A 72,089-nucleotide genomic window follows, 5' to 3' on the forward strand; every position below is an offset into this window, starting at 1 on the left:
ACTTTTTTAACTAGTTAGTGTTTCTTAATTTTCCAAGGAGTCACTGACCACACCAGTAGGCTTTGTGGACCCCCAGGAGTCTCCAGACAATAGGTTAGGAACCACTGCATCAAGAAATACAGAGAGTGTAGTCCTTGGGTCACCCCCCCACTTCAGCCCCTAGCTTGCATGTGTTTTTCATGGGTTGCCATTGCTTGGATGGACTGTTTATTTTGAAGGTGGCAACACTGTCCCATATGTGCTCCCATTAGGTTTTAGTTATGGGCCATCAAGTCATCCTTTTTAGGTTGAGCATAGCAGCGCGCAAGCACTGCTTTTCTGATGTGTTGGTATGTATCCGGGCTTTTAACAACGCCCACCTCACCCCCATCACTACCACTCGTTTGTGGACTTGCCCTTCAAAAATCCTTTGATGACAATGGTAAATGGCTTATGTTTGTCCCTCCTTGAGGAGGTTTTGTTACTGCCTTGGCCATCACCCGTTACATGGCTAATTGCACTTTTGCTGATAGGTTTGACTGCGAGCTAACTTATTTTTCCTTTTGTGTGTCTCTTCACGCTGATGCTCATGGCGGCCAAGGCACTGTGAAACGACTGGCTTATGTGAAACTGTTTTACTTTTAATTTTCAATTTATGTGGCAAGAAAAGTACAGTTAGGAGTTTACAACGCGAATAGCTCTAACTCGAGCAAATGCGAGACCCATTGCATTGCAAATGCTTGTTTACATATGTATTCCATGATACAAACCAATTCAAAGAACCATAGAATTATGATACAAAAAGTAAAAAGAACTTTTTTTCCGGTTAAAGGGGAAATGCAACATTACCTCCACACAATATCATCCTTGGAACTTCAAGGTAGATGTCAGAGATGCCAATAACAATTCTGACAACAGTTTCATAAATTGGGACATCGCAGATGACAGCTTGTGGTTGTGAAATCTGCATATCTCTCAGATTTTGAAAACTTGAGCCATGGCTTTTGGCCACATGTAGCACATATCCGTGGCAACTTACACGCACCACTTAACTAAGGTACATATGGTTTGCAGCTTCCAACTGTAGTCCATGTTTAGTACGTGTATGCAATACATGCACCAGTGCATTTGGTGTCATCCACAGAGTGTGAGTTGGCTTTTCACTGGTAGGGTCTGATTGATGAAGGTAACAGAACAGACCTATTTTTTTATTCAATGCCCAGACTTCTGAGTTTAAGCAGTAGTTTGTGAATACAAAAAAAGTAAAATTACACAAAAGTGTAAATTTACCTTTGTGAATCGGGCCTATCCTGTCTCAAGAGATCATGCTAATTTGCTTGTTAATTGTCACTAAGGGTGACTCTTTGTAAATTATAATATAATTGAAACTTTGTGTTGGAACAGCTTTTCTTCTAGCGATGTTCTAATGATACTGTAAAGAAAAAACCCTGCAGATTGCACCTTGATTAGTATATAAGTGGTACACTGCATGTGTGCCATTGGAAAAGCTCCAGAGAGGACCAGCATAAGTTTTGATGGGGATTTATTGATTCAGTGCACAGAGTACAATATCCTTTGAATGTGCGTTGTATGTTTCCCTCTTATATTCTAAACAATGTCCTGTGCCTTTGCCTGAAGACTGTTTTTCTCAATTTCTGGTTACTTGTTGTGCAATGCCTTTTATAATGTGGTCTGTATCATTCCGATATACAAAACATGACCTATGACATCCTGTCTATGCTTCACACATGCAAGTAATTAATGTGATTGGCCTGTGGCTACTCACGTTGTTCACAACTCAGATACTCATAATACAGGCCACAGACTTTGGATGCCTTCCATTCTATGTCAGGACCGGAGGCTCAGATTATGCTTCTCTTTCCATGCTTTATTTTAACACAGCAGCAAATGAAAACCATGGAAAACCAAAAACTACATATCCCATGTACAGATATGTCACGTGATAAAAATAGAGGAGGAAGCCTATAAAGTGTTGCTTCACACCCAACCACTCCTCTTTCTTTGCTGCTTCGCAGCCAGTTAAGTGATTCTTATCTTATTTCACATGTCGTTGTGTTATTCTGTTGGTGTTTGGGAGTGGTTTTCCCTCCCTAAAAGCGGCCGCTCGGCGCTTCTTACTAGGTGGAGTTGGGAGCAGGGGAGCGAGGACTCACGCATCTCTGCGCAGTCCTCTTTTTATTGCCGGTTATTTTATGTGTTTTATTATCACGCTGATCAGCGTAAGACCCGCGCGGCCAGAGCCCACGCAGCAGCCCTTGTTGCGTGTCTCTGTGCCGGCGTATGAGAAGTGTTTTGTTGTGCCCTGAAGGCGTAACTTTCCTCCGCTTCTAGCGGAGTTGCAGAGGAGTTTACTTTTCCCAGGGGGACGCTCATATTTGCGCTCGCGTCCCGAGTGTTCCTTAAGCCGGGCCGAGTTTATTATTCACTGCCCCGGGGCCTTCTTAATGAGCGCTCGTTCGGGAGCGTCTCTTCAAAGAACTTCAAGTTTTCACCTCCCCAGAGGCCTAATTAACGAGCGCTCGTGCCAGAGCACCTTTTGAAAGAACTTCAAGTTTTGTTTTTTCCTCAGCAATTTTATATATTTACAGGCTCATTGTTGAAGCGTTTTTTGTTACAAAACACAAATAGTTTTCTTACCGGGTAAGCTCCCCACCTACACCCCAGTGCCTGTACTCTAGGGTTGCAATAAATTCCTATCCAGGCTGGGCCTGCACTAAGGGTGTTTTAGCATCACAGGGCAGCTCCCTCCACGTACTAATCAAAAAATTTTGCTTTTGCCCCTGTTTTTTCTATTATTATTAATACTGCTCCTTTGGGGCTCATCTGCTGTTTTACAGTACGGCTGGCTATGAAGACCAAGCCGAAGATTTGTATTATCTGGATGAACCAGCTGGTTCCTTTGAACAAGACTTGGTATATGCTCTTGACGCAGGAGTGCGTCATACTGTTAATCAAGCTTTAGCCCAAGCTATTCAGCCCATTAAGCACCAGCTCTTGGGTTTTGTGGAGCAACAAGGCTGGGTAGCCCCGTCGGGCATCCGACCCATTGGGGAACCTCCCCTTCCGGCGAACACACAAGCCTCTAAGCAGAGTACTAATCCGCATTCTGCGGACTTTGAATCTTTTATCAGGAATATGGCAAGGGAGCATGATTATAATTCGGGCTCTCATAAGAAAGCTGTAAGTGACCCAGCTTCTTCTTCTTCTGAACAATCCTCCGAGCAGGGAGATGATCCCCCTCACAAACGCAAGAAGAAAGTTCATCATCAGGAGGCACCTACTCCCAAGGACCTGACATTCGAGCCGGAAGACATTGTGCATCCCAGGTCTTCGCTTTGGTTACCACCTCCTGAAGTGGCGGATTATGTGGAATCCCACATTAGGCATAGTTTCGATAAGGAGGTTCGCTCTAGGCTGAGGTCTGAATGTCCCAGAACGGATTTTCCCTCAAAGGTAACTGAGACCCCTGAATTAGACCCTACTCTAGTCACTTTTCTCAAAAAGTCTGCAAAAGACCCTAAGAAGGGTATAGATCGTGCCTGGTGCGATGTCAGGAGAAGCTCTTGGTCGTCTCAGGTCCATTAACAAAGATCTTGGAGTTGGCTTTTCAGGCCAAGGAGTCAGGTGAGCCCATCAACCCTGACATTCTAGTGGGTTGGGCTCAAAGAGCACTTTGTTTCTTGGGCAATGCCAATTGCGCCATATCTTCTGAGTGTCGCTAATCAGTGTTGATGAAGTTAGACCCCAAATTGGCAGATCTTGCTTTCTCTGAATCGGGCCCCGTGGCTCGGGGTTTGCTGTTTGGTTCCCCCTTCCTAAAGGAGCTCTCTAAGTTTGTTTTTACTTACGCCAGTCTGGACAAGGCACAAGGATCAATCAGAAGAGTGCTACGTCCACTTTTTAGAGGGGCCGGACGCTACAGAGGGCGTGCCTTCGGCCGCTTCAACCAGCAAGGCCCTCAACGTGGTTACTACCATCAAGGAAGAGGCAGGTTTCAGGAGTATGACTTCTCCTCTTCTACCTTCTATCCATCGAGACCAAGAGCTGGTCGGGGCAGATTCCGCAGGGGAAGATCCAAAGGCCATCAATCTTTCTTCTAGGAGTCGGGAGCCACAGGTGAGCTTGGTTGTAAGTTCAGATGTAATGTTGGGGGGCAGAACTCAGAAGTTTCTGCAAGCATGGTGTCTTATCTCTTTAGATGCTTGGGTCTTAGAGACCGTGCAGGGGTTCAAACTAGAATTTTACGAGTCCCCGTCTCAGCTGTGCCCACCAAGGCCAACATATTTTTCCCATCTAGATCGCAGTCTCATTTCTGCAGTAATATCGGCTTTGGTAAAGAAGAGCGCCGTCGTCAAGGCACTGCTTCACCCTTCAGGGTTTGTCAGTCCAGTGTTTCTAGTGGACAAGAAAGGAGGTGGATCTCGCCTGGTTCTAAACTTAAAAGACTTCAACGGTTTTTTACTGTATCGTCATTTCAAAATGGAGTGCATTCATTTGTTGAGAGACATTCTCCAAGAGGGAGACTGGATGGTCCGTTTAGATTTAAAGGACGCTTACCTGACCATTCATATATTTCCTCCTCATCAGAGATTTCTTCAATTCCAGTGGGAGACCGAGTATTACGAATACAACGTTCTCCCCTTTGGCCTGTCTTTTGCCCCCTGGTGTTTCACGAAGGTGATGCGTCCAGTGGTGGAATTCCTTCGTTCTCAAGGGGTTCGACAAATAATTTATCTAGACGAGATCCTGATCATGGCCCAGAATCAAGACCTGCTGCTTTCTCATCTGGAATGCACAGTGTCTCTGCTTCAGAGTCTGGGTTTTATAATCAATTCCCAGAAGTCCATACTTACTCCATCTCAACAGATGGATTTTCTGGGTTTCCAGATAGACTCGGTACAGTCTCAGTTGCTACTTCCCCCAAGAAAGAATCATTCGATCAAGAGAGAGTTGAGGTCTCTATTATCCAGACAGACTGTATCATTGAGGGCGATTGCCCGCATGGTGGACCTGCTTTCTTCTTTGATTCAAGCGATTTTTCCGGGCCCTCTACATTACCGAGCCCTTCAACGTATAAAGATCTCCCATCTGCAAAGAGGTCTCAGTTATGCGGATCAGGTGCTCCTCTCCGAGGAATCTTGTGCAGAGATGAATTGGTGGTTGGAACATATGGAAGCCTGGAAAGGCAGAGCTATTTTCTGTTCTCTCCCAGATGTAGTGATAGAGTCCGATGCCAGTCGTTGGGGCTGGGGAGCCCGTTGCGGATCTGTGTCCACGGGGGGCTAGTGGTCCAACACGGAGCTGAACCTTCACATCAATTGTTTGGAGCTCCTAGCAGGTTCTTTTGCGATCAGGATTCTCTCCCCGTTCAGGGCGAACTGTTGTGTTCTCCTTCGCATGGACAATATCTCGGCTGTGAGATATGTCAACAAGTTGGGGGAACTCGTTCCCGCATTTTGGCGGAGATAGCCAAGGAATTTTGGCACTTTTGCCTTCAGCACAGGATTTCAGGTGTCGCGGAGTACCTCCCAGGGGCCAGCAACTTGGTGGCGGACTGGAACTTGCGACACCTGAGAGATTACAGCGATTGGAGCTTCACCCCAGAGTTTTCCAAGCACTTTCTGCTCAGTGGGGTCCTTTCTCGATAGACCTGTTTGCATCTCGCCTCAATCGGCAGACCAAATGTTTTTTCAGTTGGAGGCCAGATCCGGGAGCAATGAACATGGATACCTTCCTTCAGGACTGGTCTCAAGAACAGAGGTACGCTTTTCCCCCGTTCTTGATGATACCCAGGGTATTGGCACAGATCAGACATCAGCAAGCAGAGCTGGTTCTGGTGACACCTCTTTGGAGGTCTCAGGCATGGTTTCCGTTGGCAATGGAGTTGAGTTGCGATCATCTGATTTTACTCCCCTTCCGGGAGAATCTTCTCCAGGACCCTCTGGGTCTCTTACATCCATTGATCCTGTCGGGTCAGCTATCTCTGGTGGCTTGGCGTCTTTCACGGAAAGATGGAGTATCCCAGGACTTTCGCAAGAGTCTTCCAATTTCATTGCAGGTTCCTGGTCCTCCAGTACTCACAAGAGATACGCTTCAGCTTGGAAGCGCTGGAGTTCTTGGTGTAGTGCTAGGGGTGCGGATCCTTCTTCAGCAGATTGCTGTCTGGTCCTAAATTTTCTATCTTCTTTAGCAGCATCAGGTCTAGCTTATCGATCTATTCATAATTATCGGTCTGCTATTTCAGCAGGGCATTTACCCGTGGAGGGCAAACCTATTGGAGAGTCTCCCATTGTTTGTAAATTAATGAGAGGTATCCGATTGGCTAATCCGCCTCAGCCCCGCTATTCTTCCCTTTGGGTTGTGAACATTGTCCTTCGTTTTTTGGAATCTTGGCCTTCCAATAGATTTTTATCTAGGAAACAACTTTCAGCTAAACTCACAATGTTGTTATGTTTGATTTCATGTAAGAGAGTTTCAGATGTTAGAGCTCTGGATTTGGCTGGGAGAGAATTTTCTCCTGAAGGGGTTACGTTCTCTATTTCACGTAGGACTAAATGCAATCTGAAGTCCGTTTCTTATCCCTGTTTTGCGGACAACCCCAAACTCTGTGTTGTGCAATGCCTTAGAGCTTACGAGATGAGTACAGAAGAGTTTCGTTCTGATATGGGGGGTCAATTGCTTATTTCCTTGGTTAAGCCCTATCATCCTGTTTCATCGGCCACCCTCGCTAGATGGATGCGATGGTTACTGAATTAAGCAGGCATTGATGTTTCTAAATTTGGGGCTCACTTTTCAAGAGGCGCTATGGCTTCAAAGTCTTTTGCTTTGGGTTCTCGTTTAGAGGACATTCTAAAGGCAGCAGACTGGTCTTCTCCTTCAACTTTAAAAACTTTTTATTGTAAACCTATTGTGGATATTGCATCGGTGGTTGTGAATCAACTTTGAACAAGCATAATCTGAGTCTCCGGTCCTGACATAGAATAAAAAAAAGTCTAGCATTCGCGTTAAGAATTTGTCAATTCTATTAAGGACATGGAGGCGAGGATTATCTCACCGCATTGTTGTATGTGTTATCTTGTGGTACTTAATGTTATTATGAAGCTCATGTATAAATTTACTGTAATTCAGTGCTAACCCACCCTATTTGGTAATGGATATAAGTATCATCTTATGATGTTCAGTTTTTATGGTCTGAATTTTCTTTCTTCCTAGGAAATGACGAGAAGTAAATTCTGGTCCCTTCTGTCACCGTTCAAGTTTCCGGACGAGTTGGACCCATCTTTTTCATTCCAGTTCTTCTATTTCCAGGATTGCGTTTGTAGGTTTCATGTTTGAGACTAAGACTTTTTTCTGTTGCGAATATTGGACAAAGAAAGAGGCGTGGTTGGGTGTGAAGCAACACTTTATAGGCTTCCTCCTCTATGGTTATCACGTGACATATCTGTACTTGGGATATGTAGTTTTTTGTTTTCCATGGTTTTCATTGGCTGCTGTGTTAAAATAAAGCATGGATAGAGAAGCATAATCCTCGCCTCCTTGTCCTTAATAGAATTGAAAAATTCTTAACGCGAATGCTTTATTTTTTTTTATTCTTTGCACAAAGAGTGTGTATCTTGCAGAGGTACACTCTGCCACTATTCAGGAAACTGCTAAGGTTGCCAGCAACCTTCGGCTGCTCACTCTGTTCACTAAATGTGTGTGGCACAATGTACCACTCAGATTATCCCTAAAATAGCTTTTCACTATGGACTGTGGTTGTTTCTGGTATGCATAATGCAGGGCCATTGCAAGCACAGCCATTACCTTTTGACTGATGTCCATCTCTACTGTAGTGTAGGTTACCCACTGTGTGGTGCCTGAGTTCAGCATTTTTCAGGTTACAGGCCTTGGGAGGACATCACGTTTAATGCACGGGTCACACACAGGGTACAGTCTGTATTCTACAATTTGTCTAACACACTGAGCAAATACCACCCTTTGGCTGTGACCTGCCTTTGTACCACTCTCTAACCCTTCATCTTCATATGCAAGGCATGTAATTACACAAGTCATCTCATGCACATTGTTTTTCACTCAGACTGTGAAGTAAGTCACCTGTGCCACACACTGTCCCTACCCGCAAGATAGCCCAACAAACAGCCCAACAAACAGGCCATACACCCCTAACAATAGCAGAGGTTACCCTAGGAACACACAAAGAGCATCTCTTTTGGGTTTTTTTCATCAGGGCATAGTTTTAATTTACTTTGACATAAATCCACACTAGACATCAACACTGAAAGCGCCTGTTATGATCTTAAAAATGGATACGTCTTAGAAAGGGATACAATATTGTACATTAATTCAACCACAAAAAGTGTAACCCGTTTACTATGCACACCTCTGCTGCGAGGCAGAAGCAAGAAACAAGTTGCTTGGAAACTGTAAGAAATGACATTTTACAAAGCACCACAATGAGAAATTACCTACAGAGGCAAAATCATGAAATCATACATTACATAACCAGGGAATGACTTCTTTGCACGGTTCCTTGCGAATAATGGCCACACCCTGCAAGTAGCAAACTAGAGGGTAGAGGGCATGGATGTTACTGGCAAAAGTGCCCTTCTATGGGAAGCCGTTTGTCTTATCCAGGTGACTGGTTGACACCTGTTCGGTATAAGTCAATAAGGACGCTCAATGAAGGACCACACGCCAATTATGAATAAAATTTAGCTTTACTAGAATTTCAGGTAAATGTATGCATTTAGCACGTCAACAATAGTAGAATAAGAATAGCAATGAAAAGCATCTATTTATATATGAGTACACTACAAAGAGCATCTATGCATATATATATATATACATATATATATATATATATATATATGCATATATATATATATATATATATATATATATATATATATATATATATATATATATATATATATATATATAAGCAAAGAGTTAATTGACAGATGTTAAGCTTTGATTAACTGTATACCAAAATGCATCACACTATGATGTTCAGGAAGCAAAATATAAATGAGTTGAATAATTCAGATAAGCTTTGATTTACTGCACACCAAAATGCATGTTTCAATTACTGCAGCAGGCTCACACTACGATGTTCAGAAAGCAAAATATAAACGAGCTGAATACTTCAGATTAGCTTTGATTAACTGCATACCAAAATGCATATTTCAATTACTGCAGCAAGCTCACACTACGATGTTCAGAAAGCAAAATATAAACGAGCTGAATACTTCAGATTATAAACACAGTGCAAGCATAATAATCAATCATAATAATAGAGCAGAGAAAAAAAGGCCTTTCATCCTGTGTGGAACTTAACTTAGTATACGAAATGCTGGGAAGCCCTCTACCGCCCGCTTGGACCTCTCCCCCTCTCAAGCATCACGGTCTCTGAATAGCAAACAGGGAGGCAGCACTGGGTCTGAAGATGGCAGCTTTCACAACCCCATCCGCGAGCTTCAAATCCCTCACCCTCACTTCAGTGCTTAAATAACTCGAAGCTTGGATTCTATCTCTTTCTGGCATTTTCTAGCTATGTTATCAGCACTTGTCTCTTGGCTGCTCTGCCCTTCCCCAGCCTTTGTTTTCATTCCATCTTCTCCCTGTACTCTCGTTCTCAAGGTTGAGACGGAGTCTCCTACACAAACAAGCTTGAAAATAATATCATGAACTTTTCCACATTGTTCGGGGGTTTCAGCAGGCATCACGCTCATCTACACTGCTCAAGCTAATTAACCCTTCGCGTCACAATGTCTTCTGCACCTTTCCCTATACTGATCACTTCACCCCTTAGATGAGCGCGATGCATGCGAAACAGATATCATTTACTTTGACATTCCACTAGCTAGGTTGCTACGAATACTTGTCAGCGTTATTCTAAGCGCCTGCATCTTAGTATAAAGCTGTTTTGTGCATACATAAAGTCTACATAGTATAGTCATTAGCGTAACATAAACAATCAATAACCAAATTAGCTGATGTAACACTATATTTAGCGTCTTCATAGCTCCTAGTGCCCAGCCTAAGAAGATGTCATACCAATGATGCTCAGTTATTTGCTGGATGCGTGAAGCAGTGTGCATAAGCTGTTTGACGTTCATGGTCATCTGTATGGCTGTCTCCTTGGTGTATTTAGCTGCCATATCAAATTTAGCAAAGGTAACTTGTGCGTAGTGCCTAATTGCCTCTAATCTGGGTATCTTAACAACAAGCAAGATGTTCCACTCTAACTGCGCTCGCATTTGCGTCTGTAATGTGGTTATGGTGAACTTAGTCGGTCGGTACAAGATGTGAGTGCTTATGTCAATAATGCTGGTAATATTGCACATACACATTACTGGCTCTCCGGTGGTTTGTATAAATCCGTTAATATGTAAGGGATGATTAGTGACATATCATATGCTTTCTGTCCCTATCTGATATAAGTCTGTGCCATTAATAGGATAAGGTAACCATTCACATTCTCCTGGTATTGTGTTAAGACATGGATCTAGCACCCGCCCAGTGTGGGTACATACCCACCCCTTAGACCAATCTGCACAACTAGTGGGATCTACAGTGTGATTTTTTTGATCAATCCACTTTTTGTACTTCTTGTGAGTGTGTGGGCCCCTATTGAGAAATTACTTTTATGGCCTCTCCTGTACTATATCCTGTAGAATATAGCTTATTTCTAATGGCTTCAACATCAAAAGAATTCAGGGCCCCTACCCCGATTCCGGTGGTCCCAGCTATCAAGAACCCTAGATCTCTTCTAATGCGTAACTTTGGCAAGGGCCATAACTGTGGTGTCCATGGTGCACATAATGGATCATACTTTGAGACATTCCCCTTGGCAATCTTTATCTGTAACACAATACGATTAGTTATGCTTACATGCAGAGCTTGCTTACATCCTATTCTATATCGAACTATGGAATCGTTGCCTAAGTTGCTGACCATGCGTCTTTCGGTTACATAAAACATGAAGGCTGGTGGTTTGGAGTATCAAACTCCTTTGGTTCCATTGTTCATTGTAACAACCACCATATGTCCTGGTAAAATAATTTGTTTGTCAGAGCAATCATAAGGTTTACACGGGTATGCCTGTGCTTGTGTAAAAGGTACAATGGTATCACAATATTTACATATCATGTTTAGCATATAACTCAAAGCCTGTACTGTCGCTGGCGTCCCCTGCAACTCGTACAGTCCGTTGGCATGTCGGATTTGCTGTCCAGTTACCTTCCAGGTCACAGCTTTGGCAGCCATCCACTTGCCTCCAGGTACCTTCACGTTGCAAAGTGAAACATTTCCCTGGTCATCAGTTACGTTAGCGGCTTGAGGTGCACAAGTGACGTAAAGGTCCGTAACAACATTCTCTGCTACATTCGGTTGGACCCAATGACTGCAAACAGGAACCACGTCATCGACGCAGATGTCATCGTTTATGACCGTGGGGTAAGTCTCACTGCAGGTACAAATACAGGTACATTAGAGTTCTTTAAAAGTACAACATACGTACTCCCCACCCCTTGACTCAATATCTCTCCTGCCTTAGACTTTTTCCCTGGATGGTTCACCCATACTTTTCTTCCTGTGCTTCCCAATCCTCCCTCACCTCTCTGGGAGTTATCGGGGGCAGATCTTTCTTCAATGTGGGGGGTGTGCGCTTGTTCACAAATCAATTGTGCAATTCTGTCATGTGCTGATAACTTTTTTAGCTGTTCTTTCACCAATCCGTTATATCTCTTAATCATGCCTGCAGCTTGTGGATAATAACTAAGGTGCACAATCCACCAAATTCCCTGTTCCTGCGCCCAGCCCTGCACTGTTTTCCCTAAAAAGTGTGTGCCCCTATCTGTTTGGATCTCATAAGGTGCCCCATAATGTTTTATCAGGTAGCTTAGCCCTCGCAAAGTGGACTTTTGATCTGCAGAATTACAGGGCATACCCAACATAAGGCCAGAGTATGTGTCCATCATGGTCAATACGTAGCTTTTTCCTCCTTCTTTTGGTAGCGGCCCAATATAGTCCAATTGCCACACCGTAGCAGCTGCAGTTCCTCTTCTGATATGGCCGCTAGGCTTCTTTTGCAGGGGCATTTGTCTTTTCTGGTTGCATGTGGGGCACTCCTTTACTGCTTGTTGTACTTGTTCTTTAGTAACTGGAATTTGTCGTTGCTGTGCCCGTGCATAAGTGCCATTCCCTCCTAGATGTCCGGATGTTGCATGGGCCCTGTTTGCTAAAGCAGCTTCAGCTTCCTCCTGGATGACAACCGTTCGTGTATTGGCCATTTGATCTGCGGTGTTGTTGAATAGAGATGCAAGTGAGGTATCCGATGGGCAATGGGCATCCACATGTCCCACATAGATTTGAAATTTTTGCCCTTTCTCCCACATCTCTTCCCATAGCTGCTCGCCTCCCGAAATGGGGGTGCCTTTAATTTTCCATCCATCCTTGCACCAAGTTGGGGCCCAGCTTACTAGTCCTTGGTAAGTGGCCCAACTGTCAGTGTACACAAATGTTTTCTCTCCGATGGGGGCTTGTTGGATCACTGCTGCTACCCCCTGCAGTTCTGCAAGCTGGCTTGATCCATTATCCCCTCCTCGCAGCAACATCGTTTCTGTAGCAGGCTGGAATGCAACTGTTTGCCATTGTCTTTTTCCTTGATAGTACCAGGCGGTACTATCTGTGAACCATGCCTTTTGCTGTTCTTCTTCAGTGAGTCGTTCAAAAGGCAGGGCTGTCTTGAATGGTAAGGATTCTATTTCAGAGGGCTCTGCCGCAGGGGCCATTGCCTGCAAGTCCACTGCCCCTAGCGTAGACATTCTCTGCTACATTTGGTTGGACCCAATGTCCGCAAACAGGAACCACGTCATTGACTCAGATGTCATCGTTTATGACCATGGGGTAAGTCTCACTGCAGGTACAAATACAGGTACATTAGAGTTCTTTAAAAGTACAATATACGTACTCCCCACCCCTTGACTCAATATCTCTCCTGCCTTTGACTTTTTCCCTGGATGGTTCACCCATACTTTTCTTCCTGTGCTTCCAAATCCTCCCTCACCTCTCTGAGTGTTATCGGGGGGGCAGATCTTTCTTCAATGTGGGGGGGTGTGCGCTTGTTCACAAATCAATTGTGCAATTCTGTCATGTGCTGATAACTTTTTTAGCTGTTCTTTCACCAATCTGTTATATCTCTTAATCATGCCTGCAGCTTGTGGATAATAACTAAGGTGCACAATCCACCAAATTCCCTGTTCCTGCGCCCAGCCCTGCACTGTTTTCCCTAAAAAGTGTGTGCCCCTATCTGTTTGGATCTCATCAGGTGCCCCATAATGTTTTATCAGGTAGTTTAGCCCTCGCAAAGTGGACTTTTGATCTGCAGACTTACAGGGCATACCCAACATAAGGCCAGAGTATGTGTCCATCATGGTCAATACGTAGCTTTTTCCTCCTTCTTTTGGTAGCGGCCCAATATAGTCCAATTGCCACACCGTAGCAGCTGCAGTTCCTCTTCTGATATGGCCGCTAGGCTTCTTTTGCAGGGGCATTTGTCTTTTCTGGTTGCATGTGGGGCACTCCTTTACTGCTTGTTGTACTTGTTCTTTAGTAACTGGAATTTGCCGTTGCTGTGCCCATGCATAAGTGCCATTGCCTCCTAGATGTCCGGATGTTGCATGGGCCCTGTTTGCTAAAGCAGCTTCAGCTTCCTCCTTGATGACAACCGTTCGTGTTTTGGCCATTTGATCTGCGGTGTTGTTGAATAGAGTTGCAAGTGAGGTATCCAATGGGCAATGGGCATCCACATGTCCCACATAGATTTGAAATGTTTGCCCTTTCTCCCACATCTCTTCCCATAGCTGCTCGCCTCCCGAAATGGGGGTGCCTTTAATTTTCCATCCATCCTTGCACCAAGTTGGGGCCCAGCTTACTAGTCCTTGGTAAGTGGCCCAACTGTCAGTGTACACAAATGTTTTCTCTCTGATGGGGGCTTGTTGGATCACTGCTGCTACCCCCTGCAGTTCTGCAAGCTGGCTTGATCCATTATCCCCTCCTCGCAGCAACATTGTTTCTGTAGCAGGCTGGAATGCAACTGTTTGCCATTGTCTTTTTCCTTGATAGTACCAGGCGGTACCATCTGTGAACCATGCCTTTTGCTGCTCTTCTTCAGTGAGTCGTTCAAAAGGCGGGGCTGTCTTGAATGGTGAGGATTCTATTTCAGAGGGCTCTGGCGCAGGGGCCATTGCCTGCAAGTCCACTGCCCCTAGCGTATCTTCTTGTAACTTCGACACTCCTGCTGGTCCCGGTTTTGCCCTCTGCTGCAGATACCATTTCCACTTCACGATGGCACACTCCTGCGCTCTGCCTACTTTAGTGCCAACTCCTCCTTCTCTTGTCCAACCTAGTAAGGGGACCCATGTTCTTAAGGTGAGCGGCCGATCATCAGTTATGCGTTCTATTCCCACTAATGCCCAATATACCCCTGCTAGTTCTTTTCCTAACGGGGTGTAATTGCTCATGGATGGTGTTAATCTCTTTGACCAAAATCCTTGTGGCACCCTCTTTTTTCCCTGCCTCTGCCATAGGCTCCACATCACTACATCATCTACATCATCCTGTACTATCATTTCCAGCTCAAACGGGTCTCCTTCTGTGATGGGACCTAACAAAAAAAGATTCTGTAATGCATCTTTTGCTCCAGTGTCCCACAATCTCACCAACCATTTAAACAAAGGCTCTGCAGGCATCTGCCTAAACATACTGGTTATCTCCAACAGCTCACTCTGCGTATAATCTCTCACCTAACGAGAATTCTGTATTTGCCCACCATTCACTCCCTTTGATTTGTTTTGCATGAGTGGGCGAACCTCCATTACACTTCCTCTTCCACCTTCAACTTCACCTACACTTCCTTATCCACTTTCAACTCCACCTAGTTCTGTTACACATACTTCCACCTCATCCTCCCAATTCCAGTTATCATTATCTGAGACTGTTCCATTCCAAGTATATGGATCCAATTTTCTTTGCGTACCAATGCCCTCACTTGCACAGTTGAGGGTATTTTAGGCTTCTGCCTACTCTTCTGTTTGCGTACCAGTGCCCTCACTTGCACAGGTGAGGGCATTTTAGGCTTCTTCCTACTCTTCTGTTTTGCTACTCGTACTGCTAATGCGGTGCACCTTGCCTCCATTTGATCACCCTGAGTCACTGCACTTTCTATGGTCTCTTTCATAAGTAACTGCCTTTCCTGCAAGGCGGCAACCTCATCCCGCAGTTTTGTCTTCCTGTATACCATACAGAGCGCAGACATGAAAAGCCATCCCACTTGCCCTGCCGCTTTTAGCTCCAGCTTTGCCCCTCTTAGTTTCACACTCTCGACCACATCTTCCACTAAGAGAGGAGTCACTTTCTCATCTAGTGCTTCCCATAAAACCAGCGCTGCCCACCGGTTCAGGAGTCCTGCCACACCAGAGAACGGGTTAGTTGCTAACCACCCAGGAATGGATCTGGCTTCTACCCCATGCTGCCTTCCGCTCTCTGCCCCATTTTTCTTACGTCCCCAAAGAGGCATTATTGACTTATACCCCACTTCTGGTACCAAAATGTCTTATCCAGGTGACTGGTTGACACCTGTTCGGTATAAGTCAATAAGGACGCTCAATGAAGGACCACATGCCAATTATGAATACAATTTAGCTTTACTAGAATTTCAGGTAAATGTATGCATTTAGCACGTCAACAATAGTAGAATAAGAATAGCAATGAAAATCATCTATTTATATATGAGTACACTACAAAGAGCATATATGCATACATATATATATATATAAGCAAAGAGTTCATTGACAGATATTAAGCTTTGATTAACTGTATACCAAAATGCATCACACTACGATGTTCAGGAAGCAAAATATAAATGACTTGAATACTTCAGATAAGCTTTGATTTACTGCACACCCAAAGGCATGTTTCAATTACTGAAGCAGGCTCACACTACGATGTTCAGAAAGCAAAATATAAACGAGCTGAATACTTCAGATTAGCTTTGATTAACTGCATACCAAAATGCATGTTTCAATTACTGCAACAAGCTCACACTACGATGTTCAGAAAGCAAAATATAAACAAGCTGAATACTTCAGATTATAAACACAGTGCAAGCATAATAATCAATCATAATAATAGAGCAGAGACACAAAGGCCTTTCATCCCTGTGTGGAACTTAACTTAGTTCACGAAATGCTGGGAAGCCCTCTACCGCCCGCTTGGACCTCTCCTCCTCTCAAGCATCACGGTCTCTGAACAGCAAACAGGGAGGCAGCACTGGGTCTGAAGATGGCAGCTTTCACAACCCCATCTGCGAGCTTCAAATCCCTCACCCGCACTTCAGTGCTTAAATAACTCGAAGCTTGGATTCTATCTCTTTCTGGCATTTTCTAGCTATGTTATCAGCACTTGTCTCTTGGCTGCTCTGCCCTTCCCCAGCCTTTGTTTTCATTCCATCTTCTCCCTGTACTCTCGTTCTCAAGGTTGAGATGGAGTCTCCTACACAAACAAGCTTGAAAATAATATCATGAACTTTTCCACGTTGTTCGGTGGGTTTCAGCAGGTATCACGCTCATCTACACTGCTCAAGCTAATTAACCCTTCGTGTCACAATGTCTTCCGCTCCTTTCCCTATACTGATCACCGTTGATGTCAAAATTACAGCTCCCCATATAGGACACCGCCTGAAATGCATAGCATGCTGCAAAATGAATAGGAGACACACCAGAATGAATGTACTGCGTGGCAAAATAAACTTGATACCTGAGGGAATCTGACTTGAACCAAAGCATATATGAAATCTGGCAGAGTGAATAAGCTACTTAGGGAGTTATTCTAACTTTGGAGGAGGTGTTAATCCGTCCCAAAAGTGACGGAAAAGTGACGGATTTACCACCAGCCGTATTACGAGTCCATTATATCCTATGGAACTCGTAATACGGCTGGTGGTATATCTGTCACTTTACCGTCACTTTTGGGACGGATTAACACTCCTGCAAAGTTAGAATAACCCCCTTAGTGATTATTATGAATAACTCACACTCTGAATTGAATAAATATGGCCCTCACCTTGAACAATAAAGCAATCACTGAAAAATCTGCAACATTCATCCAAAAAATGGGACATTTCTTGAAATCAATGGCATATGCCAAGAGGAATATGACATAACATCGGACTGAATATGACAGATTGAAATTAATATAAGGTACTGAAACAAAAATGTATTATTCCTAAAATGATATAAAGTGCATTGAAGACAATACAACATACACTGAAATGAGCATTACACACGTTGCAATGAATATGGTTTGCATTGAAGTGAATATTACCCAGATTACAATGAATATGAGATATGCAAAAATGAATCAGATGATTTAAAATTAATATGGCTTGTGTTGAAATGACTATAAGCCTCATTAAATTGAATTTGACATGCTTTCAAATGAGTATGACGAAAGCTGAAATTCTCATGACATCTGTCATAATGAATATGGCATGCATTGAAATTAATATGATACTTATTCAAATGAATATGAAAGATGTTAAAATGGATAAGTTGCATTTTAAAATTAATATAACAAGTGTTAGCATGAATATGACTTCCACTGAAATAAATATAGCTGATAAAAAAGAATGTAGTACATGTTAACATTAGTACGGCACGTGTTGAAATTAATATGAGTGCCAATGAAATTATGTTGACATGTTTTAAAATGAATACAAGCAATGTTAAAATGAACATTACATTTATTAAAATGAATACAGTTTGCATTGAAAGTAATATGATACACATTGATGTGATTACGATACGTGTTGCAATAGATGTGACCCATGTTAAAATTATTATGGTGGTCATTACAACCCTGGCGGTCGGTGTTAAAGCGGCGGTAAGACCGCCAACAGGCCGGCGGTAAAAAAATTGCAATTACGACCGTGGCGGAAACCGCCAACAAAGACAGCCACTTTAACACTCCGACCGCCACGGCGGTACAAACAAACAGCGCGGCGGTCACAGCCAACAGACATGTGGGAGACAATGTACCGCCCACACTATTATGACAGGCCAATCCGCCACCTTTTCAGGGGCGGATTCATTGTGGATAAAAACACGGCGGAAACAGGAATCCCGAAGGAAAAACGCTCACCTCTACACACCCCATAAGGAACGAGGACGCCATGGATCCGGAACTCCAAATTTTACCTGCAATAGTCTTCCTGCTCCTCTACCAGGAGCACGAACGCCGGCGGTGAAGACCATGGTGAGTACTGCACCTACGACACAGGGGAGTGGGGGGAAAAACCAGGGACACACACATGCAACACGCAACACCCCCACCCCCACCCTCACCCACCACAACACACACACTAATGCATATCAATACATTACAGTTACATCCCCCAAACCCGCTGGAAGAATGCAAAGACAATAGAAAATGAGTGTAACCATTGTAATATATTAAAAGCAAGTAGGCAGAAACATATATATATACACCATGTACAAAATTTATACCAAGCATAGTAGTCCAGATAGTGCTCTAATAAAGTCCGTGGAACACTGGGGCCACACGGTATGGGCGTGGCCCACACAAGATCCCTGACCATGACGGAGAGAACACTGCAGGGGCATCAGACAGCAACTAAACAGGCACCTCAGGGGGAGGGAAAGGGGGGGGCACCTTAGCCGCTTGAGTGCACGACGGCAAATCCACGAGGGGGCAACATGCCCACTGTTCAATCCTGGGGAGTGCAAAGCCACAGTCTCACAAGTCTCTCCAGTGGGTGGGTTGCCCACTGTTCAATCCTGGGGAGTGCAAAGCAACAGTCTCACAAGTCTCTACAGTGGGTGGTTTACCCACTGTTCAATCCTGGGGAGTGCAAAGCCACAGTCTCACAAGTCTCTACAGTGGGTGGTTTGCCCACTGTTCAATCCTGGGGAGTGCAAAGCCACAGTTTCTCAAGTGGATGACAGTCTCCACTGGTTCTGGAGGGGGCCTTGTGCCCAGAGTGCTTCATCCTGCCAACGACTGAGGTAGTGGATGTGATACTCCACTGGTTCTGGAGGGGGCTTTGTGCCCAGAGTGCTTCATCCTGCCAAGGACTGAGGTAGTGGATGTGATACTCCACTGGTTCTGGAGGGGGCCTTGTGCCCAGAGTGCTTCATCCTGCCAAGGACTGAGGTAGTGGATGTGATACTCCACTGGTTCTGGAGGGGGCCTTGTGCCCAGAGTGCTTTATCCTGCTAAGGACAGAGGTAGTGGATGACAGTCTCCACTGGTTCTGGAGGGGGCATGGTGCCCAGAGTGCTTCATCCTGCTAAAGACAGAGGTAGTGGATGACAGTCTCCACTGGTTCTAGAGGGGGCATGGTGCCCAGAGTGCATCATTCACCCTGTGACGGACTCAGTTGCGTCAGTGCCCTTGCCGCTCATGGTCCAGCGGTGCTTGAGACGGCGGTGCCCTGTTCAGGGGTGCTTGAGACGGCGGTGCCCTGTTCAGCGGTGCTTGAAATGGCAGTGCCCTGTTCAGCGGTGCTTGAGACGGCGGTGCCCTGTTCAGCGGTGCTTGAGATGGTGGTGCAGCAGTGCTTGAGGCGGCGGTCTCCATTGCAGGGACTCAGCTGCTGGCAGTCCTTCATGGCCCAGCGGGGCTTGTGCTGGCGGTCCTGTCCTGGGCAGCTGGGCTTGTGCTGGCGGTCCTGTCCTGGGCAGGTGGGCTTGTGCTGGCGGTCCTGTCCTGGGCAGCTGGGCTTGTGCTGGAGGTCCTGTCCTGGGCAGGTGGGCTTGTGCTGGCGGTCCTGTCCTGGGCAGCTGGGCTGGTGATGGAGGTGGCCTCCTAGGCAGCGGGGATGATGGCGGTCTTCTTCGCCGTGCTGCTCTTCCCAGACTTTCCTGGTTTCTTGTGGCCCTTCCCCACCTTGGAGGGTGTCACAGCTGAGTCCACACTCCCACAGAGACCCCTGGGAGCAGCTTTGGTGGCTGGAGTCTTCCCCCTCTCCCGCCGGGCACTGGCCAACTTCTGATGCTTCACAGGTGGGGGACTGTCTGTGCTGTAGCTCCGTGCCACACTGGCAGCCCTGGTGGCCGGTGCACTCCAGATTCCGGTGACTACAGGCACCACTGGTCCCGGAGATGTTGTGGCTGAGGTGCTAGTTCAGGCCCTAGGAGACGGATGGGGTGGGGGAGGTGTGGGAAAGAGGTCAAGGTTCGACAGGAAAAGTTTTTGGGAGACACTGGGACGGGTAGCTGGAGGGGTTTTGGGAGTGGAGGAAGAGCTGGTGGTTGTAGGAGGTGTTCGTTTGCTGACTTTGGGTGAAAGTGCATGTGCTGGAGGCTGTCGTGAGGTGGATGGCTGTTGGGTGGGTGTGTGCCTGCGTTTGTGTATCTTGGGAGGGGGCATCACAGACACACTGGGAGAGGACACAGGGCACGTGTGAATGGTAGTGGGGGTGGTGACTGCACGTGAGCGGGGTGTGTTGGTGGGTGTGCTGGAGAGGGACGTAGTGGCTGTAGAGGTAGTGCATGCAGGTGTGAGTGTAGACAAGACTGGGAGGGAGGAGGGAGACGAGGAGGAGGGGGACACAGTGGAGGCAGTGGATGTTGGTCTGTCTGTATGTGTGTGATGCTTGCGTGAGTGCCTGTGGGATGTGTGGTGCTTATGTTTGCCTGAGCTTCCCTTGTGTGTTGAGGTGTGTGCATGTTGTCTGTAGGTGTGCTTGGGATAGGCTGAGGTACAGGGGATTGGGTCGGAGTGGAGGAAGTTGGAGGGTGGAGGCTAGAGACAGGGACAATGGCTGCCATCAGTGCTGAGGCCAGAGTCTGAAAAGCTTGCTGAAGGGCCGCCTGACCAGAATGAATGCCCTCCAAAATGCATTTGTTTATTGCAACTGCCTTTCTACACCCTGGATGGCATTCAAAATGGTAGACTGCCCAACAGTGAGGGACCTGAGGAGGTCAATCGCCTCCTCACTGAGGGCAGCAGGGGTGACTGGGGCAGGGCCTGAGGTGCCTGGGGCGAAGGTGATGCCCACCCTCCCGGGTGAGCGGGCACGGGGCGAAGGCTGAGGGGCTGCTGGCAGGGCGGTGCTGGAAGGGGGGGTGGCGGCTGTACCTGTAGATGGGGGGGGCACAGATGTTGCCGCCACCACAAGGGAGCTCCCATCAGAGGACGAGTCTGTGTCACTGGTCTCAGCTCCTGTCCCCGCCGTGGAGCTCCTCTCGCCCTCCGTCCCACTGGTGAAGTCCAAGTCCGTAGTGTGGCCCTCCATGGCCATGTGGGATGCAGCCCCCTGGTGCTCCGGTGCCACTGTTCCTCCGCCTGATGATGCTAATGCACACAAGAACAGGGATACAACAAAAAAGGGGGGGGAACGACAGAAGAAAGACATGTTGAGTGCATGCATTACCGCTACCGTTGGCGGACACGACAGACACAGAAGCCCCCTGCACTACGCCACGCTCTTGGGCTCCACTGTTCAATTCCTGGGAAATGCCCTACAAGGCTATGGACGACATCTGCACACATAGATGACACAGGGGCATGACTAGGTGTACTTGGCACCCTACAGAGGCCCATGGGCAAACTAGGAGGGTGATCGAGCGGACCTTCGGCATCCTGAAGGCCAGGTTCCGGTGCCTCCATATGACAGGTGGATCCCTATTCTACTCACCAAAGAAGGTGTGCCAGATCATCGTGGCCTGCTGTATGCTCCACAACTTGGCTTTTCTGCAGGAGGATGGTCCAGATGGCGGTGTTGTGGCAGCTGTGGAGCCTGTGGACAGCGAAGACGAGGAAGCAGAGGAAGAAGACATGAACAACAGGGACTCAGTGATCCAGCAATATTTCCAGTGAGACACAGGTAAGAGTACAGACCTGCCTACTACATGTACTTTAACACTACTACCTCTCTACTGCCTGTCCTTTTCACCCAGTGTGTTGGCACTGAGTTGTCACTTACCCTTACGATTTCACAGATGTGGGTCCCACTGTGTGACATCTGCTTAGACTCCTCATGGACTAGAGCTGTGTGACATAGGTATGTTGACATTACAATTGTAAGAGAATTTTGTCACTGTAATTGCTAATACACTATTTGGAAATCACAGACAGACTCCAGATTGTTTTGTGCTTTAAGTGTGTTTATTTAAGTGCTCAATATTGGAGGGGGTAGTAAAATGGTGAGGGGTGATGGTGGAGGAATGTCCATGGCAGAGTCCAGTCTATTAGTCTCACAGGTGCATTGCCCATATGGGCATAGGAACTTGGAGCTGGGGCAGTTTAAGTATGGACAGGGTGACAAAGTGGGACAGTACGATGACAATCAGGGTGGTCTCATTTCTGGGCGGGGGCCTTGGCATCGTGCTCTGTCTTTGTCCTGCATCTCAGGGACCGTTTGCGGGGTGGTTCTCCCTCTGCAGGGGGTGGAGTGCTGGTGTGGTGGTCCTGTGGCGGGGCGTCCTGTCCACTAGCGCCGGCAGAGGTGGTGGGCAGTTCATCGTCCATGCTAGTGTCAGGGGCCCCTTGTAGTGCCACAGTGTCCCTACTGGTGCTCACGAGTTCCATCAGCACCCCTACGATGGTGCCCAGGGTGAAGCTGATGGTTCTGAGTTCCTCCCTGAAGCCCATATACTGTTCCTCTTGCAGACGCTGGGTCTCCTGAAACTTGGCCAGTACCGTTGCCATTGTCTCCTGGGAGTGGTGGTAGGCTCCCATGATGGAGGAGAGGGCCTCGTGGAGAGTGGGTTCCCTTGGCCTGTCCGCCCCCTGTCGCACAGAAGCCCTCCCAGTTCCCCTGTGTTCCTGGGCCTCCGTCCCCTGGACCGTGTGCCCACAGCCCCCAGGTCCCTGTTGTTGTTGGGGTGGTGGGTTAGCCTGGGTTCCCTGTAGTGGTGGACACACTGCTGATTGACGTGTCCTGGGGACGGAGGTATGGGCCCGCTGGGTGGGTGCTGTGCTGGTGCTTCTTGAGGGTGGAAGGTCTGTAGTGGCCTGTGACTGTGTCAGGGGAACCGACTGTCTAGAGGTCCCCGATGGGCCGGGCTGGTCATCTAGATCCAGTTGGACAGAGCTGCTGACATCACTGTGGGCCTCTTCTGTTGGTGGTGTGGACATATGTGGACCCTCCTCTCCAGTGACGTTGGGTAGGGGTCCTGCAGGGGTATAAAAGGATGTTTATTACATCTGTGTGTGGCATGGTGTGCAATGGGTGGGTGACCGTGTACCCCAGTGCTTGCATTCCTGTGTGGGACCTTGTGTGATGATGGTTTAGGGGGTTGTATGGGTATGTGCAGTGGGCATGCTTAGGTGATGGGTGTCCATGCTTTGTTGTTGCATGCAGGGCTTGGTGTTAGGATGTGTGGTTTGTGATGTAGGGACATTTGTGAGGAGTTAGAGTGATGGGGGTGAGGGTGAGGGTGGGGGTATGTGCTGGAATGCAGGTAGGGTGGGGGATGTAATAGTTAAGATTTGACTTACCAGAGTCCATTCCTCCACCTACTCCTGCGAGGCCCTCAGGATGCAGAATCACCAAGAACTGCTCCTCCCATGTTGTTAGTTGTGGGGGAGGAGGTGGGGGTCCGCCGCCAGTCCGCTGAACCGCCAGGTGGTGTCTTGAGACCACGGAACGCACCTTCCCCCGTAGGTCATTCCACCTCTTCCTGATGTCCTCCCGATTTCTTGGGTGCTGTCCCACTGCGTTGACCCTGTCCACTATTCTTCGCCATAGCTCCATCTTCCTTGCAATTGAGGTGTGCTGCAGCTGTGATCCGAATAGCTGTGGCTCTACCTGGACGATTTCCTCCACCATGACCCTGAGCTCCTCCTCCGAGAACCTGGGGTGTCTTTGCCATGCCATGGGGTGGTGTAGGTGATGTGTGGGGTGGAGTGTGTGGTGATAAGTGTGCTGATATGTAGTGGTGTGTTGTGTGAGTTGCGTGGACGTTCTGTGGGTGATGGTGTTGTGTGCCTGTGGATGCTGTTGTTCTTGCTGGTGCTGTCTCTCTCTGGTCTTCTTTCGGAATTTTTAGTAGTAGGGGTTTGTGGGTGATGTGGGTGTGTGTTTTATATTGTATTGGGTGTGTGGGAGTGGTGTGTGTATGTGTATCAGGTGTGTGTATTTCGAATTGTCCAATGTGGCTGTGTTTTGGAGATGTGTGTGTATTTTGAGCGCGGCGGTGTGTACCGCCAATGGAATACCGCAGTTGAATGACCGCCGTGTGGATTCGTGGGTAGTGATAGTGTGGGCATATTTCTGTTGGCGTGACAGTGGAGGTTTTGTTTTCATCAGTTTATCACTGACCTTTGGTGTGGCAGACTTGTGTGGGTGTCTGAATTTTTCCGGGTCCGAACTGTGGGTCATAATAGCTGTGGCGGAATTCCGCGGCCGCGGCGGTGTGTTGGCGGTCTTCTGCACGGCGGTAAGCCGTTTTTACCACCAATGTTGTAATGAGGGCCTATGTGTTTCCTATGAATGAGACATCCATTGAAGGGAATATGACACATGCTAAGATGAATATGACATTCATTGAAATGAATATGAGCCCCTCTGAAATTAATTCAACATGCCTTAAACAAAAAATTACCAATGCTGAAATAGAAATAAAAATGTTAAAATGAATATGTTATGCTTTGAAATTAATATGATACACATCAAAATGAATATTGCATGTACTGAAATGAATATGACCTATGTTGAAATGGATATGACCCATGTTAAAATGATTATGTCAGGTGCTAAGGCGAATATGATATCTGTTGAAATGAATATGACATTCAGTGAAAGGAATATCACACATGTTAAGATGAACATTAACCACTATTAAATGAATATGACATCTGGTGAAATCAATATGACCCACATCAAAATTTATATGACATTCATTAAGATGAATATGACACTTTTTGAAATGAATATGAAACTATGTGAGATAGATGTAGCATGCTTTGAAATTAATAAAGCACATATCAAAATTAACACAAACCATGTTTAAATGAGGACCCCTGTTTAAATGAATATGGCATGCATTAAGCTGATGTTGATTTGCTATAATATTAATATTACATATTGAAATTATTATTACTTATTCTGAATGGATATGATATGAACAAAAAACAAAAGACTTAAAATTACTATATGTTTTTGACTATGTGCTGCATTTTGTTTTTGCTGGCTTTAGGACTCTTCAAAAAGAACAGATGAACAGATGATGAACAGAATGCTGTACGATGCAAACATTCACCCCCAGTCACAAAGATGTGGGTTTAATCCATCGTTTGTTTGCCCACCACCCACCCCAGGTTCGACCACGCCATATGCAAATCAGTATTGACCCTGTCTCCCATGGGAACATTCCAGCCCAAACTGCTGGGTCAAAACTAGGGTGGAGTGGTGGGCAACAAAATGATGGATTAAACCCAGATCTTTGTGACTGGCGGTGAATGTTTGCTTTGTTCAGCATTCTGGCTATCATCTGTTCTTTTTGCTTTTGTAGCCCTAGGTGGGAAGGGTATGCCTAGACATGGGTCCCATGCTCACTGCTCAACTGTATTAAAGCTAGCCAGGCTGATAAAGGGTTTTACCCCAAAACTGGTTCCAGGATGCTTGTTTACGGTCCAGGGAACTCCTGGCTTAGTAGTTCAGGCTGGACTGTTCTCATGAGAAACACGGTCAAGACTGATTTGCATATGGCTGGATACAAACTAGGGTCACGTGGTGGGTAGAAAATAATGGATTAAATCCAGGTCTTTATGAAAGGGGTGAATGTTTGCATTGTTCAGCATTCTGGCTGTCATCATTTCTTTTGGCTTTAGGACTCTGGGCACTTCACAACTGCTGACCAGTGCTAAAGGGCAAGTGGTCTCTGTATAAATTGTATTGATGATTGGTTTATTCATGATTGGCATTTCAGATTTTCCACTAAGTAACAGTATGCCCAGTGCTAGTAAATCAAATGCTACTAGTAGACCTGGAGCACTGATTGTGCCACCCACATAAGTAGCCCTGCAAACATGCCTTAGACCTGCCACTGCATTGTCCGTGTGGGCAGTTTTAAACTGACATTTCGACCTGGCAAGCGCACCCACTTGCCAGGTCCAAACCTTTCTTTTTACTACATGTAATTCACCCCTACTATAGTCATGTCAGACTGCCAGCGGTGCAGAAGCTTGGATTTAGGCGGTCCGACATCCAGTGCCATCAGCGCCGCAACCAACCACCAAGCCTATTACACACAGTTACCGGGGCGGTCCCTATACGGCAGTCAACCAGTGATGGTCAATCACTGCGGTCCGCGTTCAGCACAGTAACAGACAAGTGCACACTGGATGAACTGAAGAACAACACAGCTGATACACATTGTAAAAAGTGGACACACCTGCAAAGGACATTATAAAACACGCCCCATTCACAGACCACAATCCTTTGCATTTCCACTGCAGCAAAGCAAGACAGACCACACATCATTTCGTACATTTTTTGTCATAAAGAAGTCATTTTTATCCCCATCCCATTTTACACCTTTCACACACAACGCCAATTTTTTACCCATATTCACTTGTCTTGTTTAGTTAGTCACTGTCACCCCTTTTAATTTCCAGTCATCTCCTGGACCAAAAACCCTCGATTTTCAGAGGATGAGTTGGGAGTCATGGTTGATGAAATCATTGAAGTAGAGCTACAATTGGTTGGAGCCTAACGCACTCTTCTCAGTAGGAAAATGGAAATGTGGGACAGCAAAGTCGAAAGAGTGAATGCTGTAGGCACCACCCTGCGCACAAAGGAGGACATTAGGAAGAGATGGAATGACCTCCGGGGCAAGGTCCTTTCCCTGGTCTGCAGACAGCAGCTGGAGGCCAACAAGACTGGCGCTGGCATTTCCAGTGCTGTGAGAAAAGGACTCTTTTTGTCATGATTCAGCTCACTTTTTGCCTGGTATATGATGTAGCCTCGAAGATGTTAGTGCCAAGGGCCCCTGCTAACCAGGTTCCATGGGCCAGATCTCTTTCACTAAAACTGTTGTGATGCATTTGCACTATTGGCAACACCTTTAGCTGCCACTATAAGTCCCTAATAAATGGTACTTAGGTACCCAGGGCATGGGGTACTAAGGGTAGGCCCCTGAGGGCGGCAGCACAGATTGTGCCACCCTCTAGAGCCATGCATCCAGAAGCACCCAGCACTGCCATTGCAGGCTGAGTGTTCTGAAGCAATCCTAATAGATAAACTTGACATGGCACACATCCTGTGTGCCCTGTCCACTACACACTGCGTGCACTAAAAGTGCACTATAAGTAAGTAACCCCACTGGCAGGCCTTCCAGCGATAAGGCAGGATGCCCTATATTGTATGTGTGGGCATAGATGCATGTCCTTGCCAAACCCGGGACATATTAAGTGAACAGGGTAGCCATTTTAATACATGTGATGGAAACTTGTCAGTACGAGTTTAACAGCTACATGATAGCTATTCTGAAACCTGGGTTGTTTGGTATCAAACATCTCAGAATGATAAATCCAAACTGGAACCAGTATTGGATTTATTACAAAATATACCCAGGAGTCACCTTAGAGGTGCCCCCTGCAAAAGCTAACTACCCTAGCATGGTTGCTGGCCGGTCGCAATCACCATTCCACCACTAGAAAAGATTCTGGAACCCTGGGTTGAGAGATCCTACTCTCTGGGTCCCAGAACAAAGCCCTTCCTGGGTGGAGGTGCAAACAACCCCTCCCTCAGGATTGTGCACTGCCCTGCTAGCATGCTTCAAAGGGCTTACAGTCCTTGAAACTCGAACCTAGCAGCAGATGGCCACCCCCATTGCAAACCCCCATATTTGACAGGAGCAACAATGGGAAACCATAGGAGGAGTGGTCACCCCCAGCTTGCACAAAGGTGTTGCATGTGAGGTGAACCCTCCATTTCATTTTACTCCATCTTGCATGGAAGGAAAATAGCCAATCCGATGTAGGGAAGTGACCTCTGCCCACATGAAGTGGTCACTTAGTGGGTGTAGCCACCCTAAGGTAGATGACCCATTGACCACTACCAGGTACTCCCCTAAATGCCCACTAAATACAGTATACAGGAAATTGGATGGACTCTCCAAACCCCCAGAGGACCTCAACTGATCAGAATTCGCCAACGATCTCCCTCTAGAATGAATGTACGACTCTCCGTCAACCCAAGACCAAAGACCCACTGAAAGCCACTCCACTGACCAGCTGCTGGCCAAAAAACGAGACACCACAGCTACACCAAACTCCATCCAGCGGACCATGAGAACAAATCCTGTAAGTATGCCAAGTTTGGTGGTACTGCAGTCTCCAGTGGCCACACCGTGCAATAGTACTAGGTACTGGTCACCTAACATTGGACACCAAGAAGGACAGTCCCTTCCAGACTGTAAAAGGAGAAGGAGGAAGTCTCAGTCAAGAAACTTCAGAAACCACCAGGACCTCCCACCAGAGTGCCCCTGTTGTCCTGCAAGTGACCCTCAACTTGATGACCTCCTGCTTCCAAGGACACCTAGGCGCACAGCTCCTGGCTTACCACTTTGCACTGCACCTGGCCGCCCTGTGCTCTACACCAAAGATCCAGGTGTCCCGTAAGGGTCCCCACCCTTTGTGACCTTGATACTCCAAGGGGAACCATTGGACTTACCTTTAAGTCCACCTGTGCAGAGCTTTTCCAAATGGTCCCCCATGGTGGCCTGGCAACAGCTACAACGGCTTTCTGCAGTTGCTCCTGCCGAAAGCCGGGAGCTATCCAAACTTATCCAGCTGGTTCATAGTGCCCACCAACGACCTCAAGATACCTGATAAAGGAGACAGTGGTAAACACATTGCCCGATTTAATATGCATTTTCAAATAATTTACTCCTTTGATTCCTATGGTGCGTAATTACGCACAAAAAAAGAATTTTTTTTATTAAGACTTAAAAAGTACTTACTCGATTATGATGATCTTGGTCTTAAATTTTTATAAAAATCTGAAGTGTTCTTGTATATTGGTCTCAAGTTATTTATTTGAGTGTGTGGTCTCTTTTATTGACACTGTGAGTACAACAAATGCTTTGCACTTCTCCAAGATTAGCCTAACTACTTGCCCAAGCTAGCATGAAAATTATAGCAGTAGGTGGTCTAGTTTGTTTCTCTGTAAACCAACATGTGGTTGCCTGGGCCCTCTGCACAGTGTGCCTAGTTTTGCACACTACATAGAGGGCCAGCCACCTACACCACCCATTTTCCAACTCTGGGCATTGGCACTAGGAATTGGGCTTTGGGGACTACCTACGCTAGAACACGGTTTGAGTTCTCTCCACTTCAGAAAGAGAACCATCCATTACTGCTAACATCTGATGGAGTCTGGGGCCCTCTGAATAATTCTGGGGACTGATGAATCTTTGCTTCTCAGTTCCAAGGGATGAGGAGTAACAGTTATCAAATTTCTTAAACAATTTCTGTATAACCCAAATGTCATTTAATAACATTCAGAGTCGGTTCATAGAGTTGAAAGAAATTCATCAGAGACTCAAAGTTAACGTTACATAAATGAGTCTTAACACTGTAGTGTACATATATAAAATCAGCAAAGGAGAATTAAAGCATTGTACATTGTTAAATCTAGTTAGCATATAAAAAACTAGAACTTCTATTGCCACAATGTAGTAAATCAGAAAAAGCATGCAGTTCTTGGTAACCGAGACCAAGTTCTCCTGCCTAATCATTTTGAGAAAGGTCTGCAAACAGAAATTCAGTAGAATATTCTGTTAAGAGAGGTCTGGTGGCATGAAGCTAGATAGAAAATATGAGGTCTGTTCAGCTCTAAGGGTAGGAAAGGGTCTGAATCTCTCACTAGCTAAACCTTCCTTAAATCACAGTTTCCCAAGATGATGACATCACAGTCGAAGCTTCTCCATTGAAGCCTCAATTATATTTAATTGGAAATTACACTTTTCAAATCCCTTGTTCATCCAATCTTGATAGTCTTCGGTCTCAGCAATTTCAAAAGAGTTACAGCTGCAAAGCTTCCAGAATACCCCTCTCCTCATACTTGCATAGTTTGCCTCAGGCTTTTTTATCTCTCATGCACAATAAGCTTCTTGTTGATGCCGTCATCGCTCCTAACACTAGCATCTTGAAAGAAACATTTAAGAAAAACAACTCCACATTGAAAGTTAACTATGGAAGGAAGAAAAATTTATGTATATGCCTTCACTACAGCACGTTAATAAAACAGGAATATACTTTCAGATTAAAAGAATTCGAAGCATTACATGTGAGAATATATAAAATGATTATGCAAAATAATACTTTTAGAATGTTAGTCTCTAATGGATATTTATAAAACATTGGTTAATGCTATATCCAAAGCCGCACCCCACTCATATGCTTTGCAGTGCAGAAATTATATAAAATAATTTAATCAAGTTTTACAAAATGTAACCACCACATTGTGACAGAAAATGACCACCCTTTCGCACTCTCAGTTTAGAGACGTAGTGGCACAGCCAAGCTATGCTCTTTCACCCTTGTCCTCCTTGTAGCAAAGCACATCACCAGGAGTAGAGGGACTAAAAACAAAGGAGAAGTTGGAAAACACCCAACCCTTATGGCATTGATGGCACAATAGCGAGGATAGGTGTAAGCCACAATCCTCCATGTTGGAGCAACTAATAACGCCCCATTGACATTTTGTGGAATGCTTGTACCAGTATCAGTTCTCCCTGTATGTCTCTCTGCAGATTCTACAGCTTTGAATATTGGCTGTCAACTGGGTAAATCCACAAGTGCATTAGAACTGTTTTTCCTCACTCCAAATGTCTCACAAGATTTTGTTAATTTGCATATTCCTCCACTAGTATGCACACACCTTGACAAATATGTTGATATACTTGAACTGGCTTTATTCTCTTATTTCCTCTCAGCATTACCAAGGGACCTAGGCTGCCATTCTGAGTGTGGAAGAACTCCCACATCAATGCCACTTTCCAAATTTTCCCTGGAGATTTTGCCAGCTAGGAGAAATAAATATGTTGGAGGCTCAGTTATATACATAGTCAATGTTACTAATGTACAAGTAGCCATCTATTTTAACCAGCTGACATATTCTTTGGCAGCTCTCCCCTAGCTAAGCTAGCTAGAGGAGAGCTGCCTACTCTTGAGTTGAGGAACCAGGTTTAAGTCTCGACGTCGGCTCAACATCCTGTGATTCTGGGAAAATCACTTAGGCCCTCATTGCAAGTGTGGCGGTCTTAAGACCACCACACTTGCGATGGCGGTTGGACTGTTGCCAATGTGGCGGTCCGGCCTCAATATTACGACCGTGGCAAAAACAGCACCGTCGGACTGCCAACACCACCATTTTTAGGCTGGTCACTGGCCTGGCGGTGAAGGGGTTTCATTCGTCACACGCATACAAACAGTCATGCAGGATAAATCGGTGCCCCCCAGGAAGGTTCACCACTTCTATAGTTAAACTACCATCAAGAGGATTAATGAGCTGTTGTCAGTACTAAGAGTAATCGTAATTATGCTAGAAATTTCAGTAATTCTGCGTTACCTTTTGACGTGGAATTACCGTTAGTAATGCGACTATGCCCACTAGCATAATTAAGAGTAATTTGGGAGAAAAAAATCCTACTGCAAGGTACATTTAGATACTGTGAGTGGTTGCTCATGGACCTATTTCTATTCTGCTGCATTTAGCTATTTGATTTTTTTAGCACAAAATGCATCCTTGCATACATTTTGGATGTGAGGGTGCATTTTACGCTAAGAATCTAACACAAAAGATCCTCTAAAGCGTTTGTGAAATTAACAGAAGCCCATTCAAATTATCATGGTTGGAGGTTGAATGAGGAGCAGCCCCACGAAAAGGTATGCCACCTAGGTTGGTGGATGAGGGCTTGTGTTCTTTTTTAGGGGACACCAACATGGACCGTGTTGACAAGTCGAATACTATTCTCTTAAAAAAAAAACAAGCTAAGGGCCTCAATATCTGGTAGGATTTCTTGATTCTGATTTGCTGCTTGGGAGGGTACTCTACAAATCTCCTACTCTCTTCATTTCCCTTCTTTTGCATTGATTTTATACAACACATCTTTGTACAGTGCCACTCTTCTCAGTCACAACAGTAATTCATCTTGTGAAGGGGATATTGACTTCCTCCAGTACCTCAAAAAATGCAGACCTTAGCAGTGGGCGGAGAAGTTTTGTACCACCTATGACCATTGCTGGAGTAGTTTCATCCTTCCCAGGAATCAATGCTTATTGGAGGTTTACGGACATTTTGAGCCAGCAATAAAGTGTGGTAGAACCATTAAAACCAAATGTAATCACCATGTAGGAGAACAGTATCTAACATGTCAAGGTGGCCACAAGGTGTCCCCTAAAAAGGATGCTAGCCCTCAACTGTCAATGGTTCCCCTTTCTTCTAGTCGACCTGTTTCAACTGGACCTTGGTTAGACCTATGGTGTTCTTCAGTGTCTACTGTTAGTCATGTCGGTAGTAGTTAATCTGTGATCTACACCTAATTTTGTATGAGAGTTGGCCTGTGCCTATCTCATTCTTCACACGCATACAGTCACACAGGTCACATCCAGATGTATTCAATTTTTTTTGGATCAACTCAAATTGGTGCCCGAAGTTGGAAGGAATATGGCCCCCAGGAAGGTTCACCACCTCTCTAGTTAAACTCTTAACAAGAGGATCAATGGGTTGTTGTTGTAAGTCCTGGGAGTAATTTTAATTATGCTAGAGTAATCAGAGTGATTTTGGTAATTCTGTGCTACCTTTTGATGTGGAATTACCGTTAATAATGCAATTACACCCACTAGCATCATTAAGAGTAATATGGGAGAAAAAGTCGTACCGTAAGGCACATTTAGGGACTGCGAGTGGTTGCTCATTAAGCTATTTGTAATCTGCTGCATTTAGCTCACAGTTCATCCTTGCATTCATTTTGGATGTGAGGGTACATTTTGTGCAAAGAATCTAACACAAAAGGTCCTCAAAATTAACAGAAGCCCATTCAAACTATTGTGCATGGAGTTTGAATGAGGAGCAGCTCCAGGATAAGGTATGTCACCTAGGTTGGTGGATGAGGGCTTGCGTCCTTTTTTAGGGGACACCATGGACCCTGTTGACAGGTTGAATACTAATTTCTTAAAACACAAGTTAAGGTCCTCAATATCTGGTAGGATTTCTATATTCAGGTACTCTACAAATCTCCTAATCTCTTCATTTCCCTTCCTTGATACTGGCATTGATTTTATACAACGCACGTTCATACAGTGCCACTCTTCTCAATTACAACAGTCATTCATCTTGTGAAAGGGCTGTGGACTTCCTCCAGTGCCTTAAAATATGCAGACCTTAGCAGTGGGCAGAGACGTTTTGAACCACCTATGACTATTGTTGGAGTATTTTAATCCTTCGCAGGACTCAATGCTCATTGAAGGTTGTTGGACTTTGTGACCCAGCAATAAAGTGTGGTAGAACCATTAAACCAAATGTAATCACCATGCAATAAATTCAAACAATACAACCCATTTGGCCATACAAGAAAAACTCCAATCAAATTTAAGATTGAGATATTTATTCCAAGCTCAAAATTAAAGTCACATAGGTTATTCTCAATGCAAAGTTATGGATATACATTATTACCAGCGGTTGCCCAAAGTTATGAAAGAAGTTTAGTTTAACTAACATTAAAAAAGTTAAACATTCAAAAGGAACAATACATAGCGTTAAAAGAAATATCTGAAACACAGAAATCCAATGTTGCTCAGGGTTAGCAATCATGAGCAATTTCAATTTAACAACTTTATCAATTCAGGCTGAGCAGTGGAACCCTATGCTAGCCAAATCAGGGAAATGCATGTGTGGGGTGAAATACATGCAGGTAAAATATAAAAAGCACAAAAAGGGCAAAAATAATTAGGAAAAAGACAATTTCAGACTGTAGGTTAATAACTAAAAAAGGCAAAAGATAGGTAAAAAGAGATAGCATCAGCATATCAAAAGATCGGTCAAGAGTCTTCTGAAGGGGAGAGAGAAAAGTTTCTAAGACTAAAAGGGACATCTCAAAAGGGGCAAATAAGAGAGGGGATAGATCTCCATTGAGTTCAACAAAGCATCAGGGATAGGAATCAAGGCAGCATCGCTCATAAAATCTTACCAAAGTCCAACTGAACACTGCAATATCAAAAATCACTAAACGTTCTGATTTGCCAAAGGTATCAGTCCATGTCACGTTGAAGAGGCATCATTCAATAACAATCGATCATACAACTCCAAATTGTAACACACTCTTCTTTTCCCAAGCATCCCATGAAAACATCTGTGACACTCCATGCAAGTTCAAAACAATTGTATGCAATGTCAGTCCATGTTCCACACTGTTCCACTCCCATGGGTGTTAAGATACATTCTCTCTATGCTTAAGCAGTGGGGTCAATTACCAAACTCTTGGCTTCTCATGGGAACATAACCTAAAAGAAAGTTCATGTTAAAAAATAAATCAGCATTTCTAACCCAACTACAAATGCAAACACTACAGCCCTCAATTGCGGTAAGGCAAAATCGTGACATTAATATCAATTACTACGTTTTAATGAAACACATGTAATATGCAAACCTATAAATTCAACATTAATAATGCTTCAAAAATATGAGTAATACAGTTTATTTAAAGCGAGAATGCTTTGTTAACACATTTCCATTCGCTATAGCAGAGAAGTGCATATCTCTCATTTCTGCACACATTTTAAACTCATTAATTATTAAAAATTAAATATTGTTTTGATATATTGTTAGTCTAGACTCTAAATTAAATGTTATTACCACATCACTCCTTCTAACATTCACTTTAATCCAAATACCACCTGTCAAACACTTCGTATAAGGCACATTCATAAATGTGTGGATGCAAATTTCTTTGTTTAAACGGTTTGTGATCAGAATCTACTAAAACATATATTGTCACATTATGATCACTTTTGTGACACGAGGGACACTTCCAAATTTCAAGCTTTATCACTATATCCAGGCTTCCTTAACATGTCATACAAATCATGCATAGGAAACTATACCATCCTGACTTGCCTACCAATACATCCATCGATACTGACTAAAGTTATAATTTAAAAAGTCTTCCAGTGAATCAGGTTTGTGTCAATCATCTCCCCATTCGACATTTTTAGCATGCTAGCAGGCAAAATACCTCAAATCTGTTGAGTTTCTTCAAACGTTGGGGAAGGTCACAATCTTCTTCATCCGAATATTTGTTTCATGTGAGCAACCTACAGAGACCTATATTTGCTAAATCCTCTAGCATGAATTCGTTTTTCTTCTTTTTTGCAGCTTGCAGGAACATTGTGGCATGAAGATAAAGCAGAAGCCGCATTATTATGGGTTAAAGTCTGTTTGATTCATTGGAGTTCTGAAAATTGATCTAATGAGCTCTTTGAAACGCTATGAAATCTGAACTTGTAACAGGTCTACTAAGAAGCCATCAAACACACAAATGGTGATCGGAGAAATGCTTGCAATTTGTCTAACGGCTGGCTGGCAACCGCTCAGGGTAGCATCCCAAGTCTTCTTTCTTTTGCTCACCATGCCACCTCAGTTTAGACCCTGCCATAAGCAAATCAGCCATGACCCTGCTCCTCAGTTTAGACCCAGCCATATGCAAACCGACCTTGACACTGCTGCTCATGGGAACAGTCCAGCCTGAACAGTCAGGCCAGGTACTCACTGAACCAGAACACAAGCAACCTAGGGCTGGTTTCACCCTGATAAGGGCTCAATAGCTAGGTACAGCTTGGTTCCAGCAGCACACTGAGCGTTAGGCCCATGTCTGGGCAAGCCCTTGCCACGAAGGGTGGTATATCAAACACACAAGAGGTGATGAGAGGAATGCTTGAAATTTGTCTAAACACTGGCAACCTCTTGAGGTAGCATCCAAACCCAGGCAACCTCAGTTTAGCTGTATGCACATCAAACCTATAAAGTGAAACAGTTCTCCCATTTCCATTTTGTTCTGATATCTCATACATTTGGATGTTATCTCAGCATGACTAGTCCTCCAATCAGAGTTCCTCTCCCCAGTCTGCCAATGTATCCATACTCTGTCTACCATTGCTAGTCATTGTTCCGTAGATTCCAGATGACCATGGAAATATGCTATGTCAGTGAAAATTATTTTGATCTCAGAGGATACTTCAGTTATCCTAGAATTCATAGTGCCCAATGAGATTTCAATCAAAATAGACTCAAGGGTTGGATCAGGCAGGTAGCCATCATGAGGGTACCTCTTCTACCATATAATGCCTCAGAAAATAGAAAGTGAGGGCCAGCCCCACCGAAGACATCAATCCCCTAATCAGCTACTGCACAGAGAATCAACTGGTTGATTTGGGCAGTCCAGCATACATGCAATGTTATCAACAGAATCATATATTAACCTCTAGTAAATCTCAACTGGTGTCACTTTACAGTTAGGGATGGTTTTTGCTTTTTTTTGCAGTGGCCTGAGGATTCTGAAGAACAGTGGTGAGACTGCTTATGTAACAATGCATTTATTACTTGAATAGATCACCCTTTCCTCTCGTACATTTTTAGATTTTGTAACTGGGTCAAAAAGGGCCTGCACAACCCAGGCTTGATAAGAAACTTTTGCAACAAGTATTGATATTGTCTCTAGAAATGCAAACACTAGATACTACTGCAAAGTCACTGAAATGTTGAATAACTCCTTTAAAGCATTGCTTTTTATGGGGAAGTGAAGCTGCACAGCCAAGGAGGACAGTGTGGTGGCAACTACCTAATTTAAATAGTACACATATAACTCAAAACAATATAATGACAAGGCTGAGTTTTCATCCCCTGTAACGCTCTATTATCTGAGATTACTTCCGCCGTGAAAGCCAGTCCTTTCTGGAGATCTATAAATATGTTGGTTTTGCCTTCAGACTGAATACGGAGATTTTCAGGATACCAAAGAGAAACCTATGCCCTGCAGCAAAGTCCTTTTAATATTCTGGAGAGCTCATCTCTTGTGTGTCTTGTCATACGGAGGTCCGAGTATACTTAAACCATATTACATCTGACATACACTTATGTGTTTTTAGGGCTGCAAGGGTGACTGCCTTGTACTGCGTTATGGACTCCCGCTCCACTAATATAATCTCGACTCGAGGTGTCATCCCCTTCTGCCCCTAGCAAGTAAGAGCTGTACCTTATGGACCTCCAGTGTCACTGGCTTCTGATCCCAGTAGTCTGTAAAAACTGCAATAGCAAGGTCCAAACACTCCTCAACTCAGTATACCAAAACTTGTCAGTTTTGTGGTTTGGCCAGTATGATCAATGAGTGCCATGTCGCATTTCATGCACCTCATGGCACAAATTGAACAGAGTCTTAATTTGCATAGCCACTTCAGGGCCTCACCTTGGTCCTCCACCAAGCTTTCTAATTTTGACGGGTTTTTAAGGACCCCGCTTTAACCTCTGTCTATGCCATCTTTCCTTTCAATCCCTCAGGCTGTCCTTAATGAAAGGGACATTACAATCAATGCTTTTGGTGGTTGGTTGTAACTCAATAAGTAAAAAATGGAGGAGATTTTAGAATCAATGCTTTCGGTGGTTGGTTGCAACTCAGTAAGTAAATCCCTGATCAAGATTTACCCAGAGCAATATCTGCTATATGGGGAATCGTTTATATCCCCACTCCCATCTTTGAGATGCAAAAAATTCCTTTTTTGTTTTTGGACCCCTTTTGCTTGCTTTCCTGAGGTGGTATTCCTCCTGAATCAAAACAGGCCCATTCAAACAATAGATCTGAAAGGTGATAAGTAAATGGCCTCAGGAAGGAAAACATTCAGCTGCATTAAATGTACGTGTGGTGGGCTGTAGAGGATCCAAACTCCTTATGTGTGCTGCACTGTGAGAAAAGAGGGCTGATTGCAGAGGCCCCCTAAATTTTTGCCCTCATTTTCCACTTTTGGCTGGTGTTTTCCTGACTCTGATGGTGCCCTGGGTACTGCTAACCAGTCCCAGAGCCTGTGCTCTGTGTAAAATCAGTATGCAAATTAGGCACATTATAATTGGCTAAGTCAACCTACCTATAAGTCCCTAGTTTATGGTAGGGCAGGTAGGTTTAGGGACCACAGCATAGGTTGTGCACCCATAGGTGCACTGCTGAGGTGCCCAGTGTCATTCTAAAGGCAGGCCTGCTTTGCTGGCTGCTTTTAAATTAAAGTTATATGCAAATTCGACTTTGGAATTAAAAGTGGTTCCAAAGTCTTAAACTACCTTATTTTTACATATAAGTCATCCCTAAGGTGTGCCCTATGTGCCCCTAGGGCTGTGTGCCATGTAATTTTAAGCAGGGACCTTATAAAAGTAGTTGTATAAGCCCTGTTGAGGTAAAAACAGCCAAATGTGTTTTTCCCTCATTGTAGTGAATGGCCTTCATAGGCGAGAATGGGGAGACTTTTTCTAAATTTTAAAAGTCCCCTTAAATGACAGATACGAAGAGTTTGGTATCCAATTAATTGTTATAATAAATCCCACAACTTCCAGTTGTGGGATTTAATATAACTTGTTCAGGTAAAGAGTTTTAAACTTTACCTGAAAAGTTGCCAACTTCAGCCCTGTATTGTTTTTGCTGCTGTGCTCTGATTGGCCAGCCTCTGGCAGCCTGGCCAGGCTGCTTGATGAGGTGTGAAGTGGCCTGGCTTCACACAGAGAGATGTGCCTGTGGGTGGGGATCTCCCCTCAGCAGATGGTGAGGCAGGAAGGGGGAGGACTGCCAAACTGGTCTTCAAAGGCAGAAAAGGACATTTGGAGCAACCCAGCAACACCCCCCACATCCTGCAACCCCAGATAACTAGGTGCCCCCTTGATTAGATTAGGAGAGGGCAGGAGAGGGGTGCGTTTATGATTTTTAGCCACACCAGTGGTGGGCTCAGCCAGAGGTAACCTCCAAAAATCACTTTCAGCCATGATTGATGTTTGAGGAATGTTGCCTCCTCGGATTGATTTTTGCCACACTTCCCAGGAAGTGGTCATCACAGGGGGAAGGACCCTGCACCTGATTGGAGTACCAGGACCCCCCTGCTTTTCACCCAGGAGCAAGGATACAACTGGCAGACCTGCACCCACACCTCAGTTCCCTACCAGATCCCCATCATATTCCAACAATGAAGAACCAAAGGAGAAGAAGGACTGCCCTGCTGGACCCCTGGCCTGCACCTGTACCCTGCACTCTGAAGGACTGCACCAGCTGCACACTTGGGCTTCACCACAAGAAGGACTTTGCCTGGCTTCATCTGGTTCAAGGAGGGACTCCCTGTTTGCTACAGGTGAAAAATTGCTAACCAGAGTCCCCTGCACCAACTCCTGAAGAAATCAATAAGCTAACCACTGTCCAGTGGCCAAAAAGGAGTTTGCGCCAGGTGCATTCTGGGATTTGTAGTCCACACCCCCAAGGATAATCTCAGAGCTTCTGGAACCTTGGGGTGAGCTGTGGACCCCAAAGGAACCTTAAAGGAACATCTGGGAGAAGATCCAGAAGTTTGGAGAACTTTTGGAAAAAAGCTCCATAGAGGGACCAACCCGCCGCAGCAACTCTAGCCGGCTTGCCTCAACTGCGACCCGACCTGATTTGCAGGTTCGTACCAGTGAAGAAAATCTCCAAAAAAGATACTAAGGGGGTCATTCTGACCCTGGCGGTCATTGACCGCCAGGGTCAACGACCGCGAGAGCACTGCCAACAGGCTGGCGGTGCTCTCAAGGGCATTCTGACTGCGGCAGTTTGGCCGCGGTCAGAAAGGGAAAACCGGCGGTCTCCCGCCGGTTTTCCGCTGCCCTAAGGAATCCTCCATGGCGGCGCAGCTTGCTGCGCCGCCATGGGGATTCCGACACCCCATACCGCCATCCTGTTAGGATGGCGGTATGGGGTGTCATGGGGCCCCTGGGGGCACGGCATGGGCACTGCAGGGGCCCCCGTAAGAGGGCCCCACAAAGAATTTCAGTGTCTGCTTAGCAGACACTGAAATTCGCGACGGGTGCAACTGCACCCGTCGCACCCTTCCCACTCCGCCGGCTCCATTCGGAGCCGGCTTCCTCGTGGGAAGGGGTTTCCCGCTGGGCTGGCGGGCGGCCTTCTGGCGGTCGCCCGCCAGCCCAGCGGGAAACACAGAATCACTGCGGCGGTCTTCGGACCGCGGAGCGGTGTTCTGGCGGGGGAACTCTGGCGGGCGGCCTCCGCCGCCTGCCAGAGTTAGAATGACCCCCTAAGTCCGATCGTAGAAAGTTGACCAGGACCTCACAGCCAGCGTATCCAAGGAGGGCTCCAAGGACGTCTGATCAAGATCCAGCTTTACCCCGGTCGAAGGATTTTCACCTCGAAAAAATGACTAAGTCCGAAGGTAAAAATCTCCACCGAGGGCTCCCGCGACGCGTATCCGGAGAAGAGTTCTAGGAGGTGGGATTGGACTGGCAAGTTCGTCCCGCTGAAGAAAATCTTCAGAAAAATTACTAAGTGCGAAGGTAAACTTTTGACTGAGGCCTCCTGCGGGCTGTAGCCGAGCCGGGCTCCATCGCGGTCGACTTTAAACTTTGACTTTGCCCCGGTCTATGCGCGACCAGATGACCAGATTGGCGCTTTTTGTTTTTAGGCACTAGAAAACAATAATTCTTTATAAATTCATATCTCAGGTTCCCCTTATCCAATTGTATTTGTTTTTTTGTCATTTTAAAGATAAAAATATAATCTATTGTTATAAATTCGTTTTGCATTTTTAAACTATTTCCTGTGTTTTATTTAATTACTGTTTTGTGATATTTGAATGCTTTACACTCTGTCTCCTAAATTAAGCCTTGTTGCTCATTGCCAAGCTCCCAAGGGTTGAGCTGGGTTTAATTTACTGAGACCTAACTCTACCTAAGTGGAGGTTAGTTGTATATTGCTAAGTGTAGGTACCTACCTGCCCTTACCACTAACCCATTTTCCAACATTTTTGGTGCGCAGTGGTGGGATCCTGTACTTGTGTTCAGTATCACATTGCAGTTTTAAGTAAAACAAATTAAAACTCCTTTAAACTGTCCTATTGCAAACATTGTTTTAAATTTTTAATTTGGATTAATTTCAATTATTGAATTCTTTTGATTTTTCTGAATTATTATTTCCAATTTTTTCAAAAAGATTTTTGTTGACACAAAACTAGGGAACCATGGAGCTTGATCTGGCTAGGCTACCCACACTGACAGTAGTCCAGCTTAGGGGGCTGTGTACTACAAGGGGGTTGCCTGCAACCACTGACCTCAGGAAGCATGTCCTGATTAAATCCCTGACAGCATGGGCTGAAGCCCAATAAGTAGGCCCAGAGGAAGCTCCAAAGGAGGAAGAAGTAGGGGAGGAAGCAAGCTCCAACCACTCAGAGGAGGGAGGCCATCTGAGCCTAGGTGATGAGGAGGAAGACCGGTCCTCACTACACACACTCACTAGGGTCATACCCAAAGCTAGTTGGGGTATGGGGGTCCCTTCAGGAGGAGAGAACCTGTCCCTCGGGGAAAGAGAGCTGGAGGCCCAGCTAGCATTTATAGCTTTGGAAGCACAGAAGCTGGCCCTAGAAGAGAAAAAGTGGGCAAAGAAAGAGAAAAGAGATGGTGGCAGCGATAGAGAAGCTGTGGTGTCCATGGGTGGGGGGCTTTGCCCCAGATTACCCAAGGGGGTGGTTCCTGCTTATGTAGAGGGGGATGACATAGACAAGTGGTTGGAGGCCTTTGAGAGGGCACTCCAAATGAGAAGGATTAGGCCTCAATACTGGGGTTCCCTTTTATGGGAGTTGGTCCCCAACTCAGGGAGGGATAGGCTTCTGACCTTAAATGGGGAGGAGGCAGATTCATACCCTAGTATGAAGAGGTGCTTAACCAAGAAGTTTGGTCTAACCCCAGAGCAGTATAGGATGAAGTTCAGGGACACCCAGAAGGTCAGTACTCAGTCTTGGGTTGACTTTGTAGACACCTCACTTAAGGCACTAGAGGGCTGGATTCATGGTAACCAAGTAAATACTTATGAGGGGTTATACAATCTGATCATGAGAGAGCACATCTTGACCAATTGTATCCAAGAAAGGTTACGCCAGCATCTAGTGGGCTCTAAGCTGACCAACCCTAGAGAGCTGGGGGAGGCAGCTGATGAGTGGTTGAGAACCAGGGTAGTTGTCAAGTCCCAGGGGGGAGACTCCAAGAAGGGGGGGGTCAGGTCCCCAAAATCCTAAGGAGGAACATTGTAAGCCCACCACAGAGACTCCCTCTGTACCCCAGAACCCTAAGAAGGAGGAGAGTAAATCCCACTCCCACTCTGACAAGCAGAGACCCAGGGTTAAAAAAAGCTCTTGGACAGTAAGGCTTGCTTTGAAGGTCAGCAGACAGGTAATTTCAGAGGAGATGCAGCCTGTCCAAAGAAGGTGGTTAGCACCGGGCTGTCCAGTGTAGCCATGGAGGAGGACTCCTCAGATGATGAAGTCCTCCTAGCATTGAGCTGGGAGACAGGACCAGATGGTAAGCTGGTGATCCCTGAGGGTGGGAGTAGGCACTTCCACCCCATTCAGGTGAATGGGATCCCTACCACTGGCCTGAGACGCACCTGTGCCAGTCACACTATGGTGAGTGACCGGTTAGTGACCCCAGACATGTATGTCCCGGGAGAGACCAGGAAAGTCAGGATAGCCACAGGGGAGGTCACCTCCAAACCTGTAGCCATAGTGCCCCTAGAGAGGGAGGGTATCCTTGACTGGTTTATGGTGGTAGTCAGTGCTGACCTCCCTCTAGATTGTATCCTGGGCAATGACCATGGCCTCATTGTACTGTTCCTCTGCCCTGGTCCGGGGATTCCTCACTGGGGTCAGTAGCCATGACAGGTTGGGGTAACCAGAGTCACCTAATAGCCACACCCGGTGCCTCTGGAGTTGACCCATCACGTAAGGGATGCTGCTATTCCGCATGATGTACGCGTCATGCACTGAGCCAGGGAACTTGGCATTAACATGGGAGATGTACTGGTATGCCAAACACACCATCTGTACATTCATCGAATGATAACTCTTTCTGTTTCTGTACACTTGTTCACTCCTGTGGGGGGGGGTACTAAAGCCACATGGGTCCCATCAATGGCACTTATGATGTTGGGGATATGTCCAAGGGCATAGAAATCACCTTTCACTGTAGGCAAATTCCCCACCTCAGGGAAAACAATGTAGCTCCGCATGTGTTTCAGAAGGGCAGACAACACTCTGGACAACACCTTAGAAAACATAGGCTGAGACATCCCTGATGATATGGCCACTGTTGTTTGAAATGACCCACTTGCAAAGAAATGGAGTACTGACAGCACCTGCACTAGAGGTGGGATCCCTGTGGGTTGGCGGATGGGTGACATCAGGTCTGGCTCCAGCTGGGCACACAGTTCATGAATAGTGGCTCGGTCAAGCCTGTATGTCAGTATGACATGTCTTTCCTCCATTGTCGACAGGTCTACCAGCGGTCTGTACACGGGAAGATTCCTCCATCTCCTCGCATGTCCCAGCGGACGGTGCCTATGAAGGACAACAGCGAGCACAGAGTAAATCAACCCACAGGTACGTAACCACAGCTTGCACATAACACGATTCCCAATGCATTGAATGGTTTGTATGAGTGTTGATGCAAGGCCTAGGTATGTGTGACGCAGTTAAAAGTAAGCCATGTGGGCCCTTGAAATGGCGGCTGCCTGACCTGTGAAGTATGACAATGGGATGTGAGGTAAATGCGCTGGCGTGGCACACCGTGGCGGTAGGCGGTCGAAGACTGCGGCTCAAAACAGCATTGGTTAACATTGAACCCTATGGGTCTCAGGAGCCAATGACGATGTGCGCCGGCGGTCGCGGTACGCACCGCTGCGGTACGCACCGCCGCGGGCGTGACCGCCATTTTCTATCTGCTTAATCACTCGATACCTGATCTTCGACAGGAGAGGACCTACACTGCAAGTGCTGCTGTGACCTTGGTCTGGAAGAGACAATGGCTCATGTGACTGGGGAAAGGGCCCCTGCCTTCACTGCTCAGGAATTGGAGAAACTCGTGGATGGGGTCCTCCCCCAGTATGCGCTACTCTACGGTCCTCCAGACCAACAGGTAAGTACACTGGGACCATGCTTTGGGGGCAATGGCTGTGTTGAGTCGGGTGGATGAAAGATGGTGGGGAGGGGAGCGAATGAGGCATGCATCAAACGACGGATGACAGGATGTGCCACATGGCAAGGGTAGGGATGGGGAGCCACTCACATTGAGGGTGCAGAAGGTGATGACTCTTTTTCTCCCCCTGTACATTTCACATAGGTCAGCGCCCACCAGAAGATCGACATTTGGCGTGCCATCGCCAAGGACGTCCGGGCCCTGGGGGTCCACCACAGACGGGGCACCCACTGCTGGAAGAGATGGGAGGACATCCGACGCTGGAGCAGGAAGACGGCAGAGGCTCAGCTGGGGATGGCCTCCCAACGTGGGAGGGGTGCCAGTCGGACTTTGACCCCCCTGATGTCCCGGATCCTGGCGGTGGCCTACCCCGATTTGGATGGGCGCGTGAGGACATCACAGCAGACACAAGGGGGTGAGTACACTCTCATTCTGGTGACTTTGCGCGCAGTGGAGGTGTCTAGGTGGGGGAGGAGGGCTGTGGGTATCCCTAGGCCAGGGCGATTTCTGTAGGCTAGGCCCCTCCGTAAGGCATGGCCCTGTGCCCCCGCCCCTCACCTCTGTAGGGTGCCAAGTACAGCTATTCATGGCCCTGTGTCATCTATGTGTGCAGATGTCGTCCATAGGCTTGTAGGCCATGTCACACGGATTGAGTAGTGGACCCCAAGTGCGCGGCATAGTGCAGGGGGCTTCTGTGTCTGTCCTGTCCGCCAACGGTGTCGCCAATGCATGCACTCAACATGTCTTTATTTTCTCCCCCCCCCTTTTTTGTGGTCTTCCTGTTCATGTGTGCATTAGCATCATCAGGCGGAGGAGAAGTGGCATCGGAGCACGAGGGAGCTGCATCCCACATGGCCCTGGAGGGCCATGCAACGGATTCAGAATACACCAGTGGGCCGGAGGGCGAGGGGAGCTCCACAGCGGGGACTCGGGCAGACATAAGTGACACGGACTCGTCCTCTGAAGGGAGCTCCCTTGTGGTGGCGGCAACATCCGTGCCCCCCGCAACAACAGGTACAGCCGCCACCCAGCGCACCAGCACCGCCCTCCCAGCAGCCCCTCAGCGTTTGCCCCGTGCCCGCTCACCCAGGAAGGTGGGCATCTCCTTCGCCCCAGGCACCTCAGGCCCTGCCCCAGTCACCCTTGCTGCCCTCAGTGAGGAGATCCTTGACCTCCTGAGGACGCTCACTGTTGGGCAGTCTACCATTTTGAATGCCATCCAGGGTGTCGAAAGAGAGGTGCACCAGAGTAATGCATACCTGGAGGGCATTCATTCTGGTCAGGCTGCCCTTCAGCGATCGTTCAACACTCTGGCCTCAGCACTGATGGCAGCAATTGTCCCTGTCTCTAGCCTCCCCCCTCCAACTTCCTCCACCCATACCCTATCACCTGTACCTCTGCCTATTCCAGACACACCATCAGACCAGCCTGCACACACCTCAACACCCAAGGGAAGCTCATCCAGACATAAGCACCACACATCACACAAGCATTCACACAAGCAACATCCACATACAGACATACCAACACCCACTGCCTCCACTGTGTTCCCCTCCTCCTTGTCTCCCTCCTCCCTCCCTGTCACGTCTCCACTCACACCTGCATGCACAACATCTTCAGCCACTACGTCCATCACCAGCACACGCACCAGAACCCCGCACACGTGCAGTCACCACCCCCACTACCATTTACACGTCCCCGGTGTCCTCTCCCAGTGTGTCTGTCACCCCCTCTTCCAAGATACACAAACGCAGGCAGCCACCCACCCAATAGCCATCCACCTCACGACAGCCTCCAGCCCAAGCACCTGCATCCAAAGACACCAGACTTAAGACTCCTACAACCACAACCTCTTCCTCCACTCCCATACCCACTACACCTACCCGTCCCACTGTTCCTAAATTGCTATTCCTGTCCAAACTTAAACTCTTTCCTACAACACCCCCACCCCGTTCATCTCATAGGACTCCAGTCAGCACCTCAGCCACCACAAAACCGGGCCCTGTGATGACAGTCTGCCATGGACTGTGGAGTCCCCCACCCTCAAGGGCAGCCAGTTCAGTACGGAGCCAAGGCACGGGCAGCCCACCCCCGGAGAAACACCCGAAGATAGTCAGCGGCCGGCGCGAGAGGGTGAAAACACCAGGCACTAAAATCCCTACCATGGCTCCGGCACGAAGTGTGGAGACAGGTGGCACACCGCCCAAGGTGGGGAAGGGCCACAGGCGAACAGGGAAGGCTGGGAAGGGCAGCACGCCCGAGGAGAGCGCCATCAGCCCAGCTGGCCAGGAGGGCCCCGCCAGCCCCATCCCAGGTGGGCAGGAGTACACCAACAGGCCAGGTACTGCAGACCAGGAAGGCCCCGCCAGCCACCCGACAGATGGGCAGGAAGGCCCCGCCAGCCACAGGACAGGTGGCAAATTACCTGCACGCCATGGCCTGATCCGCTGAACTGGGCCCTTCATCTCAAGCACCGCTGAACTGGGCCCTTCATCTCAAGCACCGCTGCACTGGGCACCGCCGTATCAAGCACTGCTGAACTGGGCCCTTCATCTCAAGCACCGCTGCACTCGGCACCGCCGTATCAAGCACCGCTGAACTGGGCCCTTCATCTCAAGCACCGCTGCACTGGGTACGCCGTCTCAAGCACCGCTGAACTGGGCACCGCCATCTCAAGCACCGCTGAACTGGTCACCGCCGTCTCAAGCACCTCTGAACTGGGCCCTTCATCTCAAGCACCGCTGAACTGGGCACCGCCGTCTCAAGCACCTCTGAACTGGGCCCTTCATCTCAAGCACCGCTGAACTGGGCACCGCCGTCTCAAGCACCGCTGCACTGGGCACCGCCGTCTCAAGCACCGCTGAACTGGGCACCGCCGACTCAAGCACCGCTGAACTGGGCACCGCCGTCTCAAGCACCTCTGAACTGGGCACCGCCGTCTCAAGCACCGCTGGCCCATTAGCGGCAGGGGCAGGCCCGCATCTGTGTCGGGCAGGGCTGCACGTGCACTCTGGGCACCAGTCCCCCTCCAGAACCAGTGGAGACATGCATCCACTTGAGAGACTGTGGCTTTGCACTCCCCAGGATAGCACAGTGGGCAACCCACCCACTGGAGAGACTTGAGAGACTGTGGCTTTTCACTCCCCAGGATGGCACAGTGGGCAACCCACCCACTGTTATCCACTTGAGAGACTGTGGCTTTGCACTCCCCAGGATGGCACAGTGGGCAACCCACCCACTGCAGAGACTTGAGAGACTGTGGCTTTGCACTCTCCAGGATGGCACAGTGGGCAACCCACCCACTGTTATCCACTTGAGAGACTGTGGCTTTGCACTCCCCAGGATGGCACAGTGGGCAACCCACCCACTGCAGAGACTTGAGAGACTGTGGCTTTGCACTCCCCAGGATGGCACAGTGGGCAACCCACCCACTGTTATCCACTTGAGAGACTGTGGCTTTGCACTCCCCAGGATGGCACAGTGGGCAACCCACCCACTGCAGAGACTTGAGAGACTGTGGCTTTGCACTCTCCAGGATGGCACAGTGGGCAACCCACCCACTGTTATCCACTTGAGAGACTGTGGCTTTGCACTCCCCAGGATGGCACAGTGGGCAACCCACCCACTGCAGAGACTTGAGAGACTGTGGCTTTGCACTCCCCAGGATGGCACAGTGGGCAACCCACCCACTGTTATCCACTTGAGAGACTGTGGCTTTGCACTCCCCAGGATAGCACAGTGGGCAACCCACCCACTGGAGAGACTTGAGAGACTGTGGCTTTTCACTCCCCAGGATGGCACAGTGGGCAACCCACCCACTGTTATCCACTTGAGAGACTGTGGCTTTGCACTCCCCAGGATGGCACAGTGGGCAACCCACCCACTGCAGAGACTTGAGAGACTGTGGCTTTGCACTCTCCAGGATGGCACAGTGGGCAACCCACCCACTGTTATCCACTTGAGAGACTGTGGCTTTGCACTCCCCAGGATGGCACAGTGGGCAACCCACCCACTGCAGAGACTTGAGAGACTGTGGCTTTGCACTCCCCAGGATGGCACAGTGGGAAACCCACCCACTGGAGAGACTTGAGAGACTGTGGCTTTGCACTACCCAGGATGGCACAGTGGGCAACCCACCCACTGCAGACTTGAGAGACTGTGGCTTTGCACTCCCCAGGATTGAACAGTGGCCATGGAGGCCCCTCGTGGATCTGGCGTTGTGCACTCATCTGGCTGAGGTGCCCCCCCTTCCCTTCCCCCTGAGGTGCCTGTAGTTTTCCTATCTGATGCCCCTGCAGTGTTCTCTCCATTGGAGTCAGGTATCCTGTGTGGGCTTTGCCCATGTGATTTGGGCCCAGTGGTCCACGGACAATGCCTGCTACAATGCTCGGACTTGTACATATATGTATATACTGTAAGTGTTTTTGATGTGTAGATATATATATATATATATATATATAATTCTGCCAGTAATACAATATATTCCAATGTTTAGAATCATTTCCTTTTGTCTTTGCATTCTTTCAGGGGGTTTGGGGGGGGTAACTGTGATGTATTACTGTGCAATGATGTGTGTGTTGTAGTGGGTGAGGGTGGGGGTGGGTGTGTCGCGTATGTGTGTCCCCGTAATATTTTCTCCTCCCCCTCCCCTGTGTCGTAGGTGCAGTACTCACCGTTGTCTTCTGCGCCGGCGTTCGTGCTCCTGGTAGAGGAGCAGGAAGACAATCGCTGGGAGGATGTGGAGTTCGGGTTCCATGCTGTCCAGATTCCTTGTGGGGTGTATGGAGGTGAGCGTTTTCCGTTTGAAATGGCTGTTTCCGCCATGTTTTTATCGGCGGGGCTACCGCCCCGGAAAAGGTGGCGGATTGGTGTGTTGTGATAGGGTGGGCGGTAAATTGACTCCCGCCTGTCTGTTGGCGGTGACCGCTGCGCTGTTTTTTTGTGCTGCCGTGGCGGGCGGTGTGGTAATGTGGCGGTCTCTGTTGGCGGTTTCCGCCAGGGTCGGAATTCCATTTTTTTACCCGCCAGCCTGTTTGCGGTTTGGCCGCTGGTTTAACACCGACCGCCAAGGTTGGAATGACCCCCTAAGTCCGATCGTAGAAAGTTGACCAGGACCTCCCAGCCAGCATATCCAAGGAGGGCTCCAAGGACGTCAGATCAAGATCCAGGTTTACCCTTGTCGATGGATTTTCACCTCGAAAAAACAACTAAGTCCGAAGGTAAGAATCTCCACTGAGGGCTCCCGCGACGCGTATCCGGAGAAGAGTTCCAGGAGGTCGGATTGGACTGGCAGGTTTGTCCCACTGAAGAAAATCTTCAGAAAAACGACTAAGTGCGAAGGTAAACTTTTGACCGAGGCCTCCCGCGGGCTGTAGCCGAGCCGGGCTCCATCGCAGTCGGCCTTAAACTTTGATTTTGCCCTGATTCGAGGCACGACCAGATGACCAGATTGGCGCTTTTTGTTTCTAGGTGCTAGAAAACAATAATTCTTTAAAAATTCATATCTCCGGTTCCCCTTATCCGATTGTATTTACTTTTGTGTCATTTTAAAGATCAAAATATAATCTATTTTTATAAATTGGTTTTGGATTTTTAAACTGTTTCGTGTTTTATTTAATTACTGTTTTGTGATATTTGAATGCTTTACACTCTGTCTCCTAAGTTAAGCCTTGTTGCTCGTTGCCAAGCTACCAAGGGTTGAGCTGGGTTTAATTTACTGAGACCTAACTGGACCTAAGTGGAGGTTAGTGGCCTATTGCTAAGTGTAGGTACCTACCTGCCCTTACCAATAACCCATTTTTCAACATGCACCAATACACCATTTAACTTCCAGGGCTCAAATTGTGCTATGTTGGGTCAAGAACATGGGTACGTGTGCACCCTCAAAGCTATCCTCCGACAGCCCATCATGAGCAATCTGCAGTAGTCCTTCATCTGTTCCCTGGATTATGCCAAACCCTTCTAGTGTACACCCACTGAAGAAATGATGCTCGCCACTGCCACTCTTTCAAAGTATGGTGTGCAATACCATAGTGCCATGTTAGATGACAACACAGGCAGGGACTGTCTCCGGTATAAAGGATTACAGGCACAGTGTGAAAACTGGGAGTGGCTGACCCAGACTGATTAGTGTCTTGCAGGTTGCCATGGTCAGGAATGCTTAATTCATTACACCATCTTGCCCACCTTTGCTGACACTGACACCCGTATGAGAGCAGTATCTGTCCAAGAGCCCGAAAAGCTGCACCCCGTTTAACCGGGATCAGAGTTGCTGGCTAGTACTTATTTTGACGGGTCCAGAATCCATATCCGTGGCTCCTTTTAACCGAGATGTAGATGATGTAAAAGAATATTTTCCTGAAGTAAATCTTTCGTTTAATTTACACTTTGAGATTCCAGGCTGAGGGAGGTAATTGCAGTTCTGCGTTACTTGGCAGATCAATGGCTCAAGTAGACAATGGGCTAATTGTCTGCTGGCACAAGGGGTCAGCTTGGAATCTCCATAGCTACCAACAAACACTTGACTAATAATAAAAGGGAGGGGAGCTTCCATTTTAAACGATGCACACACTCTTGTTCCTTAATTTTGGAAGGAGCTGCGATGTTGACATGCGCTGTAAATCTTCTATATGCATTTTTGTTACATACAATACAGGTCTAGAAGTATGATAACATTGTCCCTGTTCGTGCATTAGGGTGTGTGTGGTGCAAGTAAAAGGGCCCAAAAAGATTTGCTCATTCCATCATAGACCTGTATGAACGATACAGCAAATAAAATGAGTGATTTATTGCCATGTTTTTCTGTGACTTGCGCTAACAGGCCTGAGAAGGAAAACATGTGATGTTCCTTTTTAAGCAGAATAGCTAAATTGTGGCTACAAGGAGAAATGACCTGGCGAGTCCCATCTTGTAGGAAGGAGGATGAAAAGGAGCAGTAAGCTTCTGTGCACTACTATGTTTTGAACTATAACATGTGTTCATTATCTTTTGTAGCACAGACACACATGAGCTGACCGCTCCTTGCTCTTTTAAGTTCCATGAATAAAAAGGTATATTATGATAAACTAATACAACTGTTCTGTTAGACAACTACTTATAACATGATCAAATCTGAATGGGGCATATCTGACAGTTTGACCTATTATGCGCCATTATTGCTGAGCTTCAATCATTCTAACGCATATGACTTGCGGATGATTAGCGTGTAATTAATAATCATAGAGCTAAAATACCAACTACCGTGTGTCCATACTGATGGTGGAGATGGGGTGGGTGTCTGTTTAATATCTGCATGGCAGAATCCTTAACAGGTTTTGTCTGATTCATACCTCTCTCACCTACATGAATGGAGCTCACTAGGGAAGGAGTCAAAGACACCTGCCAGATTTCCCTTTCTCTGACATCACACGTTTTGTCTGGGGCTTAGGAAATCTGCTTGCCGTGAAAGCTTGGTGGTGAAAGCTCACCCAATATATACCACTGTGGTATTCTATTTGTGGATTGAAATAGAAATCACAAATGCAGCAGGCCTGTTCAAAAGATATTCTGTGATAGATCCTCCATCACATTATGATGGGCATGGATTTATCAAAGTGCTGAAAACATAATTAGAACACATGGTCATGTTTCATGGGGTGTAACTGCATGTGACAGAGACAGTACATTTGAGATCTTTAGCATTGCTAGGACAGACTTGGACCACACTGGCAATTTATACACCTCACCAAGATGGGGTTCAACTATCCCAGGGGTCTTCAAACCGAGGGGGGTCGGGCCCCCATAGGGGGGCCTCCAGTGACCCCAGTGGGGGCGCCAGGCTCTGGCAAAAAGAAACATTACGCCGATAACAGTGCTTTGTTTTAAGCAGAAAAACATTTATGACATTTTCAAAAAGGCAACAGAACATAACTGCAATGTTTAAACAAGCCTAGACATATTCAAACACTGCCAACTTAAAATAATAATTGTGAAACATTCTCAGGGGGGCTAGGCAATAAACAGTTTGGAAACCGCTAGTCACTATCCACAGTAGAGACTAGGGAAATGCTGACTGAGAGTGATAACAATATTACTTCAGCGTGGCACTGAATTCTTTAGCGCAACCCAAACACCTAGCCAGATAAGCCACTGATCATAATTCACAAATTATAAATACTCTAATGGGGCGTTACCCAGCTAAGTGAAATAAAATCCCATTCTGTGTAGGTATTGAGACTTATCAGTTAGACGTGGTTTATCCTCCTTCATCTCCATAGGACAAACACCAGGTCATGAATATGTGCCACCTAGTGGGCATGGCAACAAATCCACAGCAATGACAGTCAGTGGGAAGTAGATTGGCTACCCTGTGCGCTACTATTCATTTCATTTGCTCAACAGCTGTGTTACCTGAGGTTCTTTAACAAATGTAGGCAGAACATGATGTCTACCTGAAGCTCAAACCCCTCCTGATCATGGAGGAGACTAATGACTATGTTAAGGTAAAACCCAAGTTTTCTTTGTATTTGGCCATACCATGCCATCATTCACAGTGCTGCAAAAGATTTGCTGTGCTTAGTAGTTTTGAGTGTACTTTGCATATTTAATTAAGGGACTGCGATGGTTTTTGTTCTAAAAGCCTTAATTCTCTCCCCTGTTGAGTTGCAAGTGTGATTGTTACATCCCTTCCATTCACAAACACTGAATGGCCATTTAAATTACCAAATTTAGTTTACAAAAGAAAACTCCGGGTAATCTAGATTTTTTTAACTTAATTAATTGGACTTTAAAACAGTTGCTAAGCACAGACATGGTATGATATAGTAATGTATTGCAGTGATGCCTTAATTCATAAAACAAATTATAATAATGATTGTTATAAATGGGATCTTTGGTTGGCAGTCAGGTTACCCCCTGTCCAAGCAAGGACCCTCACCCTAGTCAGGGTAAAGCAAAATCAGCCTCAGTTAACCCCCGTTCACCCCCTTGGTAGCTTGGCACAAGCGGGTGGCTTAACTTCAGAGTCTAGGTGTAAAGTATTTGTACCAACACACACAGTAACTCAGTGAAAAAACTACAAAATGACACAACACAGGTTTAGAAAAATAGGTAATATTTATTTTAAAAAGCACAAGACCAAAATGACCAAAATCCACCATAACAAGTCAAGTTATAAATTAAATAGCAAAAAGAGTCTTAAATCCTTAGAAAACAGTGCTAACGCTATTAGCGTGAAAAAATACCTAGGTTGCGTCAAAATAACATCGCACAGGCGAGCGTGTGCAAGAAAAGGCCAGCGATGCATCGATTTCTCACTCGCAAGCAAGACCGTGCGTTGTTCCTCCTCCGGTCGGGTCAGCGTGTGTCGATTTTCCTCTCTGCAGGAGAGCGATGTGTCGATCCGGTCAGGCACCTCGGGTCTGGGCAGACTTTGCATCGTTTTTCCCTGCGCCCAGCAAGGTTTGCGTCAAAAATCCTGCTGCACAGTATTAGCAAAACCACACTATCTGGTTGCAACATTATCAGCCTCCGTCAGTGGGAGTTGCACATCATTTCTCCCGCCGCGTCGATCTTCCAGCCGCGAAGCTGGCAGTGCGTTGTTTCTCAGCCGCATCTCAAAAGGTGCGTTGAAATTTTCCCCACACTGCAGTCTGTGCGTGGATTTTCAGTCTTGGCCGGCCAGCTTCACCTTCCAAGGCCCCAGGAACTGGATAGGGCACCTCTTGGCAGGGCAGGAGTCTCAGCAGAGAGTCCAGGTGCTGGCATGGGAAGTCTTTGATGGCCCTGAGACTTCAACAACAGGAGGCAAGCTCAGGACAAGCCCTTGGAGATTTCTTCACAAGCAGGAATGCACAACAAAGTCCAGTCTTTGTCCCCTTGCACAGGCAGAAGCTGCAACTGCAGGATAGCTCTGCAAAACACAGTCACAGGCAGGGCAGCACTTCTCCTCAGCTCTTCAGCTCTTCTCCAGGCAGAAGTTCATCTTGATGTCCAGAAGTGATCTAATTTTCAGGTGTTTGCGTGTCCTTCTTATACCCAGTTCTGCCTTTGAAGTAGGCCTACTTCAAAGGAAAGTTTCCCTTGTTTGTGAAATCCTGCCTGGCCCAGGCCAGGCCCCAGACACACACCAGGGGGTTGGAGACTGCATTGTGTGAGGGCAGGCACAGCCCTTTCAGGTGTAAGTGACCACTTCTCTCCTCCCTCCTAGCACAGATGGCTCATCAGGATATGCAAGCTACACCTCAGCTCCCTTTGTGTCACTGTCTAGAGAGAGGTGCAAAAAGCCCAACTGTAAAACTAACCTAGACAGGGAATCCACAAACAGGCAGAGCCACAGAATGGTTTCAGCAAGAAAACGCCTACTTTCTAAAAGTGGCATTTTCAAACACACAATCCTAAAACCAACTTTACTAAAAGATGTATTTTTAAATTGTGAGTTCAGAGACCCCAAACTCCAGATGTCTATCTGTTCCCAAAGGGAATATATGCTTTAATCATTATTAAAGGCAGCCCCACTGTTAACCTATGAGAGAGATAGGCCTTGCAACAGTGAAAAACCAATTTGGCAGTATTTCACTGTCAGGACATACAAAACACATTAGTATACAGCCTATCTTAAACATTCACTGCACCCAGCCCATGGGGCTACCTAGGGCCTACCTTAGGGGCGTCTTACATGTAGGAAAAGGGAAGGTTTAGGCCTGTGGGTACAACTTGCCAAGTCAAATTGGCAGTTTAAAACTGCACACACAGACACTGCAGTAGCTGGTCTGGGACATGATTACATGGCTGCTCATGTGGTTGGCGCAACCAGTGCTGCAGGCCCACTAGTAGCATTTGATTTACAGGCCCTGGGCACCTCTAGCGCACTGTACTAGGGACTTACCAGTAAATCAAATATGCCAATCATGGGAAGCCAATTAAATGCACATTTCATATAGGAGCAGTTGCACTTTAGACATGGATAGCAGTGGTAAAGTGCCCAGAGTAACAAAAACAGCAAAAATAGAGTCCAGCACACATCAACAATCTGGGAAACAGAGGCAAAAAGTTAGGGGAGATCATGCCAAGGATGCCAAGTCTAACAATGATGATGATGATGATTATTATTATTGTAGGGACACACATTTTTTCCTAGTACATCCTGTTGGCACTGCTGACTGCTGGAATTGCCATACAAGACTGCTTTGATTTTCTACCTTTCTCTCTCTTGGTCCAGGCCAAAGTGAAATGATGAAAAATACGTTTTGGCCTCCAAAACTGAGTGCTTTTACCCACCACTTGGAACTACAAGCTGAAAGTAAGTGCTGACTGCAGCACAAAACTCTTTACTAAATGATTTGGAGGATTCTAAGGGGGTGATAATGTGAACAACAGTCACAACTTGTTCTCTTTCCAGGACCTGCAAGAGATCAGGCAAACAATTAGCAGTGACATAAGACTCTTAACAAGCTGCACTGGTGCTGCTAATGGTGCTGCATGGATACCTAAACTAGGCAATCTCTTGAAAGAGAGGATTCACAACAAGAGACCATTTGTTAGAAATAAGTTGCTGGATTGAAATGCAATTTGTCATTTGCATAGCACACTGCTACCCTAGTGTGCCCTTACACTAGTTATCTAAGGTCATTCTTCTGTGCCCTCAGTGGATCCGCTCCACCAGAGGATGCCCTGAAGACACAGAGACACCTGCCACCTAGGCAAGGAACTATGCGTGATATGCGGTGGCCCTCTGCCAGGGGAGAGGAGACCAAAGACTTCATTGACCTAGGGGGCTAGCAGACTGTCCATGAAAAGGTAAATGAGGCCCTTCATTTGTCCACAGTGGACATGTGGCACCAGTGGTTGTTCTCAGTATATTAATATCTGTGCACCATGGTATTTTCCTGCCATGTTGATTGCATCTTTATTCATTTAGGCTCAGATTCAAGAGAGAAAGACACTGATAACTTAAAATGTAACATTTTCATTACACCAATGGCAATGGCGAAAACAATGTTATCAGACAGGTACAGTCTAAAGTAATCTTCATGTGGGTGTAGATATCAGTCAATGTACTACATAACCTTTCTTGTCCTAGCCTGATACATCCTGTGTGCCATTCATGATAACTGCTTATATTTGTGGACTTGTTTGCCCTCTTCCAAACGTTTTATAAAAAGGTCAAATACTGCATTTGCAGCACATTTAAAAAAACATAAATATGATTAAAGGCTCAGAAAACGTTTCTGTAAATTCAAAATCTGCAAGTCAAATCTAACCATTGCCAGAAGTGTGGCAGGAGAACCTTCACTAAGAAAGGTTTGGGAAAATGACAGAATTGTGCATCATTCAGCACATGCTCATTGACAATTCTGAAAAATACAACATTAATAATCATGACTATACACACAATGATTAACAATGAATAAAAGTACTCAACAAGGACATCCGTACATCTATATGTAATGTGTTTATTCTATATGTTGCAAAATGTTAGAATATACATTCATTAACCTACAAAGACAATCACTCATTTGATTAAAACCCTCATGTGGAAATTCTTACACAAAGCAGTATTAACGCAGACAGCCCTCCTATCAATATGAATCAATGTCAATATTTCTGCACACGGTTCGGCAGATCTTTTGTAATTCAACTGGGGACTTACTTTGTCAACCTAAAATCGTGTTTGGACCCAATCAATTTCTTCTTGCCCTTATCCTTTAGCTGTAAATCAAGAAGGAAGTTATTGTCAGAGAGACCAATCCTCCCTAAGCTGTAGGGGACATCTCACTGTATGACACATTCCCAGCCATTTCCATAAATTTTAGATGGAAGAGCTACATTGGCAGAAGCTGTGTCATGAAATACCACCAAATATGCCACAGTCCTCACGCTAAAACACACACATTATAGTTCTATCTCTCACTGGTCTGAGTGTAAACCACTTTGGTGGTCATTACAACCCTGGCGGTCGGTGTTAAAGCGGCGGTAAGACCGCCAACAGGCTGGCGGTAAAAAAATTGCAATTACGACCGTGGCGGAAACCGGCAACAAAGACAGCCACTTTAACACTCCGACCGCCACGGCGGTACAAACAAACAGCTTGGCGGTCACCGCCAACAGACAGGCGGGAGACAATGTACCACCCACAAAATGCTCACCTCTACACACCCCACGAGGAACGAGGACACTATGGACCCGGAATTTCAAATTCTACCTGCGATAGTCTTCCTGCTCCTCTACCAGGAGCACGAACGTTGGCGGCGAAGACCACGGTGAGTACTGCACCTACGACACAGGGGAGGGGGAGGTTCTTTAACAAATGTAGGCAGAACATGATGTCTACCTGAAGCTCAAACCCCTCCTGATCATGGAGGAGACTAATGACTATGTTAAGGTAAAACCCAAGTTTTCTTTGTATTTGGCCATACCATGCCATCATTCACAGTGCTGCAAAAGATTTGCTGTGCTTAGTAGTTTTGAGTGTACTTTGCATATTTAATTAAGGGACTGCGATGGTTTTTGTTCTAAAAGCCTTAATTCTCTCCCCTGTTGAGTTGCAAGTGTGATTGTTACATCCCTTCCATTCACAAACACTGAATGGCCATTTAAATTACCAAATTTAGTTTACAAAAGAAAACTCCGGGTAATCTAGATTTTTTTAACTTAATTAATTGGACTTTAAAACAGTTGCTAAGCACAGACATGGTATGATATAGTAATGTATTGCAGTGATGCCTTAATTCATAAAACAAATTATAATAATGATTGTTATAAATGGGGTCTTTGGTTGGCAGTCAGGTTACCCCCTGTCCAAGCAAGGACCCTCACCCTAGTCAGGGTAAAGCAAAATCAGCCTCAGTTAACCCCCGTTCACCCCCTTGGTAGCTTGGCACAAGCGGGTGGCTTAACTTCAGAGTCTAGGTGTAAAGTATTTGTACCAACACACACAGTAACTCAGTGAAAAAACTACAAAATGACACAACACAGGTTTAGAAAAATAGGTAATATTTATTTTAAAAAGCACAAGACCAAAATGACCAAAATCCACCATAACAAGTCAAGTTATAAATTAAATAGCAAAAAGAGTCTTAAATCCTTAGAAAACAGTGCTAACGCTATTAGCGTGAAAAAATACCTAGGTTGCGTCAAAATAACATCGCACAGGCGAGCGTGTGCAAGAAAAGGCCAGCGATGCATCGATTTCTCACTCGCAAGCAAGACCGTGCGTTGTTCCTCCTCCGGTCGGGTCAGCGTGTGTCGATTTTCCTCTCTGCAGGAGAGCGATGTGTCGATCCGGTCAGGCACCTCGGGTCTGGGCAGACTTTGCATCGTTTTTCCCTGCGCCCAGCAAGGTTTGCGTCAAAAATCCTGCTGCACAGTATTAGCAAAACCACACTATCTGGTTGCAACATTATCAGCCTCCGTCAGTGGGAGTTGCACATCATTTCTCCCGCCGCGTCGATCTTCCAGCCGCGAAGCTGGCAGTGCGTTGTTTCTCAGCCGCATCTCAAAAGGTGCGTTGAAATTTTCCCCACACTGCAGTCTGTGCGTGGATTTTCAGTCTTGGCCGGCCAGCTTCACCTTCCAAGGCCCCAGGAACTGGATAGGGCACCTCTTGGCAGGGCAGGAGTCTCAGCAGAGAGTCCAGGTGCTGGCATGGGAAGTCTTTGATGGCCCTGAGACTTCAACAACAGGAGGCAAGCTCAGGACAAGCCCTTGGAGATTTCTTCACAAGCAGGAATGCACAACAAAGTCCAGTCTTTGTCCCCTTGCACAGGCAGAAGCTGCAACTGCAGGATAGCTCTGCAAAACACAGTCACAGGCAGGGCAGCACTTCTCCTCAGCTCTTCAGCTCTTCTCCAGGCAGAAGTTCATCTTGATGTCCAGAAGTGATCTAATTTTCAGGTGTTTGCGTGTCCTTCTTATACCCAGTTCTGCCTTTGAAGTAGGCCTACTTCAAAGGAAAGTTTCCCTTGTTTGTGAAATCCTGCCTGGCCCAGGCCAGGCCCCAGACACACACCAGGGGGTTGGAGACTGCATTGTGTGAGGGCAGGCACAGCCCTTTCAGGTGTAAGTGACCACTTCTCTCCTCCCTCCTAGCACAGATGGCTCATCAGGATATGCAAGCTACACCTCAGCTCCCTTTGTGTCACTGTCTAGAGAGAGGTGCAAAAAGCCCAACTGTAAAACTAACCTAGACAGGGAATCCACAAACAGGCAGAGCCACAGAATGGTTTCAGCAAGAAAACGCCTACTTTCTAAAAGTGGCATTTTCAAACACACAATCCTAAAACCAACTTTACTAAAAGATGTATTTTTAAATTGTGAGTTCAGAGACCCCAAACTCCAGATGTCTATCTGTTCCCAAAGGGAATATATGCTTTAATCATTATTAAAGGCAGCCCCACTGTTAACCTATGAGAGAGATAGGCCTTGCAACAGTGAAAAACCAATTTGGCAGTATTTCACTGTCAGGACATACAAAACACATTAGTATACAGCCTATCTTAAACATTCACTGCACCCAGCCCATGGGGCTACCTAGGGCCTACCTTAGGGGCGTATTACATGTAGGAAAAGGGAAGGTTTAGGCCTGTGGGTACAACTTGCCAAGTCAAATTGGCAGTTTAAAACTGCACACACAGACACTGCAGTAGCTGGTCTGGGACATGATTACATGGCTGCTCATGTGGTTGGCGCAACCAGTGCTGCAGGCCCACTAGTAGCATTTGATTTACAGGCCCTGGGCACCTCTAGCGCACTGTACTAGGGACTTACCAGTAAATCAAATATGCCAATCATGGGAAGCCAATTAAATGCACATTTCATATAGGAGCAGTTGCACTTTAGACATGGATAGCAGTGGTAAAGTGCCCAGAGTAACAAAAACAGCAAAAATAGAGTCCAGCACACATCAACAATCTGGGAAACAGAGGCAAAAAGTTAGGGGAGATCATGCCAAGGATGCCAAGTCTAACAATGATGATGATGATGATTATTATTATTGTAGGGACACACATTTTTTCCTAGTACATCCTGTTGGCACTGCTGACTGCTGGAATTGCCATACAAGACTGCTTTGATTTTCTACCTTTCTCTCTCTTGGTCCAGGCCAAAGTGAAATGATGAAAAATACGTTTTGGCCTCCAAAACTGAGTGCTTTTACCCACCACTTGGAACTACAAGCTGAAAGTAAGTGCTGACTGCAGCACAAAACTCTTTACTAAATGATTTGGAGGATTCTAAGGGGGTGATAATGTGAACAACAGTCACAACTTGTTCTCTTTCCAGGACCTGCAAGAGATCAGGCAAACAATTAGCAGTGACATAAGACTCTTAACAAGCTGCACTGGTGCTGCTAATGGTGCTGCATGGATACCTAAACTAGGCAATCTCTTGAAAGAGAGGATTCACAACAAGAGACCATTTGTTAGAAATAAGTTGCTGGATTGAAATGCAATTTGTCATTTGCATAGCACACTGCTACCCTAGTGTGCCCTTACACTAGTTATCTAAGGTCATTCTTCTGTGCCCTCAGTGGATCCGCTCCACCAGAGGATGCCCTGAAGACACAGAGACACCTGCCACCTAGGCAAGGAACTATGCGTGATATGCGGTGGCCCTCTGCCAGGGGAGAGGAGACCAAAGACTTCATTGACCTAGGGGGCTAGCAGACTGTCCATGAAAAGGTAAATGAGGCCCTTCATTTGTCCACAGTGGACATGTGGCACCAGTGGTTGTTCTCAGTATATTAATATCTGTGCACCATGGTATTTTCCTGCCATGTTGATTGCATCTTTATTCATTTAGGCTCAGATTCAAGAGAGAAAGACACTGATAACTTAAAATGTAACATTTTCATTACACCAATGGCAATGGCGAAAACAATGTTATCAGACAGGTACAGTCTAAAGTAATCTTCATGTGGGTGTAGATATCAGTCAATGTACTACATAACCTTTCTTGTCCTAGCCTGATACATCCTGTGTGCCATTCATGATAACTGCTTATATTTGTGGACTTGTTTGCCCTCTTCCAAACGTTTTATAAAAAGGTCAAATACTGCATTTGCAGCACATTTAAAAAAACATAAATATGATTAAAGGCTCAGAAAACGTTTCTGTAAATTCAAAATCTGCAAGTCAAATCTAACCATTGCCAGAAGTGTGGCAGGAGAACCTTCACTAAGAAAGGTTTGGGAAAATGACAGAATTGTGCATCATTCAGCACATGCTCATTGACAATTCTGAAAAATACAACATTAATAATCATGACTATACACACAATGATTAACAATGAATAAAAGTACTCAACAAGGACATCCGTACATCTATATGTAATGTGTTTATTCTATATGTTGCAAAATGTTAGAATATACATTCATTAACCTACAAAGACAATCACTCATTTGATTAAAACCCTCATGTGGAAATTCTTACACAAAGCAGTATTAACGCAGACAGCCCTCCTATCAATATGAATCAATGTCAATATTTCTGCACACGGTTCGGCAGATCTTTTGTAATTCAACTGGGGACTTACTTTGTCAACCTAAAATCGTGTTTGGACCCAATCAATTTCTTCTTGCCCTTATCCTTTAGCTGTAAATCAAGAAGGAAGTTATTGTCAGAGAGACCAATCCTCCCTAAGCTGTAGGGGACATCTCACTGTATGACACATTCCCAGCCATTTCCATAAATTTTAGATGGAAGAGCTACATTGGCAGAAGCTGTGTCATGAAATACCACCAAATATGCCACAGTCCTCACGCTAAAACACACACATTATAGTTCTATCTCTCACTGGTCTGAGTGTAAACCACTTTGGTGGTCATTACAACCCTGGCGGTCGGTGTTAAAGCGGCGGTAAGACCGCCAACAGGCTGGCGGTAAAAAAATTGCAATTACGACCGTGGCGGAAACCGGCAACAAAGACAGCCACTTTAACACTCCGACCGCCACGGCGGTACAAACAAACAGCTTGGCGGTCACCGCCAACAGACAGGCGGGAGACAATGTACCACCCACAAAATGCTCACCTCTACACACCCCACGAGGAACGAGGACACTATGGACCCGGAATTTCAAATTCTACCTGCGATAGTCTTCCTGCTCCTCTACCAGGAGCACGAACGTTGGCGGCGAAGACCACGGTGAGTACTGCACCTACGACACAGGGGAGGGGGAGGCAAAAAACAGGGACACGCCACACGCAACACCCCCACCCTCACCCACTACAACACACACAAATGCATATCAATACATCACAGTTACACCCCCCAAACCCCCCGGAAGAATGCAAAGACAATAGAAAATGAGTGTAACCATTGTAATATATTAAAAACAAGTTGGTGGAAATATATATATACACCATGTACAAAATATATACCAAGCATAGTAGTCCAAGTAGTGCACTAAGAAAGTCCGTGGAACACTGGGACCACACAGTATGGGCGAGGCCCACACAAGATCCCCAACCATGACGGAGAGAACACTGCAGGGGCATCAGATACCAAGAAAACAGGCACCTCAGGGGGAGGGAAAGAGGGGGCACCTCAACCGGTGAGTGCACAACGCCAAATCCACAAGGGGGCCACATGCCCACTGTTCAATCCTGGGGAGTGCAAAGCCACAGTCTCTCAAGTCTCTACAGTGGGTGGCTTGCCCACTGTTCCATCCTGGGGAGTGCAAAGCCACAGTCTCACAAGTCTATACAGTGGATGGGTTGCCCACTGTTCCATCCTGGGGAGTGCAAAGCCACATCTCACAAGTCTATACAGTGGGTGAGTTGCCCACTGTTCCATCCTGGGGAGTGCAAAGCCACAGTCTCACAAGTGGATGACAGTCTCCACTGGTTCTGGATGGGGCATGGTGCCCAGAGTGCTTCATCCAGTTAAGGACAGAGGTGGTGGATGACAGTCTCCACTGGTTCTGGAGGGGGCATGGTGCCCAGAGTGCTTCATCCTGTTAAGGACAGAAGTAGTGGATGACAGTCTCCACTGCTTCTGAAGGGGGCATGGTGCCCAGAGTGCTTCATCCTGTTAAGGACAGAGGTAGTGGATGACAGTCTCCACTGGTTCTGGAGGGGGTATGTTGCCCAGAGTGCATCATTCACCCAGTGACGGACTCAGTTGCGTCAGTGCCCCTGCCGCTCATGGGCTAGCGGTGCTTGAGATGGCGGTGCGCTGTTCAGCGGTGCTTGAGATGGCGGTGACCTGTTCAGCGGTGCTTGAGATGGCGGTGCCCTGTTCAGCGGTGCTTGAGATTGCGGTGCCCTGTTCAGCGGTGCTTGAGATGGCGGTGCCCTGTTCAGCGGTGCTTGAGATGGCAGTGCCCTGTTCAGCGGTGCTTGAGATTGCGGTGCCCTGTTCAGCGGTGCTTGAGATGGCGGTGCCCTGTTCAGCGGTGCTTGAGATGGCGGTCTCCATTGCAGGGTCTCAGCTGCTGGCGGTCCTTCATGGCCCAGCGGGGCTGGTGCTGGCGGTCCTTCATGGCCCAGCGGGCCTTTTGGTGGTGGTCCTTCATGGCCCAGCTGGGGTGGTGCTGGCGGTGGCCTCCTGGGCAGCTGGGCTGGTGCTAGCGGTGGCCTCCTGGGCAGCTGGGCTGGTGCTGGCGGTGGCCTCCTGGGCAGCGAGGATGATGCTGGCGATTGGCTCCTGGGGAGCTTGGCTGGTGGTGGCGGTGGCCTCCTGGGCAGCTGGCCTGGTGCTGGCGGTGGCCTACTGAGCAGCGGGGATGATGCTCGCGGTTGGCTCCTGGGCAGCTGGGCTGGTGCTGGCGGTGGCCTCCTGGGCAGCGGGGATGATGCTGGTGGTTGGCTCCTGGGCAGCGGGCAGGATGGCAGTCTTCTCCGCCATGCTGCTCTTCCCAGACTTGCCGGGTTTCTTGTGGCCCTTCCCCACCTTGGAAGGTGTCACAGCTGACTCCACACTCCCAACGGGACCCCTGGGACCAGCTTTGGTGGCTGTAGTCTTCCCCCTCTCCCGCCGGGCACTGGCCAACTTCTGATGCTTCACAGGTGGGGGACTGTCTGTGCTGTGGCTCCGTGCCACACTGGCTGCCCTGGGGGCCGGTGCACTCCAGATTCCGGTGACTACAGGCACCACTGGTCCTGGAGATGTTCTGGCTGAGGTGCTAGTTCAGGACCTATGAGACGGACGGGGTGGGGGAGGTGTGGGAAAGAGGTCAATGTTGGACAGGAAAAGTTTTTTGGACACACTGGGATGGGTAGCTGGAGGGGGTTTGGGAGTGGAGGAAGAGGTGGTGGTTGTAGGAGGTGTACGTTTGGTGACTTTGGGTGAAGGTGGGTGAAGGTGCATGCGCTGGAGGCTGTCGTGAGGTGGATGACTGTTGGGTGGGTGTGTGCCTGCGTTTGTTTATCTCGGGAGGGGGCGTCACAGACACACTGGGAGAGGACACAGGGGACGTGTGAATGGTAGTGGGGTTGGTGACTGCACATGAGCGGTGTGTGGTGGTGGGTGTGCTGGAGAGGGACGTAGTGGCTGTAGAGGTAGTGCATGCAGGTGTGAGTGTAGACGAGACTGGGAGGGAGGAGGGAGACGAGGAGGAGGGGGACACAGTGGAGGCAGTGGATGTTGGTGTGCCTGCATGTGTGTGATGCTTGCGTGAGTGCCTGTGGGATGTGTGGTGCTTATGTTTGCCTGAGCTCCCCTTGGGTGTTGAGGTGTGTGCATGTTGGCCTGTAGGTGTGCTTGGGATAGGCTGAGGTACAGGGGATTGGGTCGGGGTTGAGGAAGTTGGAGGGGGAAGGCTAGAGACGGGGACAATGACTGCCATCAGTGCTGAGGCCAGAGTCTGAAAAGCTTGCTGAAGGGCCGCCTGACCAAAATGAATGCCCTCCAGGAATGCATTGGTTTGTTCCAACTGCCTCTCTACACCCTGAATGGCATTCAAAATGGTAGACTGCCCAACAGTGAGGGACCTGAGGAGGTCAATGGCCTCCTCACTATGGGCAGCAGGGGTGACTGGGGCAGGGCCTGAGGTGCCTGGGGCGAAGGTGATGCCCCCCCTCCTGGGTGAGCGGGCACGGGGCAAAGGCTGAGGGGCTGCTGGGAGGGCGGTGCTGGTAGGGGGGGTGGGGGGTGTACCTGTAGATGTGGGGGGCACAGATGTTGCCGCCACCACAAGGGAGCTCCCATCAGAGGACGAGTCCGTGTCGCTAGTGTCAGCTCTTGTCCCTGCCGTGGAGCTCCCCTCTCCCTCCGTCCCACTGGTGAATTCAGACTCCGTAGTGTCGCCCTCCAGGGCCATGTGGGATGCATCTCCCTCGTGCTCCGGTGCCACTGCACCTCTGCCTGATGATGCTAATGCACACAAGAACAGGGAGACCACAAAAAGGGGGGGGGAGACAGAAGAAAGACATGTTGAGTGCATGCATTACTGCTACAGTTGGCGGACACGACAGACACAGAAGCCCCCTGTACTACGCCGCGCTCTTGGGCTCCACTGTTCAATTTCTGGGAAATGGCCTAAAAGGCTATGGACGACATCTGCACACATAGATGACACAGGGGCATTACTAGGTGTACTTGGCACTCTACAGAGGTGGGCTGGGGTGCCACATGGCCTGCCTTACGGAGGGGCCTTGCCTACGGAACTCGCCCTGGCCTAGGGAAACCCACAGCCCACCTCCCCCACCCAGACACCTCCACTGCGCGCAAAGTCAGCAGAATGAGAGTGTACTCACCCCCTTGTGGCTGCTGTGATGCCCTCAAGCGCCCATCCAACTCCGAGTAGGCCACCGGCAGGATACTGAACACCAGGGGGGTCATGGTGCGACGGGCACCCCTCCCACGTTGGGAGGCCATCCCCAGCTGAGCCTCCGTCTGTGGTAGACCCCCAGGGTCCGGACGTCCTTGGCGATGGCACGCCAAATATCTTTCTTCTGGTGGGCGCTGACCTACATGAAATGTACAGGGGAAAAAGAGAAGTTATAACTAACTGCACTGTCGAAGTGATTGGCCCCCATCCTTACCCTTGCCATGTGGCACATGCATTCACTGTCTTTCATGCACGCAGCACTCTCCCCCCTTCCTTCTTACATCCAGCCCTCTCCACACAGGCATAGCCCATACAACATGCTCCCTGTGTACTTACCTGTTTGTCTGGAGGACCATAGAGTAGCGTGTACTGGGGGAGGACCCCATCCACGAGATTCTCCAACTCCTCCGATGTGAAGGCAGGGGCCCTTTCCCCAGACACTCGAGCCATTGTCTCTTCCAGACCGAGACCAGAGCAGCACTTGCAGTGTAGGTCCTCTCCTGTCGAAGTTCAGGTATCGAGTGATTGAACAGATAGAAAATGGCGGTCACGTCCGCGGCGGTGCGTACCTTCACCGCCGGCGTACATCGCCATTGGCTCCTGGGACCCATAGGGTCCAATGTTAACCAATGCAGCATTGCGCTGCGGTCTTCGACCGCCTACCGCGACGGTGTACAACACCAGCACAGTTACCTCACATCCCATTGTCCCACTTTACAGGTCAGGCAGCCACCATTTCAGGGGCCCACATGGCTTCATTTCCAACTGCGTCACACATACCTAGGCCTAGACTCAACACACATACAGGCCATCTTTTGTGTATGATTGGTGTTCTGTGTAAACTGTGGGTACGTACCTCTGAGTTGTTTGACTCTGTGCTCGCTGTTGTCCTTCATAGGCACCGTCCGCTGGGACATGTGAGGAGATGGCGGCATCCTCCGGTGTACCGACCGTTGGTGGACCTGTCGACAATGGAGGAGCGACATTTGATTATCACATACAGGCTTGACCGTGCCACAATCCAGGAACTGTGTACCCAGTTGGAGCCAGACCTCATGTCAGCAATCCGCCATCCCACAGGAATCCCCCTTCAAGTGCAGGTGCTGTCAGTGCTCCATTTCCTTGTAAGTGGGTCATTTCAAACAACAGTGGCCATAGCATCAGGGATGTCCCAGCCTATGTTTTCAAACGTATTGTCCAGAGTGTTGTCTGCCCTTCTGAAACACATGCGGAGCTACATCGTTTTCCCTCAGGTGGAGGATTTGCCTACAGTGAAAGGGGATTTCTATGGCCTGGGACATATCCCCAACATCATAGGTGCCATCGATGGGACCCATGTGGCTTTGGTCCCCCCCCCCACAGGAGTGAACAGGTGTACAGAAACAGGAAGAGTTATCATTCGATGAATGTACAGATGGTATGTTTGGCAGACCAGTACATCTCCCATGTGAATGCCATGTTCCCTGGCTCAGTGCATGACGCTTACATCCTGCGGAATAGCAGAATCCCTTATGTGATTGGTCAACTCCAGAGGCATCGTGTGTGGCTATTAGGTGAGCACCTGGAAGCAAGTCAGTGGGAATGGTTGTCTGGGTCTGGGGATATCCCTCCAGGTTAGTGCGTGTCTAACAGTGGTCCCTCACCATTTGCAGGTGACTCTGGTTACCCCAACCTGTCATGGCTACTGACCCCAGTGAGGAATCCCAGGACAAGGGCAGAGGAACACTACAATGAGGCCCATGGGTGAACTAGGAGGGTGATCGAGGGGACCTTCGGCCTCCTGAAGGCCAGGTTCAGGTGCCTCCATATGACCGGTGGTCCCTATTCTACTCACCAATGAAGGTGTGCCAGATCATCGTGGCCTGCTGTATGCTTCATAACTTGGCTTTGCGACAACAGGTGCCTTTTCTGCAGGAGGATGGTCCAGATGGCGGTGTTGTTGCAGCTGTGGAGCCTGTGGACAGTGAAGACGAGGAAGCAGAGGAAGAAGACATGCACAACAGGGACTTAGTGATCCAGCAATATTTCCAGTGAGACACAGGTAAGAGTACAGACCTGCCTACTACATGTACTTTAACACTACTACCTCTCTACTGTCTGTCGTTTTCACCCAGTGTATGGTCACTGAGTTGTCACTTTCCCTTACGATTTCACAGATGTGGGTCCCACTGTGTGACATCTACTTAGATTCCTCATGGACTAGAGCTGTGTGACATAGGTATGTTGACATTAAACTTGAAAGAGCATTTTGTCACTGTAATTGCTAATACACTATTTCGAAATCACAGACAGACTCCAGATTGTTTTGTGCTTTAAGGGTGTTTATTTAAGTGCTCAATATTGGAGGGGGTAGTGAAATGGTGAGGGGTGATGACGGAGGAATGTCCATGGCAGAGTCCAGTCTATTAGTCTCACAGGTGCATTGCCCAAATGGGCATAGGAAGTGGAGCTGGGGCAGTTTAAGTATGGACAGGGTGACAAAGTGGGACAGTAGGATGACAATCAGGGTGGTCTCATTTCTTGGCGGGGGTCTTGGCATCGTGCTCTGTCTTTGTCCTGGATCTCAGGGACCGTTTGCAAGGTGGTTCTCCCTCTGCAGGGGGTGGGGTGCTGGTGTGGTGGTCCTGTGGCAGAGCGTCCTGCCCACTAGCGCCGGCGGAGGTGGTGGGCAGTTCATCGTCCATGCTAGTGTCAGGGGCCCCTTGTAGTGCCACAGTGTCCCTCCTGGTGTTGAGTACTTCCTTCAGCAACCCTACGATGGTGCCCAGGGTGGAGCTGATGGTTCTGAGTTCCTTCCTGAAGCCCATATACTGTTCCTCCTGGAGGCGCTGGGTCTCCTGAAACTTGGCCAGTACCGTTGCCATCGTCTCCTGGGAGTGGTGGTATGCTCCCATGATGGAGGAGAGGGCCTCGTGGAGAGTGGGTTCCCTTGGCCTGTCCGCCCCCTGTCGCACAGCAGCCGTCCCAGTTCCCCTGTGTTCCTGGGCCTCCGTCCCATGGACCGTGTGCCTACTACCACTGCCCCCAGGTCCCTGTTGTTGTTGGGGTGGTGGGTTATCCTGGGTTCCCTGTAGTGGTGGACACACTGCTGATTGACGTGTCCTGGGTGGGTGCTGTGCTGGGGTTTCCAGACGGTGGAAGCTCTGTAGTGGCCTGTGACTTGGTGATGGGAACCGACTGTTCCGGGGTCCCAGATGGGCCGGGCTGGTCATCTAGATCCAGTTGGACAGAGCTGCTGTCATCACTGTGGGCCTCTTCTGTTGGTGGCGTGGACATGTGTGGACCCTCCTGTCCGGTGACGTTGGGTAGGGGTCCTGCAGGGGTATAAAAGGATGGTTATTGCATCTGTGTGTGTAATGGTGTGCAATGGGTGGGTGACCGTGTACCCAAGTGCTTGCATTCCTGTGTGAGACCTTGAGTGAGGATGGTTTAGGGGGTTGTATGGGTATTTGCAGTGGGCATGCTTTAGTGATGGTTGTCCATGCTTTGTTGTTGCATGCAGGGCTTGGTATTGGGATGGGTGGTTTGTGATGTTGGGACATATGTGAGGAGTTGGGGTGCTGGGGGTGAGGGTGAGGGTGGGGTTATGTGATAGCATGCAGGTAGGGTGGGGGTTGTAATAGTTAAGATTTGTCTTACCAGAGTCCATTCCTCCACCTACTCCTGCGAGGCCCTCAGGATGCAGAATCTCCAAGACTTGCTCCTCCCATGTTGTTAGTTGTGGGGGAGGAGGTGGGGGTCCGCCGCCAGTCTGCTGAACCGCCAGGTGGTGTCTCGAGACCACGGTACGCACCTTCCCCCGTAGGTCGTTCCACCGCTTCCTGATGTCCTCCCGATTTCTTGGGTGCTGTCCCACTCCGTTGACCCTGTCCACTATTCTTCGCCATAGCTCCATCTTCCTTGCAATGGAGATGTGCTGCACCTGTGCTCCGAATAGCTGTGGCTCTACCCGGACGATTTCCTCCACTATGACCCTGAGCTCCTCCTCCGAGAACCTGGGGTGTCTTTGCCGTGCCATGGGGTGGTATAGGTGATGTGTGGGGTGGAGTGTGTTTTGATGTGTGGGGTGATATGTAGTGGTGTGTTGTGTGAGGTGCGTGGAAGTTCTGTGGGTGATGGTGTTGTATGCCTGTGAATGCTGGTGCTCTCTCTCTGGCCTTCTTTCAGAATTTTTTGTTGTGGGGGTTTGTGGGTGATGTGGGTATGTGTTTTATATTGTCTTGGGTGTGTGGGAGTGGTGTGTGTATGTGTATCAGGTGTGTGTATTTTGAATTGTCCAATGTGGTTGTGTTTTGTAAATGTGTGTGTATTATGAGCGCGGCGGTGTGTACCGCCAATGGAATACCGCAGTTGAAAGACCGCTGCGTGGATTTGTGTGTCGTGATAGTGTGGGCGTATTTCTGTTGGCGTGACGGTGGAGGTTTTGTTTTCGCCAGTTTATCACTGACCTTTGGTGTGGCGGACTTGTGTGGGTGTCTGAATTTTGGCGGATTCCAAAATGTGGGTCATAATAGCTGTGGCGGAATTCCGCGGCCGTGGCGGTGTGTTGGCGGTCTTCTGCAAGGTGGTAAGCGGCTTTTACCGGCAATGTTGTAATGACCCCCTTTATCTTCTTTAGGTCTAGTTTGAGCACATTTGCTACCCAAAAATACAGTTATATTGGTATTGTTAGCGCGTCAGACATTATTTGGTTAATTGACATTAATTTATAAGGGGACTCGTTTTTAGGTTGATGAACCTTTTGACTGCGCTTAGAGTAGTTTCCGCCATAAGACTCCATACCAATACAAATTAATAGCAATGACAGCAAATAGCATCAATAATAATAGGATTCAGTTAATTCCACACACCATGACCTTTCAGTCATGAATAACCACACCTTTATGTAAAAGTTAGAATGTTTGTTTCCCTGTATTAACAATGCTAACATCACATAACTTAGGGCCAGATGTACCACCCCGAGTTTTGCGACTCGCAATTTGCGACTCATTTGCACAAATTGCGAGCCGCAAAACCTTATGTACAGCATTGTACTTTTCACTGTTTGCAGCTCGCAATGGGGTCGCAAATGACCTACTGTAGTGAATCCTAGTTTGTTTTAATGGGATAACAGGAGTTAGCTTAGCCGTAGGCTTGTAAACTCGTGCCCCCGTCACCTAGTGACTTTTAACCTATTTAGCTTGCTCTGTCTTAGCTCATTTAATTACTTATTTCCTCTAAGATGGCTGCCTTGTTTATAATTAAGCCACTTGTTATGAGTTTTATTATCAGTGTCACTGCGCCAAGGTGTCAAGATCAAGCGCGAAAGCCAAACAGACAGTAGGTGTTCACACTGAGGGATTTTCCCTCTCTATACTTTCGAGGGATTGTTGATATTAATTGCCGTCCTAAGCATGCCTGTTATCTATTGTTTTGGAATACACCTACGTCAGGGGACCTTGTAGATCTGTATAAATACATCACACTTTTAGACAGATAATAAGAGGGATTCCGACCAGAGGGCATTGCCACCATCGCTGATACCAATGCTGCAGTCATCTTGACGCTGACCCAGTCTTCGTGTCCCTGCGGAGTCTGAGATAGAGACCTCATTCCAAGGTAATGAGGGTTGGGGGCTCCTCTCATGGACACGGCTTTGGCAGATTAGGTTTAACAAACCCAGCTCTCCTTTAGGTAGGAGGTTAGGCCTATTCTCATTAGGGTATTAGGGCATATTCCATCTTATACATATATATATATATATATATTTCTTTCATATAGTAAAATGGTGGGGGTCTTCATAACAATGACTCTTTTCTTCACAATACTGTTGCTTGGTATATTCATTATCCTAATCATTGCAGTTCATGCAACTTATCGCAAATTGCAATCATGCTAAATAAAAACTATTATAACTTCACGGCATCTGTGTTTTTGCCTTTGTTTGTATGAGACATAATATATCTGTGAGAAAAGGGTAATTTCCGTTTAACCACGAAAACCCTGAGATATCTTACTTTGAGTCCATGCGTAAGCGACTGCCACAAATCACCTTTTACTATTGTGTTTCTGGTGAG

The sequence above is a fragment of the Pleurodeles waltl genome, chromosome 4_1 (genome assembly GCF_031143425.1).
Source record: "Pleurodeles waltl isolate 20211129_DDA chromosome 4_1, aPleWal1.hap1.20221129, whole genome shotgun sequence".
Lineage (NCBI taxonomy): Eukaryota > Metazoa > Chordata > Amphibia > Caudata > Salamandridae > Pleurodeles > Pleurodeles waltl.